At 34.2% G+C, this 72,089-nt stretch overlaps 1 protein-coding gene across 3 annotated transcripts; it reads left to right on the top strand.

The window, feature by feature from the left end:
- Positions 1 to 39,799: 39,799 nt before the first annotated feature.
- Positions 39,800 to 70,170, top strand: LOC149569266 (uncharacterized). 3 transcript variants are annotated; one of them, XM_089822010.1, is made up of 6 exons: positions 39,876 to 40,433; positions 67,287 to 68,401; positions 68,941 to 69,023; positions 69,284 to 69,366; positions 69,585 to 69,689; positions 70,007 to 70,170. In XM_089822010.1, exons 1-3 carry the CDS (start codon positions 40,076 to 40,078, stop codon positions 69,016 to 69,018), a joined length of 1,551 nt encoding a protein of 516 aa, XP_089678136.1. In that variant the 5' UTR covers positions 39,876 to 40,075; the 3' UTR covers positions 69,019 to 69,023; positions 69,284 to 69,366; positions 69,585 to 69,689; positions 70,007 to 70,170. The 3 variants fall into 3 exon arrangements, with proteins under 3 accessions (XP_089678134.1, XP_089678136.1, XP_089678135.1); XM_089822008.1 differs by having other exon boundaries at positions 39,800 to 40,433; positions 68,941 to 69,366; XM_089822009.1 differs by lacking the exon at positions 70,007 to 70,170 and having other exon boundaries at positions 69,585 to 69,788.
- The last annotated feature ends 1,919 nt before the right edge of the window (positions 70,171 to 72,089 follow it).

The following is a 72,089-nucleotide window of genomic DNA, read 5'->3' as shown; positions in this document are numbered from 1 at the left end:
ACTAGATGTTGAAGGACATTAGGATGGAGTTTTTTGAACCTTTTATCATGCATTGTGACAACTCAAGTATAGTAAGTATGTCTAAGAATTTTGTGTTACATTCTAAGACTAAGCGTATATCTATTAAGTATCATGTTTTGAGAGAGAAAGTTGTAGAGAAATAAATTAGAATAGAGTATGTGAATAGAAAGGAGCAAATTGAAAATATCTTTATGAAGCATTTATTTAAAGATACATTTGATTATCTATGAGGTATGCTTGGGGTTATACCCCCACCTACTTATAAGTAGATGATGTAGAGAGTGCATTAGTCTAGTCATAACATACTCAGTCTTTGTTGTGGTTTGAGAAATGCAATTATGATTCTTGCTTGTCCATGAAATCGGTCTCCTTCCTAGAAAGAAAGTGCCTTTACTTGTACTCTTTATGTCACCAATGTTTCTTTCCCAATCAACATCTGTATAAACCTTCAGCTCAAACATGTCACTTTTCTTGTACCATATTCCATAGTCATTTGTTACTTTCAGATATCTCAATATCCTTTCCACAGTCATCATGTGATTTTCTCTAGGATTAGCACAAAATATAGCAACAATACCAATTATTCATGTAATACAAGGTTTTCTATGTACAACCTATTGCAATTTTCTAATCATTGACCTATATAATGTTTGATTCACCTTAGTAGAGTCACCATTCTTTGAAATTTTGTGAGTAGTAACCATAGTTGTTCCAACTAATCTTGAATCTTCCATACCAAAAGTCTTCAATATCTCCTTGATATAATTTGATTGTGTAATGTATATACCTTTCTTCATCTAATAAACTTGCAAACCAACAGAGAATTTAATCTCTCCAAACATTGACATCTAAAATTATTTCTTTATCTCATTAGCAATTGATTTACACAACATGTCATTTCCTCCAAATATGATACCTTCAACAAAATTTGTAGCTAGCAATATCGTGTTCTCAGATTCACTTTTCAAGTACAAATTGTTGCTATCATTAGTTATATTGCAAAACTAGTTTTCACTAAATAATTGTGTAACCTTTCATACCATGCTCTAGGGGCTTATTTCAAACCATAGAATATTTTGTTCAACTTACATACCATATTCTTCCTACTATGATCAAAAAATCCTTCACGTTGTTCAATGTAGACTTCTTCTTCTAAGATTCCATTAAAAAATGCAAATTTGACATCCATTTGGTGTACCTTGAAATCTTTTTAAGTAGTATATGCAAGAAAAGTTCTCACTCCTTCCAACCTTCCAACTAGGGCAAATGTCTCTCCATAGTCAATTCCTTCCTCTTGTGTGTATCCCTTACAAACTAGTCTTGCCTTGTTCCTTGTGACTGCACCTTTATCATTCATCTTGTTTCTAAATACCCACTTAGTTCCAATCACATTCTTGTCCTTTGGTCTAGGTACTAATGACCATGTCTTGTTCTTTTCTATTTGATCAATTTCCTCATTCATTGTCTTAATCCAATCTTCAATCTTTAAAACATCTTTAACTAATTTAGGTTCAAACTCACATAATAAACTTGTATCATTATTCAACTTACTTCTTGTCACGATTCCTGAATATTTGATTCCAATGATTTGGTCTCATGTATGATTCCTCCTTACATACTTTGCTAAAATAGGTCTAGGTCTCCTCTCTTTTTGTATTTCACTCGCTTTTACATGTTCATCCTCTTCAAGAATTTTTGGTTACAACTCAATATTGTCTATTTGATGTTCAGTTTCCACTCTCTAATGTTCAACTTCTTCATTCTATGACTCGACTCCCACAACCTGAAGCTTGGCATCTTGCTAATACTTGATAGAAAAAAATTGTTGAACCTCGACAGTGGCTAGTTGTTGATTCTTGACAACCTCTTTCTTTGGTTTAGGTAATGTACTTGGTTCTCCTTCATATATGTAGACAAAATTGATGTAATCTTCAAGTTCTTTCTTGCATTCTTCTTCATTCTTTTTTGCAAATTCATCAACTCTAACATTTGCACTTTCCACTATTTTGTTAGTGTTAGAATTCAAACACTTATGTGCCTTTGTTTTAGTTGATTATCTAGGAATATACCTCCATCACTCTTTTCATCAAAATTTCCTTTCCTTGCATCTTTTAGTATGTAACATTTGCTTCCAAAAACTTTGAAATAATTCACATTAGGTGCATAGCCACACTAGAGTTCAAAAAGTGTTATGTTTATACCTTTCTTAACTTGAACTTGGTTCAAAGTATAAATTGCAATACTTATAGATCCTTTCCAATATTTTTTTGAAACATTCATCATCATCATCAATGTCCTTGCACAATCCATGACTAATTTATTCCTTCTTTTAGTTATACCATTTTGTGGTGGAGTCCTTGGTGCACTCATTTTTCTCTCGATTACTTTGTCATTGTAGAATATGTTGAACTCATCTTATATGAATTCATCTCAGACTCTTTCTTGTTTCCTTTTCAACTCTAGCTAGATACCACTTAAATATTTGAAATGCATCATATTCTTCTTTAAGAAACATTACAGTCATCATTCTAGAGAAGTCATCAATAAACATAATGAAATATTTTCCACCATAATAGATTTGAACTCCAATAGGAGCACATAAATTGGTATGAACCAATTCCAAACATCATCAAAATAATAAGTCTTTCTCTTGAAACTAGACTTTGTCATTTTTCCCATTTGACATTGTTTGCACATCACCTTATCAAGTTTTCTCAATCCTGGTAATCCTCTTACTCTTTTCATCTTACTAATGCTTACCAGATTATCAAAGTTCACGTGGCATAACCTCTTATACCATAACCAAATATTTTCAAATTGTGTAAATAGACAAGTATCTTAAGATAGGTCTAGATAGAACAAATTACCTCTTGTTTGATCACCACTTCCAATTAGTTCATCAGTAACATCATACATATTTTCCTTCCCATTTTGGAATTCAACTCGATAGTCTAAAGTAATCAACTGTGCCACACTCAAAAAGTTATATTTCAAACCATCAACATAATATGTATTGTCACATATGATCTTATCATTTAATATATTTGATCCTTTACCTTTCACATAATATGGTGCATCATTTCCAAACTTAATACTACTTCCATTATAATGTTCAAATTTTTCAAACTTACTTTTATCACCAAACATATGATGTAAACAACCACTATAAATTATCCATGTACCATTCTTATTGACATGCGAAATCAATGTAGTTTTCTCATCTTCATCAGATTCATCTTTCATTGCAACATAAACAACTACATCATTTTCATCAAAACCATCTTCTTCAGCAATGTAACAAGATTCCTTACCTTTTCCTTTGTAGTCTTTATTACCTTGGTTGTCTTCATTATCTCTCCTCTTTTAGTACTTTTTTTCCTTCCTTTCTTCTTTCTCATCTCTATTAGGACATCTTGTAGCAATATGACCAACTTTGTTACGTGTAAAACAAATAATAGGGAGTTTACCTTTTCATCTTGGTAGCCTTCTTGCCACTAATGCTTCTAACTCACCAAGATCATCCTTTGATTCACTATCATTGTCCACATGTTTACTCTTCTTCTTTCTCTTAGATCCATCAAGGGTTAGTTGAGAATTGAAAGCATATTCAATGCTAGAGGATTCATAATTACTAAAATTTGATAATTCAAATGCACTAAGTCTACCAATCAATCCAAGGTTAGATCATTACCAGGTGCACATCTTAGTTCTTGAATTGCAGGTACTCTAATTGAATATATAGGAAGTAAAGTCATCAATACCTTACTTAACACAACCTTATTAGATATGATTCTTCTACTTCCTCTAATAGCATTCATGACCTCCTTGATTTAGACACAATATTGTGCAACAGTCTTACCTTCTTGTTGAAAACAATTGATCAATTGTATATTGTCTTTGATGTTACACAAAATATCATATCTTTACCAGTCAATGTATGTTGAGTTCACTTGGGTGATGAAGGCAATTTCTTGTGTTTGTTGAGCATTCCAGTGTTTGCTAAGTTTAGAAGACAATGTCTATCGAGTTCACTCAGGTGTCTAAGAGAAGTTTGCAGAAGTTGAGTGTTAAAAGAGCTCACTCAGTTACCAAAATAAGTTTGCAAAGATGAAGTATTAACTGAGTTCACTTGGTTAACATAGGAAAATCATTTTAGTGTTGGTGTCTACTAAGCAGGGTTGGCTAACAAGGGATTTTCTTGTTTTGGCATATTGAGTTTAGTGGATTTGTTTGTTAGTTCTAGCCAACTAAGGAGATGAATATTAATTATTCTAAGCTGTATTCAAGTCGACTTGAAAATGTATATAATATTAGTATAAGGTCAATTTGAGGATTAAATGAGTGAGATAATGTGTGGAAGATAAGAAGATACTTAGAGGAAGAAAATTGGAAGGATAAGCAGAATATCCTTGTTGGGCGGCAAAGATTAATCTGATCAGGAAGGATCAAGTATTTGAGCCAGAATTGAGATCTGAAATTAGAAAAATAGTTGCATTAGCAATCAAGTCATATCATTATTACTCTCTAACCATTTTAGCAATGTATCATATCTCTTAACAGAGTTAGCATAACATTTATTTGCCAAATCCTCTAACTAGGTGACATTTCTAGAGTGAAATGTCTAAAGACCTCTAACAAGGCCACTCCTAATAGGGTGATTAAATCCTCTAACAAGGTCACACCTAATAGTGTATTTTATAACCTTTAATAGGGTTGGCTCGTAACATGGCTCACTTCAAAAGATTGAAAAATAATAACTACTTGCAACTAGTGGTTTTTCCCAAGTTGGGTTTCCACATTAAATCTTGGTGTCACTTGTGTTCATGTTATTTCTTTTATGTGTATGCAACTAAGTTAATTAAGTTTAATCAAAGTTAATATCTTAAGATCTACATGTTTAGTATTTTTTAAGTAATAGTCGATACTATAGTGCTTGTTGAGTTACAACATAGTGTTAGTGTTAACCGAGTGCCTGTGTGTTAAATGAGTAACAATAGTTTCAGCGGAGTTTATGTTTTATATTGACATCTAGGGGATCTAGGATTTATTTTTGTCGTAAATGATTCACCCCTCCCCTCTCAATTACTCCTCTTATATTTCCAACAATTAGTATTAGAGCTTTTGGTGCTTGTAGAGAAGGTTTCAAGGACCTAAGTTAAAGATCAGGATATCTTACAAGAGAGAGTCCCAAGTTGAACAGAGATAACTTTGAGGCATGGTAGGAACTAATGAAGCTAAATCTTGCAACCATCAATGTTTCAGGTCTAAAATATTTGAATGATCAGTATAAGGCTCCTACTGAAACAATAACTATGGAGGAGATTGTTGAAAAGATGAATCATAACATTATGATGATTGACATTGCATCAACTCTTAACTATGTAATGTGAGAAGAGCCAAGGTAGAAATCTTGAGAGGTCAAGTTGATTAGATGAAGATGAGAGAGGATGAAAACATTGCAAAATATGTTGAGAAAATCAAAGCTAGTGTTAGTACAATCAAAGCCTCTAGAGGAAAAAATGATGATGTGACAGTGGTAAGAAAGGTATTCATAACCCTTCTTCCTATCTATGCAATCAGAGTGTCAACTATTCAAGAGATGAGATGTGATCCAAACAAAAAATAAACCTTGGATGCTCTAGTGAGAAGATTGATAGCATTTGTGCTAGATAACTATGATAATTATGTTCCTAGTTCTAGCAATCTTGAGTCTACATTTGAAGCCAAGTTGTCACTCAAGAGGAAAGCTGCAAAGTCTAAGGCAAACAATCTAAAAGTGAAGAGGAAGATAGTTTTGGCAATGATCTTGAAGCCATTGAAGCACTACTTGCAAGAAGGTATCCCAAAGGAAAAGGAAATTACAGAGGTAAAATTCCTTAAATCTATTTTTCTTGTGAAGAAGTTGGTCACATTACTACAAGGTGTCTAAATAAAGAAGACAAAGATGAAAAGAAGGACAAAAAATACAAAGGCAAGAAGGATTTCAAAAGCTACAAGGAATACAAGGACAAAGCTAAGAATTCTTGTTTCATGGTTAAAGATTCAGATAGTAGTGATGATGATGAAATGGTCTATATTGCCGTAAAAGATGAATCTAATGATGAAGAAGATAAAATGGCACTTATCTCTCATCTTAGCAAAAATGATACATGGATTATTAATAGTGGTTGCTCTCATCATATGATTGGTGATAAAACAAAGTTTGAACATATGGAACACTATGATGGTGGAAGTGTAAGATTTGGAAACAATGAACCATGTTGCATAACAAGAAAAGGTTGTATTTCTCTAACCAATGAACTCAGATGTGATAATTCTTATTACGTTGAAGGATTGAAACATAATCTACTGAGTGTGGCACAATTGAATAACATTGAATTCAAGGTAGAATTCATGAATGGGAAGGCCAAGTTGCTAGATGGAAAAGGAAATCTAGTTGGGTCTGGTAACCAAACAAAAGGCAAGTTTTTCTACCTAGATCTTAGTGAAAGTTCATGTTTCATTGCTCAAGTAGAAGGAAGTTGGTTATGGCATAAAATGTTATGTCATGTGAAATTTGATAACTTGGTCAAGATAAGAAAAAATAAAAGAGTGAGAGATATTCCTAGTTTGAGGAAACCTGATATGGACCTATGCAAAAATTGTCAAATTGGTAAGATTGGCAAGACAAGTTTCAAGAGCAAAAACTATCATTCTGAAGAAGTCTTGGAGCTCGTTCATATAGACCTTTGTGGATCTATTGGAGCTAAGAGCTATAGTTGAGATAAGTACTTTATTTTATTTGTTGATGATTATTCTAGGATGATGACAATAATGTATCTGAAAGATAAATCTAAAGGTTTGCAAAAGTTTAAGTGGTATCTGGCAAGAGTTGAGAAGCAAATAGAAAAGAAGCTGAAATGTTTGAGATTAGAGGAGGTGAATTCATTTCTAATAAATTCAATGAATTCTGAACTAAAGAGAAATCAAAAGAAAAGTATCAGCCCCTAGTACACCTCAATAGAATGGTATAGTAGAAAGAAGGAACAAATCAATCATGGATTGTGCAAGAACCTTGATTATAGAAAAGAATGTTGCAATCAAATACTGGAAGGAAGTAATTAGTACAATAGTTCATACCTTAAACAAAGTACAATTGAAGAAAGACTCAAATTAGACTCCTTATGAACTATGGTATGGCCATAAACCTAATGTAAGATACTTGAAAGTATTTGGTAGTAAATGTTATATATTGAAGGAGACTAGGAAAGGTGAATTTAATGTCAAAAGTGATGAAAGCATATTCCTAAGATACTCCAACAAAAGTAACACAAAAAAATGTTTGAATCTCACCACTCATAAGATCATAGAAAGTACACATGTGAAGACTGATGAGTTTGCAAAAAAGAGTGAAGAAGAGAGTAGCAAATAACCTAAAGATTACAAAAAGTGTATTTACTTTTAACTTGATATATTGCCTAATCCAATTTCAAAAAACTTTGCCTCTCAAGTCCCCAAAATCTCTAGAAGCATCGAGTTGCAGCCAGTACAACATGAGTCATAGTCTGAAGGACCCAAGTCGCAGTCAAAGGCTACCAATTTGCAATTAGTGCAACACAAGTCTGAATTTGAAGGACTCGAGCCATAGACAGTGGGACCCAAGCATGATGCAGATGATCATGGTGAGGTAAGTGGAACAAGTTCTAAATCTAAAATATCTATTTTAGCAAGATATTTCAAAAGGCACCATGCACCTAAGCATATCATTAGAGACAATTTAGATGGCACAATGACAAGGAACAAATTGAAAGGTACATGTTTGCTTACTAAATTTGAACCTAGAACAATTAAAGATGCTTTGGATAATGAAATTTGGATTGAAGCAATGAATGAAGAGATAGAATAGATAGAAAGGAATAAGACCTGGACTTTTTTTACTAGACCCAAGAATAAGAATGTAATTGGCACTAAGTGGGTTTTAAAAAATAAGTTGAATGAAGATGGAGAAGTTTCAAGAAATAAAGCAAGGTTAGTATGCAAAGGTTACTCTCAAGAGGAAGGTATTGACTATGGTGAAACTTTTGCTCATGTTGCAAGATTAGAAGGTGTTGGGACCTTACTTTCTTATGCTTCATATAAAGGATTTAAAAAATGTATCAGATGGATGTGAAATCTGCATTCTTGAATGGAATTCTAGAAGAAGTTTACATAGAACAACCTGAAGGTTTTGTAGATCCTAGCAAAAAGGATATGGTTTGTAATTTGTACAAAGCATGGTATGGTCTCTAGCAAGCTTCTAGACCTTGGTATGAAAGACTTCATAATTATTTGATGGAACTTGGTTTTCAAAGGACAAATGATAACAATAGCTTATACATCAAAGAAGGACTAGGCAAGAAGATTGTGTTGGCAAAAACCTTTGTGGATGATACATTGTTTACTAGGAATAATGATTTATGCAAATATTTTCGAAGGATATGAGTAAGGAATTTGAAATGTCAATATTTGGAGAGATCAAATTCTTTGTTGGCTTACAAATTCAACAGAAGAAAGATGGTATCTACATTACTCAATCTAAGTATATCAAGGAGATATTGAAGAAATTTGGAATGGAGGATTCAAGACTAGTTGGAACACCTATGTCTACTGGACATAAGTTTTCCAAAAATGATGATTCCAAGGAGGTACAGGTCAATGTTTGACAAACTTCAGTATGTTGTACATACTAGGCCTTATATTGCTCTTGCAGTTGGTATGGTGGAAATATTTTCAGCTAATCCTAAAGAAAATCATATGATGGCAATAAAAAGAATCATGAGGTATCTGAAGGGTATTGAAGACTATGGATTATCGTACAATAAAAGAGGGAATTTGGATTTGAAAGCCTTCATTGATGTAGATTGGGCAGGAAGTGTTGATGATAGGAAGAGCACCAATGGTGGAGCATTCTTTCTTGGTAAGAGACTAATGTCTTGGACAAGTAAGAAGTAGAATTATATTTCTCAGTCTACAACAGAGGTAGAGTATGTTGTAGCAGTAGTTAATTGTTCTAATGTTGTTTAGTTCAGGCAACTGTTGGCAGGTATGAAGGTAGAAATCAAGGATCTAGTGGTTATCTTCTGTGATAAGGCTAGTGCAATCAATATATTAAAGAATCCTATGATGCATACCAAGACCAAGCACATTGTAATATAATATCATTTTCTAAGAGAATTGGTGCAAGACAAAGAGGTGAGATTGTAATATATGAATACTAAAGAACAAATTGTAGATATATTCACAGTCATTACCTAAGGATGCATTTTTCTATCTAAGAGGTAAGTTAGGGGTTATTCCCTTATCTAAAGCTTACTAAATGAAGTTTAGTGATGCATCAACCAGAGCATGTTGAAGATTAGTCAAGTTGATGCAGTAATGAAAGGGCAGATTGCATATGACTATGTACATTAGGTACATTGATATTCACTAAATATTGTCTTTGGCATAAGATGTCAAAGACGGAGAGTTTGTTTCATATCACATAAATTTTGTTTCAAGATGTCAAAGAGGAAGAACTTGGTATGATATAAAAAGGGAGAGTTTATTATCAAAAAAAGATGTTGAAGACAAAATAGTTTGCTGACAGAGAGAAACTAAAGTCAAAGGGAGTTCACATTGACAGAGGGACTTCTTATGGATGAGAATCAAAATGAAACTAAGGATATTTTCCTTTAGTTTTCTCTAAAACTTCGTGCCAAAGAGGGAGTTTGTTGAAAATAATTGATCAATTATATATTGTCTTTGATGTTACACAAACTGCCATATCTTTACTAGTTAGTGTATGCTAAGCTTACTCGAGTGATGCAGACAGTTTCCTGTGTTTTTTGAGGATTTCAATGTTTGCTAAGTTTAGAAGATAGTGTCTACTGAGTTCACTTGATTTTCTAAGAGAAGTTCATAGAAGTTGAGTGTTAACCAAGCTCGCTCAATTAACAAAGGAAAGTTAGATGGAACTAGTGTTGATCGAGCTCACTCGATTATTGTTGACACAAAAGTATGCACCCTTGCTTGAGGTATGACCCTCAAGAGACCTTGTATAACATGGAAATGACCTCCAAGTGTGGGACTTGGGCTCTATGGTCAAATATTTGGAGAAGGTCAACTTCCTTACAATCAAGATGTACCTAGCTACACTTTGAAGGAAAAGGGAGAAGGAGATGCATGAAATCAAACTACCTAATCTAATCTAAAGGGGGTGATGCACCTAGATTGAATGGTTGCAACTCTATCTACAACTTCACAAAAAATAAATGAAAATCCCAAATACACTAGTCTTGACTCTATTCTACTTCCTAAGAAACCATATGCAAGTTTAGAACTGGTTGAAGTGTTGAAATGAAAGGAGTTTCACTGTACAATAACCGCTAGTAGACTTGACACAACACATAGATCTAAGAAGATGAAAAGAAACATTCAAAATAAGGCAATAACATGTACAATTTAATGAATGGCAAGAAAAGGTAAGATAAAAAATATTTCATTAGTGGGAGGCAATAGTTACAAAACATAATGCTAGTGCAAAAATACGGATAGGAAAGAACCCTTTACAAATATCTACAACTGCCTTTTATAGAGTTGGGGCATAATGTTGATATTACATTGAGTTCAAAATCTAACCAGGTATAGTTGAGATTATAGAGAAGCAATAATTTTTTATCACAAGAAAAAATGATCAGATGCATGTCCTTTTGCTAGAAGATTTGATCTTTACGTGTAGGTCTAGTTCAGAATGATAGAAATGATAATTGTTGCTACTTGATTGGGCTGAAGGATAACCAAGCAGGGAGAGGAATGTCCTTTACACTTACCAGATGTAGAGAACACAAAAAGTGGTTACAGACGATCAAAAGATATGATCTTCCATTAAAGAGTTGTTTTCTCCTTGTTCTTAACGTGCCAAATTAGATATGTCATCAAGTCAACTACATTCAACTTCCCCTCTATACCCTCCCTAAAATATCATTGGCTAAGGGCACCTCTTATATTCTCCATCTCAAACAAGAAAAACACCTTTTTTACATCAACCTAGGGTCTTATGATCACCTTTGAAGTCAAAACCCTTTGTATTATCTCAAGCAAGGAAATTCACCCTTACAGTCTTACGATCATCAATTTGTCACATGGTTGAGGGTGCCCTTTTAAGATTTCTATGGTCTTACAACAATAGCTTGTCATGGCATCGCTAGCATGCATTTTAGCTCCTACGATCTTATGATCACAGTTTATCATGACATTGGGCCTTTCTTTCTCCTATCTTTCGATCTTACAATCACGGCCAACTAATCTTGTCATGACTTTGGTGGTTTCCCTTTAACTGCTACCTCTGACTCTCAATCATACGCTAGTGGTTATCTTTTCTTTATCATAGCCTCATAACCCTTTATGTTTTCCCTTATGATCTTATGAACAACTTCCTTGTGTTAGCATCGGAGACCCTCATTGCTTGTATCAGCGATCTTATAATCAATTGGGTTTATTATAAGATTAGGAGACCATTTACCTTGTAGAATAATCCCTTATGTTCCTACTTTTGGCCTCACCATGCCATGCATCACATGCTCACTTTCTCACTTTGATTAAAGCTTAAGCAATGTTAAAAAGCATGAATATGTCAGCCATTGATCTAATTTTGATCCGACGGTCACAATAAAACTTGAATCCCTTATGAGCCTTGTCAGTACCTTTGACCAATCAGAGCATGATTCCCTATCATATATTCTAATAGATTTCCAACTTATTATCTTATAATCACTTCCCCCTCGTAACTTCAAAAGCCCCAAAAATCACATTCATGATCATGCGATCCTTCTTTTATCATAAGATTATAGCCCTTTTATAAGCTCAATACTTCTTTGTCCCCATGACATCACGATCTCACAATACTATGACAACACTAGGCCTCTCGTATGGTTGCGAGACCTCCTTTGAGCCTTTAAGATCACATGTCTCTATGATGCTATGATAACACTAACTATCATAACATCACGAGACTCAAAAATCATCTTCACGATCTTGTGACACATCGTAAGATCATAAGCCTCAGCTTTGTCTTAACATCGTAACACTAACCTATCATTTACTATGAGACCCTTACGATATCATGACAATAGGGATATCATGAGATCACAAACCTTGAAAATTACACCTGTGATGCTATGATGAACTAGGTTTGACTAATTTTTTGACTTTCGCAAGGTCGCAACTTAAAACTTTGAAGCTTATTGATGGATTGCATCGATTGAATTGAGTAGCCCTTATTTGATGATATATTCTTGACCCTTGCAATGATGTAAAAAACCTATCATGATAGTCTGTCGCTTCCTCGCTATGGCTAAAAGCCTTGCAACTTTATATTGCAAGAATATGTTGGTCATTGATCTAGAAGATCTAACGGTGGGGAAGACTACGCACCTGAGGTTTCTTTTTATGCAAATCTTGACCTACGATAATGTGTTGACTGCTAGAGATAACTATTTCACACATTCACACCCCTTCACATGGTTAAGTCATGATTGCTTGTGATCACATGAATAAGCATGAATCACAAGATTGCAGCTTGGATCAACATAAGAATATAACATGTAATATAAAAGGCTTGAAGACTTAGGAATATAAAGAGCATGACTAAAGTTTTTACATATCCCTTTCAAGTTTGCATGCCAATTAATGAATGATCCAAACAACATGGATCAAGGCTACCACCCTAGTTTTCATAAAATTTGGCAATATTTGGAAAATAGAGGGAGGGACAATATGGTCAACATTTTTGGGAATGCTTGTTTGTTAAGCATGGACTAGTGGCCTTAAGCAATCCATTGGGCTATGAAGTCAAAAAAAAATGGAATGATCTCTAGAAACAACCAAAAAAATTGCAACCTCTACAACTACAAATTTTCAAAACTTGGCTATCTCGCAAAGAAAAGCCTGTGCTAGTGCACTTCTTGGAAAATTGGAAAAAAATGGAAGAAAAAAAAAAAAAAAATCTACTCTACTATGTACAAAATTTTACAGACAAAATATCAAACAAACCCATTGACTAGTTTGTTGAAATAGCTCCCCTTCCTCACCAGTTGATTTCTTCTCCCATGCATGTGGGCAATTGAAAATAGCAGCAAGCATGACAAACATATTGCTGCATGGAATACCTCCTTCCCAATGTTGAAAACAATGAAGATGCTCTCTAGCATTGAGATGCCTTGACCCTGAGAAAAACATGTTTTCTCTTCCTTGTAGACTTCTCCCTCATGCTCTAGAATGAACATGACTAGGGGAAATTTGCATTGTTGCAGATCTAAATGCCTAATGGGGCATCCTCTTGATGGCTTTAGGTCTAATAAATCAGCCTTGACCTCACTATGGTGCTCTACAATAGTTGTATCCTTCTAGCCAATGAAGGCTAGCTCTGATGGTATGGCTGGTGGTGTATGTTCTTCTTCATGTTACCACTACAACATGTATTCCTCCTCGAGCCCATGTGAATCCTTGCAAACCAGGGGTTGTACTTCCTACACTCATATAGGTTGTCATGGTGTGTGAGGGAGGGGTGGTTATATCTCTTTTTCCTTTGATGTAGCATTCATTACACTCATTAGTTTTTCTTGTAACTCCTTCTCAGACTGTTCCTTTTGTGCAACAAACTCCCCCATAAAAATCACTTCATGCTCTTGTTGTTGGGGCTCTAGCCTTCTTGAAAAGTCTACATTAAGTTACCTTGAAAGCTCTTCCTTTAGTTGCCACTGTAATGCTAAAAACCTAGCATGCTACAAATATTCATAAAATTGTTAACAGTTAAAATACTAACTAATAGCAACACTTGTGATAAGATGACGTGAACACCAAGAAGGAAGGCAAACCAAGAATGTTAAGCTCCTTGGGTGTGACCTATGATGAAGTAGATGTGTCTAGATAGCTAGGAGATGTGTTCTTAGTTTTGCTCAAGCTTCAAGTGGTGAGTGGTTATCAAGCATGGAGATGAGAGGAGGATTCAACAATGGATGTATAGGTGGGTTTTGACATGGTAATGGTGTAAAATAGCTATACTATAGTGGCTAGTGGGGCATTATAAGTTTGTATTGGTAGATGATGGATTGTGAGAGGGGAAGGGCTCAATTTATATGCTAAGGGGTAGGGAGATGGAGTTTCGGGATGCAAGGATGGAGAGAAGGTGAGGAAGGGGTAGAATGCAATGAGAGGAGAGCACATGGATTGTGCTTGTTTGGAGCCAGTCAAGAAGTGACACGACACTTTTCACAAGGAGGATGAGTGTGAGGAGATGGGAAAAATGGATGGTCAAAGGGAGTAATGAGAGAGGAAGAGTATGTAAGAGGGATGTAAGAGGCATTAATGGCATTCAAGAGCCATTAATGCTCTTGGATAGGGATGGAAGAGGACAAGGGAGACCATTGACTTTGGCTTGGGTTAGCAAGTCTTAACACTTGCTTAAAATTGTGCACATGATTAGGAGGGGGTTAAGGCTTGGGTTAGGAAGGGGGTTAAGAGGTAAGTGGCTTAGCTTTGATGGGATGGGTTAGTTAGGTGGCTAAGTGAGGTTAGTATGGGTGAATGAGTTAGATTAGGGGTAAAGATAAGTTTTAGGGATGGGTTAGGGGTTTTAGGAGGATTTATTTAATAAAAGGGGTTTTGAGAAATTAAATCAAATAAATTTTGAAATTTATTTAATTTAATAATGGAATGAGGATTTAGTTGATAAATTAATTTTGGGTTATCGTTCGATTATATCAATTGGACTATAGTTAATTAAATTAATTAATTAACTAGGGGATGAGGATTAATTAATTAATTAATTAATATTTAATCGATAATGTCCTAGAAGATGACTAAATAAGATTACTTAATGTTGTAATCAGATTTAGGTGACTACAGTCGCAACCTCATCTCTCTCTTTGGAGTCTGTGATGGTTCTTGAGCAGTAATCGATATCTCTTGAACTTGGAGCAATAGAGGCAAGGCCTTTTCCTTCTCCAACATATCATGGGAGACTTCTTGCTGCAACACTAGGTCTTGCTTCTTTTCCTTCTACAGTAGGTCCTTAGGCTCTGCCCTAAGCAGCAACTTAACATCAAGCTGAGGAGACGCAAGCTCTTGATCTCCATAGCAAGGAACAGAGTCTGAGGGGGCCCTCTAAAGCTAGGAATGACATATTTTCTTCTTGAGGGCTCTCGTGCTTCAACAACATACAACTAGGCAAGCTTGAGCCTTGTCTCCTTCTGATCTACAACCAACCTTCTTGCAAGATCCTCCTCAAACTGGGCCTTTCTCATCTCCCACTCTGAAGTGTGAAGGAAAGTCAAAAAATCTGGCTCTATCTTATTATTCTGTGGAATAGGAGGGATTCTCTACAAGAAGTGAGCAAACTTTCTCTTTGGAGGCTCTTGTGATGCAACAATTAGCATAGTTGCAACTCTCTATATTTGGACAAGCCTGAGTCTTGCTTCTTCATATTTCTTATGTTGTCTTAATTCTTCCTCTTACTCCTATTACAAATAGAGAATAACCTCTTGAGCCTCATTCAAAATACCAAATGCTTCAGACACCAAGGTGAAAACACCAAGATCATTCTTCCACATCATCATGTCATCATTTAGCCCCATAAGTCAAGAAGTCACACAAAGATCTTAACATATGAAAAGTTCCCATAATTTGTCTCTAGGGATTTTTCGTAACGCCCTGCAAGGGAACTTAAAAGAAATTAACCTAAAGTTTCACTAAGTTTGTCAAACATTTTTTTTTAAAGATAATAACCAACAACATATATAATATAGCAAAAGCAATAACAACAAAAGATAAAATATAGTGAAAGCATTAACTCACATACATAACAACCATCATAAACAAATTGCATCTCCTAAGGGTCCCATGACATTGAATCACATTTAAGTTTAATTAATATTAAATCTAACACATAACAATTCCATGTCATGGAATACTACAAGTATGAATCCATTTAAATAATATACAATTATAGGATGCCACTTAGCAATAAATAGAATGCACAATCGTCTGTTATATAAGTCACAGGGTATGATAAGCTCAAAGAATATACATCATCACTAATATACAACATCTCATAAAATCTTTTATAATAAAGTACAATACAATAGAGAATAACCATCCATTAGAAATTATACAAGAAAAAATAAAGGTACATTTTTACAAACACATCCAAAGATTCGATCTCAATAGCATAAGAAAATGCACTACCACCCGACCTCATGGAACCTAAATGGCCCACTCCCACTATGCTGAGGAGATAAACTCAAGTCCCATACAAATATCAAAAAACAAATCAAACCAACATCTAGGTCAAGGAAACACCTGAAAACAAACTATCTCAAAGGGTACCAAGACAAAAGTATCAACTAATCCCAAAAGCAATAAAGACATGTAGGAAATATACTATGCAAGTGGGCAAGTGTCATTGCATGAGCCAACTCTAAGGTTACCCTGGTAGCCACTACAGACTCCGGACCCCCTAGTGTCTCTATGTGGCATCAATATCCTTTTGTACATACAAGGCATACTAACCAGTCAGCTCTAAGGTTACCCTGATAGTCTTTTAATACTTCGGACCCCCTAGTCACTTTTTGTTGTACCAATATCTTATTAATTCATTTTAAAACCATTTAATGAAATGTTATCACTTATTAAAATAACCTACAATGGGTTACCTATAAACCTCTTTAAGGCCTCAACCTTCGGCATTGCAAGCCACTTCCCAACATGACATATAGATAATCTACCCTAAGCTCAACAAAAGAAAAAGATCTCAAATGACCATAAACCACACATCAGTTCTTAAAAAAGCAACTACAAAGTACTGAAATGTTATTGATCATAATCACAAATTCCACCAATACAATCATCCTAACAAGGTTGATCCAAAATCAAGTACACATAAATGAAAACCATGTCATAACATGACATCACATTTTTAATCACCTCAGTCCTATACAAGCAACTAGGAAGCAACCAACGATAACTGATTGAAGACTCAAAGGTTATATCAGGAAAGTCACACCATTCACCTCAGTTCCACACAAGAAATTGGAAAGCACATCAAAATATCTAATCAAACTCATCATAGCACACACATGACACATCACCATGGTTGGGTATAAAAGATTGTAATCAAAACATCATCATGATATCATAGAACAAAACTCCCAAGCGTTTGGTAAACATCTTGATTGGTCAAAGAACTAAGTCAAACCCGAACCCAACATCAGTAAATCACACATCATAAAGAGTACATACCAAAGTCATTTTCATAATTCATTAGGTTTTGGAAAACACCCACGTTTAATTTTCACTATAGGTTTTCAAGTTCTCTTTTTCGTTGTCAAACACAAAGATTCAATAGCAACTAGGGTTTCATTTTTCGTCTTTTCAAAGTACAATAACTACTAAGGTCTCGAATAATCAAAATATATAATAAATTTCCCTTAATAATAGAAATTATTTTCATATATCTGAACCATATAAACACATCCAAGCTTATAAAAAAAAATATTAATTCTCCCAATTAATTAATTAATTTTCATTTACTTTAAAATTATATTTAAATAATAAAGTGATAAATCAAATTTTCAAATAATTAAATTTAAAATTTAACAATACTTATTAAAATTAATAATAATTATTATTATCAATTATTACCAAAAAATTGTATTTATTAAACTGGAAAGAAACTTTCCTAAAATGGAAATTGCTAAATATGGAAACTTTCCAAAAATGAAAACATGCTAAAAATGGAAACTTTCCAAAAATAGAAACTTGCTAAAAATGGACACTTTTAAAAAATGGAAACCTTCTAAAAATGGTAACTTTCCAAAAATAGAAACTTGCTAAAAACATTTTTAAAAAAATCTAAAAATGGAAACTTGCTAAAAATAGAAACTTTACAAAAATGGAAACCTGCTAAAAATGGAAACCTGCTAGAAACAGAAACTTCAAATTAACAACAAAGGTTTCAATCCCTCCATTCATTTCGAAGGCTTTTGAAAATGAAGAGCAATAAAGACACAAACAAGGGTTTTTAGATTCTCAATTCATATATAGAGATTTCTCAATGAAGAACAATAAAATGACATACAAGGGTTTCAACCTAATTGAATTCTAAAAATAGATTCACAAACACGAAGAAGACAAAGAAATCAAAGAACAAGTAACTACTACACAAACCTAGAAGATCCTACTTGGATCTAATGCTAAACCAACGAACATGCAAGAATCTTTGTTTTCCTTTGAAAACCCTCTTTTTGAAAATTGGCTCCTTCAAACCTATGTATGGAGAAATGAACTTTGATTTCCTAATAAAGAGCTTTTCCCCCAAATCAGGGCTTTGATCATGCAATTATGCGAAAACTCTTTGTCTTTTAATTATTATATTTTAATTTTCATGCACACACTTTATGTAATTTAATTAAAATAAACTTTATTAAATTAAAGCTTTCTCTCTTTTATTAAATCATGAGACACTTTTTAATATAATATTTATTAACTTAACTAATAATATTATTTAGAGTTTATTTAATTAAAATAAAACTCCTAAATAAATTATTATTAAATTAAATAAATATAAATATGCTAAAATTAGAACTTTAAACAAACCTTTTAAATTTAAATCTTTTATTTAATTAAATTCTCAATTAATCAAGTATTAAATTTTCTTTATAAAATTTTCATTAATTTAAATCATTAAATTATCTTTGATTTGATTTAATTATAACTGAAAATCACAATAGACCCACAAAACTAAATACGATAACTCAACTAAAGATAAAGAACACAATCAAACTCTAGGGTCAAAAGTACAAATTCAAGTCACTTGACAAATTTAGACGGGTAAACTAACTCAGATGCTTGTCCCACTTTCTAGGACAATTGGCTTAGGGTTTAAGATTCAAATTCAAGAATTATCTCCCCACTTATACTATTGAAATACTGCGATAGGGTACGCTCATCTTGGCAATTCAAGGAAGTCAATACCTAGTACTTGCAATCTACATAAAATCCACACATGTACAAACACATATAATCTAAACTAAACAGGCAATGGCAAAAAGTGGTGCATCATATAGATCCCAACTAGCAGGTGACTACAACTCCCTCCCTCAACCATATTAGGAACATCAATCATAAAGTAAAACAAACAAGTACACCATACCCATGCAAGTATGGGGTAAGTAACCATAGAAACTGCATATAAATAATCCATCTACTAATATTATCAGATGATTGAAATCACTAACTGAACATATATATATCATCATCGAAATAATCATGTAATAACTGAAATAACTAAGTAACTCATCACATATAAATCAACTGAGTACGAAATAACATCTAAACAATCTAGTAACCAAGTACCGATAATCATAACACACAATCAGAAAATTGGCCTAAAGAATCCAACAATACAACAAAAAAGTCAACAAGGGGTAGGCATTACATTTTCCACATAGTTAAGAAACTTGGAAGACTCAGCAAACCCAAATTGTAAACCAATTGAACGATCCTAAATTTCTAAAAGCTTTGAGTTGAGGTCTAAGTAACTAAGTTGTGGCTAATATAAGGGATGGGAGGGTTGAGGAATAGTATTTTCAGGATATGGGGGAAAATGGGAAACATTTCTATGAAGAGGATCCATGATAAAGTATTTAGGGAAACAACTTCATAGAAATACTAAGGAAACATAAGAACTGAAAATCATACCAACACTTGGTCTATATGAAACCAAAAGATGCATAGAGTCATCATGGCATTAGATGGAATGCCTTCAAAGGCTGATGGCACTAAGAAAAACACCCAATTTCTCAGTGAATAAGAATCAACTGGCTAACCATCAGACTTATGAATTTGAATATCTATCCCATCGGGCATGTCAAAAACTGTTGACATAAAAGTCTACACCCTTGATTGAGGTATGACCCTCAAGCGACCTCGTGTAACATGGAAATGACCTCCAAGTGTGGGACTTGCACTCAGAGGTCGAATCTCTAAAGAAGGTTGGCTTCCTTACAATCAAGATGCACCCAGCTACACTTTGAAGGAAAAGGGAGAAGGAGATGCATGAAATCAAACTACCTAATCCAATCTAAAGGGGGTGATACATCTAGATTGAATGGTCACAACCATTCTATAACTGTACCCAACGTTAATGAAAATCCTAAATACACTAGTCTTGACTCTATTCTACTTCCTAAGAAACCATATATAGGTTCAGAATTGGTTGAAGTGCTAAAAGGAAAGGAGTTTCACTATATAGAAACTACTAGCAGACTTGACACAACACATAGATCTAAGAAGATGAAAATAAACATTCAAAACAAGGCAATAACATGCACAGATTAATAAATGGCAAGAAGAGGTAAGAACAAAAACATTTCAATAATAGGAGGCAATAGTTGCAAAGCATAATGCTACTGCAAAAATATAGAAAGGGAAGAACCCTTTACAAATATTTACAACTACCTTTTATAGAGTTTAGGCATAACTCTGATATTATATTGAGTTCAAACTCTAACCAGGTAGAGTTGAGATTGCATAGAAGCAATAACTATTGATCAAAAGAAACCATGATCAAATACATGTGCCTATGTTGGAATATTTGATCTTTACATGTAGATCTAGTTTTGAACGATAAAAGTGGTGACCATTACTGCTTGATTGGGCAGAAGGATAACCAAGTGGTGAGAGGAATGTCCTTTATGCTTACCAGGCATGGAGAGCACAAAAAGTGGCTACAGATGATCAAAAGATTTGATCTGCCACTAAAGAGTTATTTTCTCCTTGTTCTTAACATGCCAAATCAGATATGTCATCAGGTCAACTACATTCAACTTTCGCTCTATACCCTCCCTAAAATTTCATTGGCAGAGGATGCCTCTTATATTCTCCATCTTGGACAAGCAAAACACCTTTTTACGACAACCTAGGGTCTTACGATCACCTTTGAAGTCAAAACCCTCAATATTATCTCAAGCAAGGAAACTAACCCTTACAATCTTATGATCGTCAGTTTGTCACATGGTCGAGGGGCCCTTTTAAGCTTTCTCCAATCTTACAACAACAACTTGTCGTAGCATCGCTAGCATGCATTTTAGCTCCTACGATCTTATGATCGCAGTCTATTTGGTGCAGGAGCACCTAGGCAAACATCTAGGCACACCTTGGATGCAAGAAAAATCAAAAGATCAATGGAATCCCTAAGAGTGGATTGGAATGTATTGAAGCTGATAATGAAAAAATGTAATGAACAATTTAATGTTAACATGAAAAGTCCTAAAGATCCTGATAAAGGATTTAGACATAAAAATGATGTAAGGGTGGCCAATAGTTTGAACAAGGGATATTGATTGGTTAGAGGGATAAAATAGGTCCTAGGTGTTATTATAATAAGTCCTAAGTGGTAGAAGTCGATAAAGTATGAGTTAAAACAATTTAATAAGGTTTTGAAATTCACATTTTGAATCCTAATGACTATATACTAGATTAAGAGGGAAAATCAATATTTGAGTGCTTTAACCTTTGTTATAGATTCCAACCAATGGAATATGTTTGGGGAAGTTGTTGCATGTCTTATATAGCCTAGTAAATGCATAAGATCATCAGATTGAAGGTATTGTACGGATTTGGTAGTTGGAATGCAATACAAACTCCATTTTTTAGCATTTTGTATTAGATCTTTTGTTTGGATTGGTTTCTCATTGTTTTTGTTGATGTTTTGAATCCATTGGAATGATATATAACCCTTTTCTAGTGCATTAAGGTAAGTAGAAGATCATTTGGCCAAAAGTGTTGATTGCAAGCAACTTTTGCAACAAATTGTGCAAGTTTTGGGCATTTAGAGAGCATTTGTTCATTCCATGGATGTAGGAATCTGATCCCCATGGAATGAACCTATATTATGATGTAAATTAACATTCTAACAATGATTGGGTAAGAGGTTTCACGAATGGAGGCTTCTAATGGGTTTTTGGTGGTTGTAGGTGCATGAAATGCATGCCTAGAGTGTAGCAACAGGAGATTTATCCATTAGAGAGTGGTATTTTATGGTAGATATCATCTAAATATACCTTTTAAATGGTTAATAAACCTTCAGTTGGTTGATATTGGATTGGAAGTTCACAAATTGAGAAAACCCTAGATTTAAGGGTTTGTAAGAGGCCAAATGGGGCTTTCTTATTTTTAGAGGTTCAAGAGTCAAATTGATTTGATTTTCCTTTTATTGGGATCATTTTGGAGGACTTTTCAAAGCCTAAAGCTTTGGAATTATGGGCAGCATATACTTTCTTTGTAAAATCACCCTATTTTATGCCTAAAAAGGGTGTCTAGTTTGGGGATTTGGTTGTTGGTCCAAAACAACCTATACTTAGTTTGACATATGTTGAGGAAGGCTGAAATGGGTATCTAAAAACCTTCTTTTTTTTAAAGATTCCTTTGAAATTTTTTTGAGAAAACTTGAAATCTTTCTCGTTGGAAACCTAGTTGGGGGCAATTAGGCCTACTAGGCAATTTTGAAGGATTTGGGTGTTAGGATTGGGTTGGGGGTATCAAACCACTTGAAACCTCTTTAATCCATCTTATATAGGTGAAATAAATCCACCATAGCTATTGGGAGGGTTTTGGAGTTGCAAAGATAATTGTTGTTATGTGGGTTTGGGGAACATTGTCTTTCCCTTATACATTTTCACCTTTGTGAACTTGGTTGGGCCACATCAAACTTGTCTATTGCATCACTATCATGATATTGGGCCTGTCTTCTCCTTCCTTTCTATCTTATGATCATGACAAACTAACCATGTGGTGACTTCGACGACTTCCCTTTAACTACTACCTCTGACTTTCGATCATACACTGCTAGTTATCTTTTTTTTATCATAGCCTCGTAACCCATTCTGCTTTCCCTTATGATCTCATGAAAAATTGCCTTGTCATAGCATCAGAGACCCTCATTTCTTGCATCGACAATCTTACGATCAATTGGTTTATCGTAAGATTGGGAGAGTATTTACCTCCTGGAATAATCCCTTATGTTCTTACTTCTAGTCCCACCATGCCATGCATCAAATGCCCACATTCTCACTTTGATTAAAGCTTGAGAAACTTTTGAAAGTGTGAATATGCCAGCCATCGATCCAATTTTGATCTGACGGTCCCAATGAAACTTGAAGCCCCTCTGAGCCTTGTCAGTACCTTTGACCAATCGGAGCATGCCATTGTGTCATATATTCTGACACATTTCTAGCTTAGGATCTTATGATCGCTTCCCACTTGTAACTTTGGAAGCCCCAGAAATCACATTCATGATCATGTGATCCTCCTTTTGTTGTAAGACTGTAGCCCTTTTATAACCTCAACATTTCTCTATCCTTACGATATCACAATCTCATGATACTACAACAAAATTGGGCCTCTTGCATGGTCATAGGACCTCCTTTGAGCCTTTATGATCACACTTTTCTATGGTGCTATGATAATACTAACTATCATAACATCGTGAGACTTAGAAATCATCTTCACTATCCTGCGACACATTGTAAGATCACAACCCTCAGCTTTCTCGTAACATTGCAACACAAACCTATCATTTACCATGAGACCCTTATGATGTCACAACAATAGAGATACTGTGAGATCACAAACCTTGAAAATTACACTTGCGATGCTACGATAAACTAGGTTTGACTGATCTATTGACTTTCGCAGTGTTGCAACTTAAACCTTTGAAGCTTATCAATGGAGTGCATTGATTGAATTTATCAGCCCTCATTTGATGAGATATTCTTGACCCTTGCAACGATGCAAAAATGAACTCAAAAGAACGGGCCCACTAGTCTACACGGCAGCCTGTTGCTTCCCCACTATGGCTAAAAATCTTACAACTTTATATTGCAATAATATGTCAGTTGTTTATCTGGAAGATCTGATGGTGGGGAGATTACAAGCCAAAGATTTCTTTCTAATGTGAATCTTGACCTGTGATCATGTGCGGACTGCTGGAGATAACCATTTTGCACATTCCCACCCCTTCATGTGGTTAAGACATGACTACTCGTGATCATGCGAACAAGCATGAATTGCAAGATCACAACTTCAATCAACATAAGAATATAACATGTAACATAAAAGGCTTGAAGACTTAGGGATATAAAGAGTATGACTAAATTTTTTACGTATCTCTTTCAATTTTGCATGGCAATTAATGAATGATCCAAAGGATGTGGATCAAGGCTACCACCTTGGTTTTCATAAATTTGGCAATATTTGGAAAACAAGGGGGGGCAAAATGGTCAACAGTTACCAAAGGAAGTTTGCAAAGATGAAGTGTTAACCAAGTTCACTTGGTTAACATAGGAAAATCATTTCAGTGTTAGTGTCTACCAAGTAGGGTTGGCTAACAAAGGATTTTCTTATTTTGGCATATTGAGTTTAATGGATTTGTTTGTTGGTTCTAGCCGACTGTGAAGATGAATATTAATTATTCTAAGTTGTATTCAAATCGACTTGAAAATGTATATGATATAAGTATAAGGTCAACTTGAGGATTGAATGAGTGTGAGAATGCGTGGAAGATAAGAAGATGCTTAGAGGAAGTGAATTGGAAGGATAAGCAAAATATCCTTGTTGGGCATAAAAGATTAATCTGATTAGTAAGGATCAAATATTTGAGCCAGAATTGAGATTTGAAATCAGCAATATAGTTGCATCAACAATCAAGTCATATCATGTTACCCTCTAACCATTGTAACAATGTATCAAATCTCTTAACAGAGTTAGCCTGATAGCTATTTTCCAAATTCTCTAACAAGGTGGCATTTATAGATTGAAGTGTATAAAGACTTCTAACAAGGCCACTCCAAACATGTTGATTAAATCCTCTAATAGGGTCACACCTAACAATGTGTTTTATAACCTTTAATAGGGTTGGCTCCTAGCAGGGCTCACTTCAAAAGAGTGAAAAATAGTAACTAGTTGCAATTGGTGATTTTTTCGAAATTGGGTTTCCATGTTAAATCTTGGCGTCGCTTGTGTTCATGATATGTATTTAATGTGTATGTAACTAAGTTAATTAAGGTTAATCATAGTTAATATCTTAAGATATACATGTTTAGTATTTGCTGAGTAACAGTTGATATTATGGTGTTTTCCGAGTTACAACATATTGTTAGTGCTACTGAATGCCTATCTGTTAACCGAGTAAAAACATTTTCAATAGAATTTGTGTTTTGTTTTGACATCTAAGGGATTTGGGATTTATTTTTGTGGTAACTGATTCACCCTTCCCTTCTTAGTTAGTCCTCTTATATTTCTGATTCTTGCCTTCTTTCATTCTCATGCCATCAAATTTACCTCTTAAACTTTTTGCTTTTGCCCTCAATACATTTTTGTCTCCTTCATGGATTTGAGCCAAATTATCACACATTTTGTTTGCAGTAGTACATTCCTTCACATCATTAAATTCAACATAACTCAAAGAATATGCTAGATCTATCATTATTTGAGTATGCTCCTACTTCTCCTTTATTTGTTCAACAGTCATAAGTCTAGGAACTTCAATGTATTCATTTTAAAGATAGTAGAATGCAGAAGATCTCCAACTCTAGAAATAGGTAATTTCATCAGTCATTGCCATGCTAAGAAGTTCTCTTTGTTTAGCTTAGGAACCTCTCTCTTGTACATCTTGATATTTAGCTTAAGTCCTTCAAACTTTCCTTACAAGCACCAAAGATTTGATACCAACTATTACAATATTTAGAATAACTAAGATCAAGGGGGTGAATTAGTTATCCTTAGACCTAGATGTACCAATATAACTTTCACTAAATTTAAACAACTTAAACAAACTCATAAAACCACTCGATCTATATAGCAACTTTTTCAAAACATACCATATCCATTCATCACTTAGCTCTATGTTCAGTATATGCCAACTCATTGGAAATATAACAATAGTAAATAGCATGCATCACACATATATCATTCACACATGTTTGACACCAGAATTTAATGTGGAAAGCCAATTTGAGAAAAACTACCAAGTAACATGCTACCACTTTTCACTCTTATGAAGAGCTTGCTTAAGAGCTAACCTTATTAAAGGTTACAAAACACACTAATAGGTGTGACCATATTAAAAGATTCAATACCCTATTAGGAGTGGCCTGGCTAGAGGACTTTGGATCATTCCCTTAGAATGTCACCTAGATTAAAGGATTTATGAAATGACTATTAGGTCAACCTTCATTAAAGGATTTTCTAGTACCAAAATGATTAGAAAGTAACAACCAATTTGATCTGTTAAGATACAACTCACTTTGTAGATTCAAATCTCCATTTGGTTCATTTGTTGATTCATTGACTGGACTGCATTAACATCTCTATCTTTGATATGCTTGGCAACCCTTCAAGTAATCACACTTCATCAATCTTCTCACTTTTCCTCTGCTACTTTATTCTTCACAGGTTCTCCACAAAATTTCCAATCAATAACAAACCAACCTTAGAAAAAATATCTCATGCCTCCTTAAATAGGTAGCTTTGATCTTATGCCACTTAAACATCACCATAGGTTTTAGGGTTTGGTTAGATTCATTGAATCTATCCAACATTTTGTCCTTCTACTCCTTTCTTGATACTTCTAGAAATATCTCTTTAAATTCTTGCCTTTGATCCCATAAAAAATTCAACGTGTGCATTAAATACACCAACTCATCAATCCTTATCATCCATACATTTTGACTAATAAAAAAATTCAACTATGTCATCCTCACACTCAATTCTTTCACGAACTTTTATTTTGCTGACACTCAGTTATCACTATGTTATTCTACTTGGTCAACAATGTGTAGCTTGATCTCTATTGTTCTATCTTGCTCAACTTTCACTCACTTTCTCAGTCTTTACTATGCTCGGTCATTACTTATTTTTTCTTCTTCAACTTGCTCGGCCATAACTATGACTCGGTTGATATTGTTCGGATAGCTCTTAAGTTCCTTAATCTTCTACTTGAACTCCTTCATTGACCAACAATAGTTCACTAGGTTTTACTTATTTTTAACTCAACACTTTTATACTTCATACAATGATTAAACAATGCATCATCTTGTCAAAGACTAATTGATCATGTGCCCATTGTAATTCCATCATACTTGCCCCTCTTTACTCGACAACTTCACTATTCATTTAGTTATCACTCTTTTCAAATCATCTTCATCAATCAACAAATATGGCACTCTACACTATTAGCAAATGTCTCCCCAGTAGGTTTTACATCAATGAAAACATAACAACTGTTCTAATTGTAGTTTCCAACTATATATATATATATATATATATATAGAGAGAGAGAGAGAGAGAGAGAGAGAGAGAGATTTTTAAATGTTTTTGTAATTTCTTGTTTTTAATTTTGTGGCCAATCTCTCTCTCTCTCTCTCTCTCTCACACATACTTATAAATACCTAAAAGAAATAAGGTAGCTCAAATTTAAAATTGACCATGAGATTAAAAACAAGAAATCATAAATCTTCTTTTTAAATTATTTTTGTGATTCCTTGTTTTTACTATCATGTTCAATTTTTTTATTTGTCTTGTTTCCTTTAGATATTTATAATTTTTTAAAATTATTGTAAGTATACATATATATACATGTATGTATGTATATACACACACACACACATATGTATATATATATATACATGCATATATGTATATATATATATACATGCATATATATATATGTGTGTGTGTGTGTGTGTGTGTGTGTGTGTGTGTGTGTGTGTGATGTATATATGTGTGTGTGTGTGTGTGTGTGTGTGTGTGTGTGTGTGTGTGTGTGTGTAGCCTTTTATATTTATATACTAGATAGACATAATTCTTTTGTGAGGTAGATATTTTTGGGTCTCTTTAGTTGTTCAATTTTTTTAAAGTTTTTTTTTTTTTGGCTTAGTTGACTTTATTTTGGTGTCTTTTGTTCTTTTTTTGTCTCCCTCATTTTATTATTATTATTTTTCCTTCTCTATCTTGTTTTGTGTGCTTCTTTTTCCCTTGTTTTATTAGTTCCTGCATGGCAGGAAACTTACACATTCGTTAAAAGCGAATGATCTTATTACTTTGTCCAATCAGGAGCTTTTATTTATTTATATCTATTTTTCACTATAGACATATCTTTTTTTTGACATTTTTGCAAATTTATTGAAACTTATTTTCATGCAATTTGATTGGTCTATGTGTGCTAGAGTCATGAGTTTGAAAGTTTTTAATTTTTATTTTTTGTACATAAAATAATTTATTTTTCTCTTTTTTCAAACTTTAGATATTAATACTAAGAATAATAAATAATAATAGTACAATCATAAGTTTGAAAGTTTTTCATTTTTGTTGAGAGATGACATATGGGTCAACATTTGGCCTGTGAGCATTGATTATGGATGTCATTATATTCCATTTCTAACAAATCAACATAAACAAACAACACACTACAACATGATAAGCAATTTGATAGATGACATATGGGTCAACATTTGTTTTGTGAGCATTGATTATGGATGTCATAGAATATTTTTCTTTGTGGTTGTGGCTTATAAATGATTTTTAAGTCAACATTTGTTCTGTGTGAGCATTAATTATAGAATTGTCTAGAATTGTTGTTTTCTTATTTATAGCATTGGTTGATTATTTTTAATTCACATTTCTCTATTCTTTTTATTTGAGATTATATTGTGTTTTAGTTGTATTATTTTTTGCGATGATCATATTTACATATGTTTAGAATATATTGTATTGTAGTTGTGTTATTTTTTGTGATCATCATATTAACATGAAATCTATCTATGGAAGCTTGTCTAAATCTATTATTTATAATCAATTTTTTTGTAAAAGAATTGAATTTTTTGTTTGAAAATTTGAGATACATTTGTCAAAATTTGAGATCTATGATCTATTGTGTAGAATCAAGTTCTTGTAAAAGAATTGAGTTTTTTTGCCAAGATTTGTGGAGATATTTTAGATCACAATAATTTAATGCACAAAATGGTTCAGAGGTTTACCAAAACAAAATCAAACATGGATCTGGTGAAGTTGTTGGGGAAACTCCCTTGAGAAAGGTTGAAAAGCCAAGATCATAATAATTTAATGCACAAAATGGTTCAGAAGTTTACCAAAACACAATCAAACATGGATCTGGTGAAGCTGTTGGGGAAACTCCCTTGAAAAAGGTTGAAAAGCCAAACTCAATGAACTAACATAGCATCACTAGTAGCAAATTGTGATTCTAGTGTGTTTGTGATTGTTGCCACTGGAGCATTATGGTTCACAAATGTTTGCCATTAGAAATATCTTCAAGTTTTATGGAGATAAGGGTTGAATGAAAAAGTAGATCATTTTGTAATGGATACAAAAGTGATATAGGAACATGCCTATGGAGTTTTATACTCAAATAAATATGAAATGCATGATTTTTCATATAAAATATATAAATAAATGGAAAATGAGGAATAGAACTGAAATTAGAAATGAATTTTAGAGCCTTTAAACATAAAATGGTCTAAATATAACATAATTTTCTATTTGTTTAAGAAAAAATTTGGATTATGTATTTTGAAGTATTAGTTTTTATTTTGATTGAAATAAGAGATTTTCAAATAAAAGGTGATAATAATATAGTATATTATTTAATATATTATTGCTTTGAATTACTCATTAAGATTTTTCAATGTTTTATTAAATTCATATATTTAATCTATTATTGTTGTGAATTAATCATCAAGATTGATATTGTGCCATTGAAATACTGATAATTTTTTTTAATGTTTTAGACATATATTTGATGACATGACAATTGTAGCAAAAGAACCAAGCTATGACTTGCCAATAGTTAGATTCTACATTCCACTACTTAATGTTTGTTACATTAAAATATGTTGACTTGAGAATAATCAGATTTTACATTCCACTAGTAGTATAGCAAACAAGATGAGAACTAATGGTTGTGAATACATCATGAATAGAAGAGTGGTGCACCTTAAGTTCGACCTATAATAGATCACTTTTAAAAGAGGGCTTTATGCAATTGAAAACCTTATACGTTGTTTATTGACTCCTTCCCATCAAATGGAGATTGAAAAATTTCTCATAACAAAAGGTAAATATGACTAGTCACAAATTAGCATTTATTTAAAATATGAAAATCAAGTTATTATGAGACAATTATAATATACTAACATGCACAAAATAGAATTTGCAGGTATCATGGACAACTATAAAGACATTTCAAGCTATAAATAATGGTAGTTACAAAAGATACTAGTCAATATAAAGTAAAGTGTGTAAAAAAATAATATATATGCATGAGTCTCATATCCAAGTACACTCTCTAAGTCATATATGTATAATGAAATAATGTATATGCATTGATATGTTAGAAGACATACTTTTGTTCTATCAAGTTGTAAAACATGATTGAGTAAATGCTTTGCTAATGTAAACTATTATTGAAATACAATGAAAAAGTGCACAACATGCTTTATCCTATTGCATATCTAATGTATAAAACACTATCTAAATTGCTATTTATCATATGCGAAAACTATACTTCGGCAGGAACTTTGACGCTTTGCATCCTTGTTCCTTATTGTTGAGGGGATCTCACATTTTGTTATTTTATTCTTGCTTCTCTCATCTTGATTATGGATCACGAAGTGTGATTTAAAATATTGATGCTAAAAAAAATACAAAACATAATTTTTTTATTAGTTAGTGCCATAGGCAAGATGCTATAGCTATCATTGAATGCTAATTCATGTTTTCCTTTAACCAATCAACTAAAAGAAATTTTACAAATATTTGTACATTTATAATGTTTCTAATTTTAATATTTTTCAATAAATTTATTATAAATATTTTATTTCATTCCTTATTGGATAGTATGATGGATAATCATGGGTCCAATAGGTTCTAATAATTACTCTAAGATAAAAGTCAAATAGTTTTTCTCAACTTTTGGCTTTTTCTATTAAGTTAATCAAAAAATCCAACAATGCTTGGTGGTTGCAATTAAATGCATAGTTTTGGAACATCTTATTTTCACCGCCCAAAAAATATGTCTTCATACATTATTCTCTTCCACACACATTTTGGAACATTCATAATCAAGATTTTAGACCACAGAAGTAGTGTTCAAATTTGCACATTTCACATAATTTTGCTACCATTGTAGGGAAGACTTCCTCCATCATTTTTTATACATGTTGATTTAAAATTGCATTTGAGACAATCAAGCTGTCTATTTTGGATGCATACTTTTTAGAAAAATAACAATGGATTATTATTAGCAATTTAGTATAGTAGATTTATTTTGCATATAAATCATTGTTGAATACCAATTTATACTTTGTACAACATTCAAGAGGCAAAATGTAAAGATGGTAGCGCACAACTTTCTGCAATACAATTTGAAATTAGTGGGTTATTTTAGCTAGAGAGAAAATGAAGATGTGCATAATCAATGCATGCGTCAGTGCTGGAGATGGAGATCTTCTTTATGTTTTAGTTATTAGCTTTGTTTCTATGTTGAAGGATTTGAGCAATATGCAATACAAATCCAAAAAGCTCGAAGAATACCTGCATGTAAAAACCTGTCACAAAGAAGAAAAAGACAAGAAGAGGCAAGGGTTTGCTTTGAAAATATGCAAATTGTATTCTCAGAAATGAAAAGATACAAGATACTTACAAACAATCTATCCTTATAGAAGGAGATCGAAACCCGAAAAGGGTAACCTAAAAGGCAAACACCATTCAATAATTACTAAATAATTATTAAATGTGAAATGTGAAAGTGCATAAAGCAAAATCTTAAGGCGGGAGAAAAGGTAATTTAATGAATGAAATTAAATTAACCTTTTTCTCTAACATCCCCCACTTAAGATGAGCAACAATGTAGTTACAAACAATGCAAAAAGAGCAAGGAAACTACAATGCAATGCTGAAAGCAAACTTGGGTCTCGACAACAAGGTTTGATGAGGTACCCAATCACAATCAAATCTTTATGAAATAGAGAAAACCCAGTGGGAAAAAATTTACTCCAAAAAGAGACAGTTGAAAACCTAATGAAGGACTGCATAAGCCTCCAACTAGAGGATTGTTCCAGAAAATAGGAACAAAGAGTGATCATGAAGAAACATTATTGAAGCATGAAGAAGTCACAAACTCTATCAAAAAGAAATTGCTAATCTATAGAACCTCCACTAAAATAGAACCTGATTAGGTAGAGAACACTATAATCTGCATCGAATTAGGAGGCACACAAAGGCAAACAATTGAACTTGAAGATACAAATGACATGAAAAACCAAAGCCTGAAGAGTTGATCAATTGAACCAAGGAAGCATGAGAGACAATAAAAGAACCCCCCCAATGCTGATAAGGGTGAGGTGACAGGCAACTAAGAAAGTGGGCTAATAACTCTTGCAAAAAAGAAAGAACCAATAACATTGAGAGTGAGGAAGAGGTACAAACACCTATAAAGGCACATGTCATTGACACATCATGGGGCTAATGTCATGGAAGGGACATTCACTTGATAAAGGAAGATGACACTAAAAAGAAAACAACTATCCCCCATGATGCCTTATAATGTAGTGTGAGTACAATAAGTCATAATGATGAAAAAGATCCAAAAAATGCAAGGAGTGGCACTTTATCTCAGTGTGTTTGCATAAACATGCTTACAAATGATATATAAAATGATTAGAAAGGGCAAAGAGTTATTACAATAGATGGTACAACCCAAAAGAAGTAATCCCATGCCATGAAAATGATCCCAGAACCTGAGACACCCAAGATATCCAACATAGTACAATAAAGAAAAAACCATAATAGAAAGAGCTTGGAGCATAATCTAGAAGACAAACCAACATTTCTAGAAAGCGTACTAAACGAGCTTTCCAAAAAATAATGTTTTCAAAAGATAGAATTGGGATGCTCGAGATATGCCCTCCAGAGTGAAAAATAGAACACTTATCTTTGACTACCTAATCAAGCAACCAAACTATATCCAAACCCAAGAATTCCTATGTCATTGGCTCCATCTTAGAACTAGTTTTTTGGTGCTTTTTTCAAATAAAAAAAGACCTCCTCATGCTCATGATACGACCAAAAAACCAACTGGTCTAAAAGGGGACTTGAAGGGCATGCTAAGGTATGATGCAATGCTGACATCAACATATCACTGTATTAAACTTGACGACTGGGGGCCATTGCAACAAAAAATAACTGCCACATGGCATGACATGTGGCAATGTGGACCAAGATGCTGACATGACACCTGACACGTGGCAGGCGCTGACATGGCGTTAGTGCCACATGATAGGTGTTGAGGGTGCCACATGGGCAGTGGAGGATCGGGAGGAGGTTGAGCCACGATGTTGGTGAAGCGGTGGCTGCAAGTAGTGGAGGTAGTGTAGGGGCTAAGTAGTGGTGGCAAGCTAGGAAAAGGTACACTAGGGGCTAGAAAAGAAACTTTGGGGCCTGGATTGTTCTGCGGCATCGAGAAGATGACTGCAAGTTGGAAAAGCGAAAATTGGCATTGGAAAAGGGCCTGTGGGCCAGAAAAGGCTTGCAACACCTTTTAAATTTTTTTTTGCGTCGAGATGCATGCAGGAGGTCGTACGACCTTCTAGGCAAATTGCTTTTGCCTCCCGGATCAATGTTGTCCAAAATGGACAAACTTAATATGAAAATAAGGGTTTTGACACCCTCTAAATCCAACCATAAGCTCAGTTTGGCCTCAAAGTGCTTTGAATTTGAGAGACCCCCTTGTTTTCACAAAATATACATAAAAAAATTTGATCTGTCAAAACCTCATTCTCCTTTTTCTCCAAATACTGATCAAGCTACAATAGATTTGGTTCTCATACCATGAAGGATTTGAGAAATACACAATACAAATCCACAAAGCCTGAAGAATGCCTACATGTAAAAACTTGTTACAAAGAAGAAAAAGACAAGATGAGGCAAGGGTTTGCTCTAAAAATATGCAAATTGTATTCTCAGAAATGAAAGATACAAGATACTTAGAAATGATCTATCCTTATAGAAGGAGATCAAAACTCAAAAAGGGTAACCTAAAAGGTAAATGTCATTTACTAATTACTAAATAATTATTAAATGTGAAACACAAAAGTGCACAAAGCGAAATCTTAAGAAGGGAGAAAAGGTAATTTAATTAATGAAATTAAATTAACCTTTTTCTCTAACATATGTATTGCAAAAGTACAAATGTACTTAGTTTTTTGTTTTTTTTTCCTTTTCTAAATAGCAATCTTTTGGTTTTTTATACATATAATATTTTTTGAATCGTAATAACTTCATTATCTACATTATATCTTAAAAGTTTTGTTTCTCCTTCCTTTAAACTTTATCTTTGATTACCATAGAGACTCAAAGTAAATCAAGAAAATTAAGTTCTTTAGCAATGAAACCCTGGTTTTCTCACCAATGTACAACATATCCTTAGCATTAGAGTGCATCATATGGGTATCTGAAGACTTTGTTAGACTAAATTCATTGCTTGTGTAATTCATGAGAAAAGTTCCTTTTCTTATACAACTTGGATTTGAGCTGTTCACAGACTTTTTTCTCATAGGCTTGCAAATAACTGAAGTTGCCCTATGGTATATTGTATGGTAGAATTGTTTGTATTTATGAAAATCAGATTAAGTTTTTAGAGAAGAAGAAAGAATTGATATGCATTCTAAGTCATATAAAATTTACCATTTTCATAGCACTAAAATTGTTTAGGATTTGTAAAATTTAAACATACATTAGCATGTACTATAAATGTTGCTTTTGTTTTTGGTATACACAAAAATAATGAAGTTTATAGAAATAACACAAATGATTTGCATGAGCATTTATTTCATTGGAATAGTCCAATCAACAGGGGTAAGATCCCAATTGAGATGGTATGTTAAAGCCTTAGAGTCCTTCCATAGCAACCCACAAATCTAACTCAGATCTTTGGCTCAAATCACTCAAAATTTTAAAAGGTAAAGTCATGGACTTACACATAAGACCTCCTAAACATATCATTCTTTTACCTTTTTGATACCCATATTAAACCTTTATTGTAGCTACTTTCATGGCATTTGGGTTTGTAAACTAATATTTTTTTTTTGAATATATCTTCTCTATTAAATCCTAAGTATGCAACTACCATCAAGGTTATTTATTTCTATTATAAACTCCCATAAAAATATCATACTTGTTGTTCTTGGCGACTGCTAGGGCTTTACTGGTAAGTCTGTGAGCTTCATTTTCTTTCTGTGATGTCAAATTTATTCCTTTTATAAGCCTAAAATATAAATAATCTAATCTTTGCATCTCTTAAAGGCCTTAAATTCATTGGGATGATTCTTTGCTATCATGTTAGTTGTTGTTGGAGTCATTTTGTAGAAATGAGCTGCTATATGAGATTTCTATAAAAATGATGAGGTTCTATTGTGAATGGAAATTGTCTAGTCTGATATGTACTTTGTTTCGGTACCATGATCTCTAGTGAGGGTTTTTGTAGGAAAATTTAACAAAATCTATGTTGGGTTGTGCTACAAAATGAATACTGCAGTGTATATGAGCTTCTTCTCTATTCCTTATATATTTATTGCAAACCCTATAGAAAACCTCTAGCTGGCTATAGTCATGTTGTGATTCTATGGATTAATGCCTTATGTCTGTAAAAATTGCTTTATTTGGTATCAAGCTGTGAGGTTGTGGATGTACATGTTGAAGATTACAAATTTGTGTGAAATAATCGATTATGGAAGGGTTTTAAACATGTGGATGTGTTAATATTATGTTTTTTTTGTGTATTGTCCATTAAAATTGATTTATTCTTCTTAATTGAGTAAAATAAATAAATCATTCTTAATGAATGTTGGCGACTCTATGTTTTGATTAGTGAGTTTAGTGGTTTAGTAAAACATGTGGTCTATGTAATTTTCAACATCAACAATTTTGTTAAAAAAGAAATTTGGTCTTCTCATTGGCATATTGAAGCATTAAAATATAAAATGTTATGTATCTAACTTTTTTATTTTACAAAAATGCAGTTTCCTTCTTCACATTTCTATTAACTTTGATTAATATGAAGTGAAATACTTATTCTCTTAAAAATGATAAGATTAAAAAAATTGGAAGAGTCCATTTTAACATGTGTTAAGGATATTTCTCTAATCCAATTTAGATAATTTATTTATTTTGTATTCTTTTCAAAATTTCAACTATATTCATTATAAAATTTTTTGCAAATTCAATCAGCTGTTACTGTTAAATTACAAAATATGCAATATTTATTACTATTTTCTAAGATTATGTCTTAATAACTTTAATTTCATTTGTAATTAATCATAATCATTTTGACAGGAAACTTGTTCTTATTATTATGAAAATAATAAATCATATTAATATTATGTTTTATATTAGTAAAAAACAAAATTACTAATTTCTATCTTATTTATTTAATAATTCGTTAATGTGATATGATATGATATGATAGATTTTAATGACGTCCACGAGACTAAAGTAGTCTATGGGACCCATGCAATCACCCTCCCGAGTCAGGAGCCAAACTAGTCAGTTGCAAAGTTTTGGTTAACTTGTCTCTTCTTCTCTGAATTTTGATAATCAAATCTGCTGTTCTCTTCACTTGATCTTCCTCAAATAAATAGTTGAAGTCCTTGTTCTGTAGAATTTTTGTATAATCAGATCTGATGTCGTTGTAAGCCAAGCATTCCTTGACAAAGTGTTGCTCTGTCTCAACTGTTCCCGTATTGTAGAATAAACATGTTCTATCTGCCCACTCTTCCTTTGGAACTTGCCATCTACCAATTTCATATCGCAGCTGATGTGAACTAGTTCTAATTTGTACCATCAACATTTTTGCTTTCCAGTTAATAGGTGCCCTTATATAGGCCTTTTCATCATGACTAGAAGTGGGATTAAATTCTTTAATGTAATAAGATTTTTTCCGCCCTATGTGTCTTGTCCACAGAATATTGCAAAATTTTTCATTGACAAACTTCTTTATTTCTTTAATGTTATCCGAGCAAGTTTGGATGTTGATATCCCATTTTTGCATCCATTTGTCATTTTGTTTCATCCATGTGCTTTTCCGCCTCACAAGTTTTTCCTCTATTACCAACTTGGGCCAACGATGTGTTTCCAGACCTTGGGTTTTCTTTAAATAGCTTAGCATTCGGATCAATGCGACGACTTCTAATGGAAAGGAACCCACCTCCGCCAAAAGGATTTCATACAGAACTGTGGTCTTGACTTTAAGATTGCATGTGATGAAGTGTTTTTGAATTCTTTCTACTTGCCGCCATTTCTGTTTGGACATACTACCGCCCCACACTTCACATCCGTATAGAATAACCAGAGTGACCAGCAAACCAAACAGAGTTTTCATGGTCGTCCAATCCCATAATTCTGCGTTCTTGCACTTGTTTTGTAAAGAGTATAACGCCTTCCAACCCCCTTGGATCCTTTTCGATCTGCAAGTATCCCAGTTGAGTTTGTTATGAAAATCGATGCCCAAGTATTTGTACTCTTCCACAATCTCAAGGGGGCTATTTTCAAACAGAAACTTGTCTTGTATGCCCCTATTCTTCTTTAGTGAGAAGATCATAATTTTGGTTTTAACTTGCATTCCTACATCATGACAAAAAATTTCTAGTGCTTTCAAGTGCTCTTTCAAACCTTTAGCTGTTCTAGCAAGAATTATGAGATCATCTGCATATAAGAGCAATCTTATCATGAAGTGGGCCAGCTGCACCCCCTCACCATTGGTCTTGTTTATCCACTCTTCTAACTTGTCAATATAGAGCTCGAATAATGTTGGAGAAAGCGGACACCCTTGCTTAACCTCGATGTTGCTGTCAAAATCTTCTGATATCCCTTCTATCGTTCTGATTTTAGCTTTGACCTACTCATATAATCTGTAAACCGCTGACCTAAGTTCTTTAGGGACTTCCAGCTCTACCATTCTATCCCATAGTTTATTACGTGGCACTGTGTCGAAAGCTTTTTTAAAGTCCACGAAACAACAAAAAGCCTCGTTCCCTGGAGTGTCCCAAACTTTCTCTATCAAATGTCTAAGAGTGATGCTGTGATCTATAGTAGAGTGTTTCGGTCTAAAGCCTGCTTGCCCTTTTGCACGTTTGCCTTCTGTTTTAGCCCAGTTGCTGATTTTTTGTTCTACCAAGCTGCCAAATAACTTGCCAAATAGTGGATTGATCATGATGGTTCGGTAATTAGAAGGATTGTTTATATCTCCACTTTTGTGGAGTAAGATCACCACACTTGTAGTCCATTTTACAGAGAAACCTTCTCTATTGACAGTGTTGAAAATTTTAGTGATGTGTGGTGTGAGGATTTCAGCACCCCATTTTAAGTATTCCGCTTGTAGCCCATCTATATCTTGCGCTTTACCAGCAGCTAACCTCCTTATGCCTTGAATAATATCATTTTTGCTGAATAACTTCCATGTAGTCTCTGTTTCCATGGTACTACGTTCTCCTAGATCACATTCGTAGAGAGTCTTGACATATTCTAGCCATTTGGTTCCTGTTATGTTATTCTCTATCTGATTTTTTCTCTGCTGAAGCTCTTTCCAAAATTTTCTGGGGTTGTTTTTACCAAGATTAATCAACTCTATTCTTCTCTTGTTCACATACTCTTCTTTCTTCTTTTTAATCAGTTGATCATATTCCTTTCTACTTTCTCTGTTCATGTTCTTTTTCTAATTCCTTTTTGCCATTTTGCACTCCTCATCAAACCAAGGATTGGCCAGAAAAGTGTTCTTGGCTTCTTTTGTTGCCCTAGATCTTTTACACTCCTCCAATACTTTAATGATAGCAAGAACAAGATTATCCTTGTCCATGAAATGTTGTTTTTCAGACTCAAGATGGTTTCCTGGAACCCTAGACAGCCACAAAAGAGAGTCTTGAAAAGTATCATGGTTTTCTTGTGTCATTAAAACTTTGCCAGTCGGAATCATCTTCCTCTTCTGTAAAGGTTTTGGGACAATATGTTGATCTTTAAAGTGAGTGGCCACCCTTATCAAGATGGGGTTATGATCAGATTTTAACTCTATGGGGCAATCTTCTGTCTCAAAGTTAATTGTCTTTGCAACATAGTCTTGCGAGCATATAACATAATCAACAACACTTTGTCCATTGTATCTTTTGCATGTGATTCCACCTGATTTAGGCCACTTTTCCATACCATTGCATATAACCATGTTGTATAGGCAGCATAAGCCTAGTGATTCAACACCAAAATGATTAATCTTTCCCATGCTATCATGTGAAGATTTTTTCCATTTTTGTGTCCCTTCTTCTTCGAGCCAAACTGGATCTCTGCTTTCATTGTAACTCTCCTTAAGATTGAGAGTTTGGTTGTTTGCTATTCTAGCATTGAAATCCCCTATTATCATTATTTTTCCTAAAGAGCTAAAGGCTGCTATGTCTTTTTTTAGTGCAATGAACGAGTCTTCTCGATCCAATCTATGTTTTTAATATATTTTTGAGTCTTTTGGAGCGAAGTAACATATAGCCACCTTTGTAAAAATCTGATTTTCTGTTATTTTTATCCAAATATACTGCTTGTTTACATCTTCTTTCTCTAAGTTTACAAATCTGCTCCAAGTTTCTTTTATTAGAACGGTGATGCCTCCATGCCCCTTACCATTATCTATCTTTTCGTTCCACAGTGAAGAACCGATAAAATGATACAATAACACTTAGCCTCCGAACACAATTACTCAAAATAAAAATAAAGAGATATTTTTTTCACAGATTTTCCACTGAAACGTTAGAGCGTAGCTGTGTAGCTCTATATGCTCGGTACGCAAAAATATTGAAGTTCTGTCCAAATTCCGAAGAGTCGAGGTAGAAATAGTGGAACTCCTTTACACAAATTCATACGGATTTCAATCCTTTTGTTGCCCCTCAACAGGAAAATGGTCAATTTATTCCTCTCACCCAACCATACAACAACAGCGGAGAATGAAGAAGGTGAAAGCCAAAGAAGAATAAGCTTGTTGAAGAGACTCGAAAGCACAATTTGGGAAATGATTACTGCCTATGGTCCCTCAGAAGTTCGTCTATGGCTGTGCAATTCAATAGGCATCATCAATTCGATACCCCGTCGCGAAAGAGCTGCTTTATTCTTGAATATGTTGCATTCCTCGCGCTCTGGTAAAAAACATGAACGTAAAGTGGCGACCCAGCTTCTGAGAATTCTCTGCGAAAATGCGCCGCAAAAAGTTGGAAAAATAGTCGCCAGCAGGAGTCGCTTGTTTCAGTCGTTTTTTAAAGGTAGGGTTTCGATCTCTCTCTCTCTCACACACACAATCACCTAAAGTCTTCTTTTTAATGTTATTTTTGATTCTGAAACCCTGAGTACCCTCTTTGATTTAATTTCCGTAATATACAAACTCCGCATGAACAGGATTTTGAATTCTCTTTACCTGGTACTGGAAGATGTGAAACTTTATGGTCGGTTTCTGTACTTCAAATTTCTAATTTATTTACAACTGTTAGGCTAGGATTCTTTGAATTTGTCCCTAGGGTTTTCACATTTTAGAGTTCAGGTAAGAATCATTTATATAATTGTATTGGCTTGATAGCAATGAAAGTATTGAACTATGATTTTTTTAGTAAACTCAAACATATGTGATCTGATGCGCTGATTGGACCATGGCCCTGTTTATACTCCTATCCAAGGTTACATTCAAGGGTGACCTATCGCCATATGTATAAGCCTTGATGACCTGTAGCTTCAATAGAGATTTGCCAATAAAATTATTCACACGGTTTCATAACTTTTTCCTTTTGTCACATGACTATAGAATAGAAATTGAGCATTATATGTAAATAAAAAATTTCAGTTCATTATTATACCCAATAATCATGCTTGAAGGTTGAATTTTCCAATTTTTATCTTCATTCAATAGAATCGTGTCCCATTTCTAGTCAATCTAAGACTGTATATTAGCTTCACACTTGTGTCCTCCTGGTTTCCATCTATTGTGTGTTTTCTTTTCTTGAGTATGTAATTTCTTCCAACTCCGCTCTGCCTTTCTACCTGTTGGAGTTTTGAACTTATCCATTTTGTCATGTTTTCTATTTGTTGCCCACCTCGCTGTTGTATTTAATGGACTTATCTATCCTATCATGCCTTCTACGCAACTGTTTCAGTCTTGCATATGGCCAATCCTTGATCTTCAATTTTCCTTCCTTTGTTTTCATTCCTTCCTTAGCATCCTAACATGTGTTGTTTTGGCCCTTGTAGTCTGTCTCTGGTGCCATCACTTTCAAAATAGAATCTTTCTTACCCATAATCATTGTTCAAATTTCAATTCATGAGTTTTTTGGTGGTCAAGTTTCCATTTGTAGAGGATATAGATGAGCAAGTGTTCTCATTTTGGTTCATAATCTGCACTTAGTCAATTCCTTTCATCATCCATTTTGAAAACTTGTGTTTGAGTGTGGGAATCATAGGATGAGAACCCTAGTGGTTTTAAAGGACAATTTCATTCAGAGTGTGTATATGAGTTTAATTGGAGACTAAATTCAATCATATTACAGTAATTTGTTTTGCCATTGGTATGGATTCCTATTGTAGTTAATAGTACTTAAAAACTGTTTGAATATAATAGTCATTATTGTAATAAATATAATTCAGGATTGACATATGTTGTTTTCTATTCATTTTTGTCCTTTGTTGCTGAAAATGCAATAACATTGATGATGCATAAACAATACTTTAAAAACTGAGTTAACTAAGATCTAAATGAATGCTAGGGCTGGTATTTTTGTTATTTAAATTATGATTGTTTGTGAAAGATCAAGAATTGGACTTGCATTGTTGTTCTTGCCTAAGGACATTATAGTGGTTTTAGAGTTGTTAATCTTTCCAACTTGTGTATTTAGACTTCAATTTCACATGTTTTAGTCTTATGTACTTTTGTGACAGGGCAACTATATGTCACTTGAGGGATATTAGGGAACAAGGCAGATTTGTAAGAGTATAGAGACTCAATCATCCTGTACAGATATTGTTGCAGAGCATAATAGTATGGCAGAGAGAGAACAAATGAAACATCATCTTTCTAACATGCTAAAAATTCATACTAATTTAATAAATTGGAAATATCTAAAAATAACATTTCTTTTTAATGTAACATGAAAGACAGTTATAACTACCTATGCATGGATAATGTTTTCCTTTCCATTTATACATAAACAAGTAAATGATCAATTGAATTAGTTGCCTTAATCTACATAAAGAGAAGCTAACCACTTCATCGAACTATAATATTTACTGAAAATGCAAAACATAATATAAAGTAATGTACTTGAATTTCACATGATTGCATAAAGACTCTGACCTTGAGTTGTACAAGCCTTGGCTATTGGAGGAGAGGAGAAGCATTGCCATTGGGCTTAATCTCCCAACCGTCGACCCTTGAGTGTCCCCACATAATCTCTACCGAGAAAGGCCCTCCTTACCCTGGGAATTAGGCTTGGGGCACCACTGTCCAGCCACTGAGCATCTTGGTGTCAGAACGTCGGTGAAATAGACAGCTAGGTTTAGGATACCTTTCATACACCTAATTGCCAACTGGTCGTATCTTGACCTCTAGTGATCACAATAGCAAGCACGCCACTAACTTACCTTGGCCAAGGATTTGTGAGGGCTCTATGTACTCGATCATCTACCACTTGACTTGACAACAAGACTACACTAAGGACTATCACGAGCTGCCACGGGTTTTAAACAAATTATAATTACTTGCTTGAGTTACTGATGGTTCTTTCTTATCATGCAGGAATAAATCCATAGTTCAATGATTGCCAATCTACACCCCTCATCTCGGCCATGCTGGTCTTCTTGGATGATTCACTGGGTGGATGTATGAACATTTGTATTCACATCCAATGTCTATGCCGAACTAGCCTTGACTTTCACAAAAGAAATCTAGATGTTTTAGCATTTATATGCATAGACAAAACATCTGCCATTCTGACATTTGGCATAATAAAAGATAACTGAATGGTAAAGCATTTGTTTGCACAAGCAATACATTTGCCTTTTTGGCACTAGCTTGGTAAAAGATGGATAAATGTTAAAGCATTTCACCCCCAACCAATGCATCAGCCATTTAGGGGCTGACAACATGTAACATGTAAAGGTAATTGGATTTAAAAACAATACAATAATGGTTCGCAAGCTGCTATTGCTTATCTCAAGAGATATATATTCAAATATCCCTATATAAGTTGTACTCTAGTTCATGATCTTGGAGAGAGTTTCTTTAATGAGAGAATGCCAAAGTTCTAAACCACTCCTAGGTGTACATAAAGAGAGAACATCGGTTCATATCATGATCGATTCTAATTAATATTTCATGATCGGCTTTTGCTATGCCTCAATATAACTTTTGTTACAAGATTCAAGAAGAGTTGGCAGATTAACGGATTTCCGGATGATTCATTGATAAACAGAGGAACAAATGTGTTCCTTATAAAGAATTACAAGGACATTGTTTCTAAAAGAAACAACGTAGACTGAAGACGGAATTAGAAACAAAACTAGAGACAGGATAGGAAACATTCCTATCTGGACTGAAGAAAAAAGAGACGGGATAGGAAACATTCCTATCTAGACTGAAAGACGGACTACAGACAAGTAGTTGACTATTATAGAAAGTATAAGATATTATCTTAATACCCTCCCTTAATGGTCAACGTACGAATGTCGGAACATTCTGGGATAATTGAGACCCTCCCTGGATCTACAGAATGTTGAAACCAAGAAGCTTTGCCAGAAGAGTGCTATGACTCAAAATAGGTTGCGTTTACAAAACTTCGTTTTTGTGGAAAAAACAGTAAAACCTAGAATCTCACACAACCTTGCGTATTACAGACAACTTGAAATGATTTTTGAGGAGAAAATCAACAAACCCAGAATCTCACACAACCTTGCGTATTATAGACAACTTGAAATGATTTTTGAGGAGAAAATCAACAAACCCAGAAAAACAGAAACAGATTCAGAAGGCGAAAAATGCAGCTTCGCCTTGATCAGGACCTGAAGAAGTCAGACGCTGCGTAACACCCAGAACCAGTTGATCGGTGTTTTGATATTCGAAGATTGCGATGATGCGCTGCTTCCAGGTTCCATAATTGCGACCATTGAATTTGGAATTATGTTCGAGCAGAATATTTGTCAGAGATGCCATGGCACGTTTTTCAATGAAAAATTGTGAAAATTTGTGAAGGCACGTTCTTCGAGGCAAAAATACGAAAGACCCAGAAGAATTAGAGAATGACCCAGAAGAGAGCTCGAAAAACTCAGAAGGAATCTGTTGTCATTTTTTGGATCCGCTAGCTCGAAAATCGAGACACAAAAATCGAGGCACCCAGAAAAAACGGACAACAACCCAGTTGAGCTCTCGAAAAACCCACCAAAAATTTGCAAACAAAATGAATCTGCAAACAAAATATTTTTTCGACCCCAAAAATTAGGGTTTCGAAAAAAACGGCCCTAGCTGAAAAAAGCTTGAAAAAACTTCAGATTTCTTGATAAAAAATGGTAGATTTTTCTTCAAGGATCGATGTGCATGGATGAATGGGGCTAGAGTGTGCTGAACAAACACAGGCAGACCCGAGTTCGAGAATTTCTCTAGGCGGAAAACCCTAAGCGGGTTTTAGAGAAATTCAACAGAAATAAATTTGAAAAAATTTAAACAAATAATTTCACGAAGAAATTATAAATTTTTTCGAAAAAATTTAAGTAATAGCTCTGATACCATGTTACAAGATTCAAGAAGAGTTGGCAGATTAACGGATTTCCGGATGATTCATTGATAAACAGAGGAACAAATGTGTTCCTTATAAAGAATTACAAGGACATTGTTTTTAAAAGAAACAACGTAGACTGAAGACGGAATTAGAAACAAAACTAGAGACAGGATAGGAAACATTCCTATCTGGACTGAAGAAAAAAGAGACGGGATAGGAAACATTCCTATCTAGACTGAAAGACGGACTACAGACAAGTAGTTGACTATTATAGAAAGTATAAGATATTATCTTAATAATTTGAACATAAGCTAACAGTAATGATGATTGCATGACTTGGAATGGTGGTTGATACTTGCACAACTAGAACAGTTTGATTGAACTCTGTTGTCCAAACACCGATATTATGGAAGCAAGGTTGCATGATCGGCTATTGCTGCTTGGATTAGGCACTGTACTATTGATTTAAACTGAACTTAATCACCTGTATAGGGTGCAAATAACTTGCAGGAATGATTGCTAAGCAAGAGTAGAAAGATGGAAATAACTCTGTTCGCGGTGGTGGTTTCCGCTAGAGGCAAGAATGTTATACTAGAATGAGCTTTGGTATCATAACTTAGTGTTCTTGGCTGCATGCTCAGTTACAAGCAAGGTTTGCAAAGGTGGCAAGGAGTTACAAGGCAGAGGACCATTGGTTCAATATGGCAAATAAAATAAATATTAATGTGGCCACCCAAACAAAATAATATAAGGCCGATGGAAAGCATTATAGAAATATAGCCGCTCAAGATGAAAGATAAACTATTGCCAAGGAATAATCTTAACCCATGCTATTTACCTTAGTATAATAACATCATACACCAACTACTTGTATATGTATGTACACGTGTATATATATTTGCATGGTATTTTAACATCGCATTTAACGTATACGTCTTATATTTAGTGGACGTATACATACGTCTAATTTAAACATACATACATATATATGTGTGTATATATATATGCAAGCATACACAGATAATATGATATTATTGTACTAAGGCATGGCAATATCACATGAAGCTTTGAGATCATCAAATTCGTAAGGTAACATATTTTAATTAAATGTTCAGTGATCGTCTTTTAATAATGCATATTTATTGACTTGGTAGCTCATGGTAGTCCCTAGTATACTCTTGCTTGCCTAGCCTTTTACCCCTTAGCTTGGTGGTTAGAATTCATACCTGTTGACTTATAGGTGAAGTGGTACCCCTTGTCCAATTCCTTTCTTGGCAATGCTTCCCCCCTTCGATGTGCTCCTGCAAGAAGAAATTCTCCATGACAATATCGTATTCCTCAAATAATCATAATTAGTATAACAAATTATTAATCATAACAATAATAATGGCTAACTACCATTTTACTTCTCATGAATGAGTAACCATCTTTCCAATATTCTTAAATAACAATATAATAATGTAATAAATAACTAACATGTCATTTTCACATGAAATTCTAACGATTAACCATCTTACCATTTCACATGATCATAACTAATTTTAACAGCCAATTGACTTCACATGAGACCTCAACTGCTATATAAGCAATTTAAAATTTGGCAAAAATTCTGGATGTAACAATCTTGAATGAATAGCCAAAAGGAAGTATGATTTGATGATTGTAGGCACATTTGCTTCACAAGACGAATAGTAATAGCAAGGCACCTAAACAACTATTAGGTGAAATAAATGCTTCAAAGCTCGATAATTTGGATGCACCTAGAGCCACATACAAATAATTGTTCTTGTTTTTGTTGTAAGACCAATTCAACCTACCTTTCTAAATAAGAGGTAGAGGTTCTTGAACTTGAAGCCAAGAACTCATTGTTTGATGATATTAGGCCTTGTTATGTAGAATACAAAGCTTTATGTGAGAAACGAAGTGAAAAGTTGGCCACCAATTATATGACCATGAAGCATTATTAGAAGTTACAAATTTGAGTGTAGGCCAGAAACCTTCTAGAGAGATACATAACAAGCTTTGGGGAGGTTGACACACTCTCCATATGATGGAGAGGATATTGCGTATGAGTGGCGATGACATGGTTTGATGACATATGGTCATGGATTTGCCACTAGACATGATGAATTTTGTAAGTTTTGAGGTTTGATAAAAAATATCTTGAAGTTTAGTTTAAAGACTTGACCTAGCTCCAAAAGTGTGGTTCAATGGATAATTTTGTAACTAAGTTTTAGAAGCTGAATGTGATGGTTTTACATATCATAGAGAGAACATTGACTATACACTTCATTGAATGGTGTTACACATGATTGGTGGGACCATGGTTTGACCAAACATGGTCATGGATACATCCTCTTATATGATGAATTATGCAAAATTCTGATTGGGAGGTTTGATTGGAAAGATCTTGAAATTTATTGCATTTACTTGACTAAGCTCAAATTCTGTTGTTTAGTGGAGTATTCTGCACTAGAGTTTCAAAAGTTGTTGGTGATTGACTATGCACTTCATCAATGGGCTAACTTAATCTTTTGAGTGGTTAGTTAGGGCTTTTGAACTTTCTACCTTACAATAGGCCATCAAGTAGGCTTTGGTTCTTAAGACTTCCATGTTGAAGGATAATGCCTAAGCCCAAACCTTCATTCTAAAGAAGCTTTGTGACAAAATATACTATGGATCAAGAGTTTTTCATCAAAAATAGACATCAAAACAAAAAGTGGATTGAGAAAAAAGAAGCTGTGTTTTAATTCCAAACCTTCGAGTGAAGAACTCGAATAGAACATGGGAGAAGAAGTAGATCAACCAAATGAAGAAGAGGTCATTTGGGGAACTACTACTCTTGCCTCTCTTTGATATTGAGATATAATTTGTTGAACCCATCTATTTTTTTGACAAAATTTAGATTTTTTTTGGTGTTATCTTTTATTTTTTGACTTTGATTCAATGGTGAGTTTTTCCAGAGTTAACTTGCAGAAGTATTGGGTGATTTTGATAGTTTTTGGTGAGTACTCAGTAAGTTCTCGATAGTTTTTATGGGTTTTAGAGAGCACTCTCTTGGTAATCAATGTGTTTGAATTTTTGACTTTCATTGTGATTGAACAACATGGATCACCACTCCAAAATGAATGTTTCTCTGGCTTCGTAAGCATCATCATTTGCCATCTAGAATTTTAGTAAAATGATGTGCACAAAGATATGTTTTGTTTCGAATTTCTTCATTTGGGCTTGGTATGTTAGAAAGTAAAGTCCACCAAGATAACTGAGAGGTGGGGGGGGGGGGGGGGGTGAATCAGTTATCCAACTATTAAAACATTTATTAACCTTATTAATCCTAAACCATGTGAACAATATAATCAGCAATCATGAGAAGATGTACGTACACAATAACACCAGATATGTTAACTAGGGAAACCCTTGATTAGAGGGAAAGCCCTGGTGGGGATGGTACCCACAATATGATGTACTAATATAAAAGTTCTTTGTAAGAGGATAGACTCTGTTAGGAGCCAATGAAATACATTCAGTACATATCAGTCCCTGTTAGGAGACTTTGAATCCTTGTTAGGAGATTCCAACCCTGTTAGGAGTTGTAGAAGGCAGAAGGAGCCACTATCCAAACAACTTCAAGGGCAAGATCAATAATCTCACTGTCCAACTAATCTCTGTATTATTCCTTGCAGAATAATAGAAATGAACAATCTCGAGCTCCTCTGTCCTCTTGACCGGACCTATCCTCTTCTGATCTCAATACTAGATCACAAACTTAGCATCCGAATAATCCCCTGGATCACTTACATGCATTTGCCAACTTCGCATATCACTTGCACAATTTGCACTTCACACATCAATCACATATATTTCAACAAGGAAAATAACCTTCCTTTATACCATATCCTCAAAATAATTCTTTGAGTCAGCCTTGAGGCTTGCCCAATTAATTATAATAAGACCTCATTAAGATATTACAAAACATTACGTCTTTTTGTAATTATAAGTCATTGTCTGCTCACAGTCTTTACAACTTCTCACACGTTCGACTGCTGATCTTGCACACTTACACATGTCATTATTAGGTTGTCTGCTATCACAGTCTAATTGCGCTGATTACGATTCTATCCTAGTTTAGAGATACAAATCAATCATCAGAAACCACTTATCAGGTACTCTGTCTGTTCATTGTCTTTTGTAGATCTTGAATAACTTCTGCATGTCTTCGATTCTTTGTATGCACACTTGTCCACAGAACTAGGACACAATGTAGAATACATCCTCAACTGCGCTTGACCCCATTATCAATACACAGTTTGTACGACCTGATTCTCTGTCTACTACTCTGCCAGTTTTCACAAAAACAATGCTACGTTGACATCAATGACAAACACAGTGATGAATGTGACATGTCAATCATGATATTCATCTATCCAATGCTTAGGATACTCCCCCAAAGGAATACCATCAGCATTCACGCTAACATGGTACCTATAGGCCATTGTGAGGGGCATTGGTCGTAAACATCCACAAAGTTGTGGGATATGGAGCTAGAGCATATGGACATTGATGCTTCCACTTCTCAATATGTTGCACTTGAATAGTTCAAAAGTGAATCCACTTTTTTGTGCAAATGGTAATCTCATTGCTTATGGTTTTTCAAACACTCCAATGCCATTTAGTGTCAATGATGATGATTATTAGAACATCCATATGACATTGAAAACCAATTGTTGAACTTAATATTACTAGTTGAAAATTGAACTTGAAGTTTGAACTATAGTGCGCAAACTTTGTGAGTACTTTCCAAGTTGTTGAGTACTCTCTTTTTTCTTGCTCGTCAAGTTCTTACAATTTTAACTCGCAAGATTCTATAGATTGGAAAAATGTGGGTAAACATTGGTCATAATATGTTCTTATGAGTCTTTTAGCAATAAAACCAATGCCATTTAGTGTTTTTCAAACATTTCAATGCCATTTAATGTCAATGATGATGATTATTAGAAAGTCCATATGACATTGAAAACCAATTATTGAACTTAATATCACTCCTTAAAAATTGAACTTGTAGTGTGAACTATAGTGTGCAAACTTTTCGAGTATTTTCCAAGTTGTTGTGTACTCTTTTTTCCTTACTTGTCAAGTTCTTACAATTTTAGCTTGCAAGGTTTTATAAACATTGGCAATACGTGGGTCAAGATATGAACATTGGTCAAGATATGTTTTAAACATTTTCTTGGCTATAAAACTATGCATTTTCTTTTTTGAGATGTCTATTTTTAATTCAATACATTTTTGAATTGAATTTTGCAAAAAAGTGTTTTTTTAAGATATTTTAATTTTTTTAGTGTTTTTTAGTTAGAGTTTTTGCCATGTTTTTTCAAGTATTTATTGAGTTTTTGCTGAGTAAAAAATGTGGGGCTTGTTGAGTACTCTGTGAGTCTGAGTTACGAGATTCCAGTTTATGGTGTTTTTGTTGATAACATGATGTTATGTGATATTCTAAGCTTAATATAAAGTTTTTTACATGTTTGTGCACGAATGAACCCAAGTACCCAAAATAGCCAGACTCGCAAATAAAATCCACAGAGCCAAATTAAGATCTGATCTAGAATAAGAAACTTAGACAATAATGAATGAAACCATTATAATATGTTGCCCTTCACCCTTTTGCATATAGAAAGAACCAAAAATAGCAAACAACTAAATAAAACTACAACCCCCAAGAAAGATCAACTTGATGACCCAATGCCTTCTTTCGGCTTGGCATAGTTTGATGTGAGTAGATTCCCCCCCAAACGCTCCACAATAGGACAAATACCATTCTTACTTAGTTTGTGCTTTCTTCATTTTGTCATGCACACCTGTTTTGCATCCTTTGTTTGAAATTCAACCTCTTCATGGAGCAAATCAATCTTTCCAAAGGCTAAGATGACAAAATAAAGTTTTTAGAACCCCAATCTAACTTCTTTGTGGATTAATACAAAGCATCTACATAGAACCCAACATCTTTGCAATAAGTTGGTTGGTTTCCTTTTTATTTAATTATGGCTTGAATTTCTTTATGTATTGCTTGGATTTCTACAATAAAGTTTCTTACAAATGCCCCTTGTTGCATGTCAGTTTCCTTATGTGAATCACCAATTGCAACAAAATCTGCTATAGGAAGCTTTGTTTGTAATATGAATTTTGTGTTATATTGTACACATAAGCAAGAAGCTATCCAAAACCTATGCAAGGATTTAACTAAATGAAAATGTTTATACAAATGATCCTAGAATTAAGATAGCAAACATAGTTAGAACTTGACAAATGCAAGGGTTTTGTGAAATAGCATAAGGGAAGAATTTTACATCTTCTCATCACATTTGAGAGAAGAGTGCTGTATGTATAGCAATAAGAGAGGTAAATGCAACCAACATAGTAACTCCAATTACCAAACTTAGGTGGGAGCTACACTTACTTGGAATATGTAAAATTATTGGTTACACCTACTCAAAATATGACAAAGAAATGGTTATGAGAGGTGGCTAGTACATCCAAGGCAAGGAGTAATTCCAACTGCACACTAATAGGTAGGAGTTACATGTATCACTCATGGAAGAAGCCATGCATCCTCATAATTATCATTTCTAATAACCTAAGCAAACTTAATTATTATGTAAGGAAAGAATTACACGTGAACGAAAATAAGATTTATCCTACATTAAACCCCTTAAGCATTGGTTTGTGAGAAAATGTGTTTTGAATGGTGAAGCTTGATGAGGCAACTATGTATAGAAGAATTCCCCCTCTTCTTTCTTATATGGAGCGAAAGATAAGAAAGAGGACTAGATAGCCACCCTCAAAATGTAGCCTCAAACACCCCCAAGTTCCAACAAATCTCATAATTGAAGAAAAATGGTTTTAGTGAAGTGAAGTAATTTGTAAATAATTGAAAAAAAAAAATGAATGAGCAAGATGGTCATATATAGTTTACAAAGATGATATTATTATAAACATTCTAATAACAAAAGAATAGAAGAATATTATAAATATTCTAATAATTACAAGATACACAATATTGATCATTAAAACAAATAAACATTCTAATATTTACAAGATACACACTATTGATCATTAAAAGAAAAATAAATTAGATATTTAGAGATATTAGTCTAATAATCTACTTGCTTTGAAGTTGGGAAATAGAAGAGATTGATGTCTTGTCCATGAAAAGCTCTCAAATGTAGTGCATAAAGATCTCAGCATTTTTGGTTGGTCAGTAAAGGGCTAAAATTTGAGAGATCACTTGTGAAACGAGATACTGAACTTGGTGAAAATATGATGAAGCCAAATTTCAGTGGCATCGTACATTGCTCCTCAATACATAGCTTATGTGGAAGAAGAGCAATAGGAGATTCCTTCTTGCTCAACCAACATATAGGACTAGAACCAAACGAGAAATTGTAACTAAAAATGGACTTGGAATTTTGAGGATCACCCTCCTAATAATAATTTCTATCCTCAACCAAGTCGATATCGGTGTTTGCTGCGTGTTGATTCCCATCATTGTGTGTGCCTTAAACATAGCGGAGAACACACTTAGTTGCCTTCTAGTTCTGTTCATGCATAAATCAAGAGACAATGCCAATGATGTAGGGAATGTTGGGTGCAATACGAGTCAAAATAGTTGAGGCCTTTCATAAATCATTGATACACAAAAGCATCAATCAAAGATTGTGAACATTTTGCCCCAAGTTTGATCCAAGAAAGAAAGGGTGTTGTGTTAAGCATGTAGTTGGCCATATGCAAACAAGAAAGCATATGGGGTGTATACTTGGATTGTGCAATTTGATACAAATTAATGTTGGAAGTTGTCATCGATGTTACAAATGAAGTTGAAGTTGTCATTAATGTTGAAGGAATTTGTTGATAGAAATGTTGTTGTTGATGTTAAAAGAATATAGACAATTGCAATAACTATCACTGATGTCAAAGGTGTGTGGGCACAACTGATACTGGCCAAAGGCCACTAATTGCAGTCCAAAGGCTGATCCAAATCATTTTAAGACCTCATTCAAGGCAAATTTATTAATGACATAATGGTGTGGCATTTAATTTATGCAACATGGTTGACAACCTTCTGTTTTGCATATAATCACCCGAGTTACTGTAAATATAATTGCTTAAGTTACTTAAGTGGTATGAAGGAGTAATCTAATTAATGGAGTGGTTGATAACTTTAATTGCTGCAACCATTTTAAGGCAGTGTTTATAATAACAAATTAAAAGAGAAGACATTGACTAGTTAACAAAGGATGTCTCCCTTGAAGAATCACCACTCTACGTGAATAGGGTACCTCTCTTCAGAAGACCATGACATAAAATAAACAAAAATTTAATGGGAAATAAAAGATGCAAGTTTTGCAATGAGGATAGATAAAAAATTAGATTGATTTTAAAGTAAACTTAAGTATTTTTTTTAAGGGCAATCATATTAGCAATATGAGTTTGGTGTTGTCATTGATGTCAACTTGCTATGTGCATTGATGTGAACCTGACGTGAGTGGACAGCTGCGTATAGTATGGTGATTGATGCTGGTGCAGAAATGAGTGGTCAATGTTGTTATGATGTTTGATGAATAATGTTGTGTCAGTAGATGGTGTTTTTTTGAAGGTGATAATAGTGGAAGCTTGATTATGCAAGAAAGTTTGTTTGAAGACCTTATGGGAGAATGCTTTGCATTCGTCTGCATTAGAAGCTGATGGTTTGGGATTATGAATTTATATCTATGTTTTGTGAATGTTGAACTATTCTGTTTTCAAGTCGTCAATAGTTCAGATGGTGAAGTTCATATTTGTAGGTAGTTGATAGTGAGGTTGCCTGTCAGGATTGGTTCGGAGAATGGTCCGCATTGCTCCACATTTCTCTGCAATGTTGCTTTAAGTGTTGTGGCTTGGAGGTCATGTTCAAAATGTTTGTGCAGTGTTTCTGGTTAGAAATCAAGTGCTGGTTTGCTCTGTTAAAGTTGTAGCTTCAGTTGGATTAATTCGATCTGAGATACAATGTTGTTATTGGTAAATCATCATTTCCTATATATACTTACTCATGTTATATAAATGCTTAAGTCAGATTAATTCGATTTGAGATACATTGTTGTTATTGGTAAATCATCATTTCCTATATATACTTACTCGTGTTATATAAATATATATTATAGTATTGTATTATATATAATCTAAGTTGCCGGTTCAGGTTCAGTTCCGAGTTCGAAGTTCGAGAACCAGTTCGCAAGTTTGTCAAAATTTTGGAAAGGGGTTTGGGTTTGTTAGTACAAAAACATGTAAAAAATAAAAAAATAAAAATATATACATAATTATGAAGCATGAGTTACAATTAGAATGTAGCATAGTAGCATAAACACATTTAAACAACAAAAACACCATAAACAGTTAAACTTGTAATCATAGTGATCAGACCATCATATAGTTCAATCAACTTCAACATCAAAGATTCAAAACATTTGACAAAAGACCCTGTTTGGAAATATAAAATGACAATGACAGGCCACCAAAAGCAATTCATAACAACTTTTAGGGTTGTGGATGCCAAAAAACATCAAATTTTTGCCCAAAAAAGAACTTTCCAGCCGTCTGCAGGGCCCAGTTCGCTTTTGGTGCTGGTTCACCAAGGTTCGAACCTAATGAAACCCACAGGGCAAAAACAGTACCCTGATTGAACCAAGTCTGAACTGGACCAGAATTACGAACCGATTCAAACTTTTCCTGGTGCGGATATATATATATATATTATACAATTTTTTTTTAATATATTAATTAAATGATGATGAAACCTTAGAGACATGTCTCTTCTCTTCACGAGACATGTCTCCTCTCATATTCATATGAGATTCAAATCTGCATTTGGAATATATCAATAACAGTGGCAATGCTAGTACATTTGCATAATACGATCTTTAAACAACAACATTGTATCAGAGCCAAATCTGCAAATGTAAGGTGGTGTGTTTTTGAAATTATTAACGACTTGACATAGAAGACTCTTCAAGTGGTGGGTGCGTATGAGGACTAAGTATTCACCTCTGGTGGGTGCCAGAACAGCGATAAAATTCAAAGTATGAACAACAATTATCGTGAAAGTCTCAAGCAACATACGGCTACAATTATAATGGGAAGTCTAGTCCAAATGTGACACCTGAAATAATTGGCAAAAAATAAGAAGTGCTGTTTTAAACTCAAATCTTAAAAGGACAGGAGAAATTTGTTCCGAAGGATATAATAAATATAGTGTCTGATGGAAGACATACAACAGTATATCGAAGGAAATGTTTCAATTGGAGTATGAAGCAAAGAACATATATACGGTGGACAGATGTATAAAAGTCTGTTGTGTTTAACTGTAACAAAGAAGAGACATTATTGTAGTTAATGTGGCACATTATTGTTTGAACATTGTTTTAATGCTTTCATCGGACTAACATACATGGTACTAAGAAGGTCCCGATAAGGGTGTGTATTGGCAAGTAATTCCGTAACTATATATATTTTTGAATAAGGTTCTGATGATTAAGCAGTGTGTTCCCTTGGGTACCTGATTAAAGACAAAGGAGTAAATTCATAACAATTGAAGTGATAAATAAAAATCGCTACAGAAATGGAAACCATATTGGGCATATAGACAAACGAAGAAATTATCATCTCATGTCCTAAAGTTATCGGGTCTAGTATTCTTCCCATGCGAACAGGTGTTTGAAGACAGACTTGAAGAAGCTGTTCGAGGAAGCTGCCACTGCAGACCAGTACATTTGGCATCGTTCTAAGAAGGCAAAAAAAAATAAATTTGATAATATTTGTATATAGCTGTTTGGTGTTCTTTATGATGAAGTTGGAGAAGTTTCTATTAAATACATGATGAAACCATCATCTGATACTAAGAGTTTCAGTTCATTGTCAGCCAGATGTTAGGTAGTAAATAGCCACATAACTTCTAGTTACAAGTTTGGAACTGTCTTTGTGTTTGAAGTTTATTATTTGGCTAACTAGCACCCGAGCAGGACCTCATATACATTAATAATATGATTATTTATAGGGACTTAAACTGTTTTGAACTACCTACTACCTTGTCCCTATATAATATTCATTTCCATGTTCCAAGTTTGATATCGAATGAAAAAGTATATATCAATCAGTAGGAAGTCTTTGAGTAATATTTTCTGAAAAATTATTTGTGTAAGCATCACGGATAATTAAGTGAAGCACAGAAATAAACCGTAGTGTCACTAATCAGATGTCCAAATGGTAATTACATGTTTTGCAAATACATTTAACAAATCATAGCCGCCTATGGAATCTGGCGAGATTCCGCAAGATTGGCTTAGATGGATGTTCATACTCTGGCCGCGGCTTCCCAAACGCTACCTTAAGCACAATAAGTATGACAGAGATAAAGGGAAAAGAATCCAATCATTATGAAGTGACCACAGTCGTCATAAGAATGATATAGCAGGAAATGGCAACATAGGATCTTCATTCATTAATCGTCTCAAAGAGGCATATATAAATATATATATTTATAGATAAAGGAAGTGATATCTTTGAACTGGGCAATATGTTACAGTCAACTGTGACCATAATTAACCAGACTCAATTCAACAAATAAGCAAGTCATTAGCTACAATCAGCAATGGAGAGTATTTCTTTCCTATTTCTTCATCCTTTACGGATCAGCATCGAGTGAGAATTAATACTAAGAATCAGTGAATAGAACGTAAGAACCATATCAGGAAATAAGAAGTTCCAAACAGCAAATAAGAGTGTGAAGATTTTAGTATGCTGTCCTATATATACTTACTCATGTTATATATATATATATATATATATATTATACAAATTATTATTTTTAATATATTAATTAAATGATGATTAAACCTTAGAGACATGTCTCCTCCTCATATTTATATGGGATTCAAATCTGCATTTGGAATATATCAATAACAATGGCAATGGTTGTACATTTGCAGAATACAATCTTTACAACAACATGCTTCACAATCGGAGTTATGTGTGGTCTGTTGTTCAATAGTGTTGTCTCTATTGGTCTCTGGCCGACTCAATTGATTATCCTAATTGAAATATTTTATCTTGGTCCGAATATGCATTGGAGATTGAGTTAAGAGGTTATGGGTCTTACCATGTTGTGTGAAGATCCACATTAAGTTATGAGCATTAGAAGATGTTTTTGGGTTGATTGGTTAATGTGCTTTAATGTTAATCTACTTGATGTTGACTTTGGAGGAATTTGTGTTATGTGCACTTCATTTAAGTCGAATTGGGAAGACATGATGTGATGTATTGGGGTCCCCTTCATCTTTTGGAGTGGGCTTCATTGAGTGCAGTTGTTCAGGGTGGCCGATGTTGTGTAAAACACGGTGACCTAGTGAAGAGTTAGGGTGATCAAGTTGATATGAATAGATGTGTGGATGCTTGATTTGAAGTATGAATTGAGTGTGAATAATGTGGAAGCAAATGTGATAGAGCAGAAGTGCGAATATTAGTTGGGATTTACTTTGATGATGATATCTTTTAGATTGTCAGTGTATGAGGCAGCGAATGCGCATATTGTGTTCACCATGATATTGATTACTTGACAAAGTGATTGAGTACGATTTAATGATCAGGGGATCTTATGCATTTCAATCCATCATTATTTGTGTGTATTTTGGAATATAGTGAGTCCTTTAGGAAGCTTGTGTAGACCTATATGCTGTCCTGGAGCAACATGCTTCAGTCTGCAGGACCCTTTATATGTTGCCCTGGGCTTGGCTGTCTTGTTGGTGAGTGTTTTATGGCCACACCAACACAGCATAAATTGCCAAGGGACACTCTGTCCTCTCTTGAGCAAAGACCCCTTGTATGCTAAGATTGCAAAAAGCTCATACAGGACTCCAAGGTTACTACTTGTGTACTTGCAACTTTATGTTCGATACGAGCTCGTTTGGCTTGATGTATGCTAGTAAATCCAAGGTTACACTATTTACTCTAGATTTATCAACCTTTCTTTGTAAGTGATATGTCAATGCAAGTATTTGATCCTAATTCTAGTAAAGCATTAAAATATAATGCAAATAGTAAGGGTTTAGAGATCCTATTGTAATCCTAGAACGCAGGAGAATGAATATCTTTGTGAACACTACTAGGCTTAGCTTTGTCATCAATTTTCACCAAGCTATGCAATCTTCTAAGGTAAATATAGATGCTCAAATTTGTTTAACTCTTAACACAATCAAATTGCTGCAGTCCATGATAATAGATATTGTGTCTGGTTTCAACTTTGTGAGATTTTTTTAGCACCAACATTTCGAATCACACTCTGGTGATCCATTATCAGGAATAATCTAACACAGTTGAAACCAGAAGCAATATTTATTGTTTAACTCTTTAACTTGTGACCAAGCAGGTGATGGAATTGCCTTATCCTTCTCTTGCTTGTATTGAGAGTGTATGTGATCTCCATTGCCTTTAACCTGTTCAGGAATGGGGAAGATGTTACATTTCCTCATGTTGAACCACATCTTTCTCCTTCATATTTATCTGTCAAGTTTGCCCAATAGTCTTCAACATCAGGAATGAGGAAGATGTTACATTTCCTCATGTTGAACCACATCTTTCTCCTTACTCCATATTTATCTGTCAGGTTTGCCTAATAGTCTTCAACATCAACTTATGCTTGTACTTCTTTCCATTAGCTGTAGGAATCCTCTGAAAGGGATCAAAATGAGCTCTAGCCTTCTATACTCCATGTTGATAGAATTGCAACTTTGTATTGGCTGTCGATACTGCTAATGCTGTGGGGCATGTCTCCAACATCTTGCCAAGTGTGATAGGAAATGTCATACCTTGCCTGTGCTGCTTCTGAATGTGATCAAGTTCTGAAACTTTCTCACCACCTCAAGCAATGCTAATTCATCTGTAGGATAACTTGGATGTTTACAAGGCTAATAGGTATATCTGTGAATCCTTATGTAGATGAAGGCCGGGAATTGAATGAACCATAATCCATATTTCTCCATGCTTCCTTGGACAACCTCTTATTTAATCGTCATTGTAATAAACAAGTGATATACATAGAAAGTGCATCATTTACCCTCTTGTAGTGCCCCTTTTCATGAAGCAGAAGTTGAGGATGACAATAATATATCTGAAGTTGTCCCTTCTTATTCCCTATTTGCCAATGCATAACAAACCTGTATAGTTGATATTCCTTGCTAGTAAATAGATTGCGCTTATGTAGAAGGCTTCTGTTCTCTTCAAGTTCCTCAATTGAATGTTCAAGTTGTCACTTACCACCTCTGCCCAATTTATCATCATTATTCCAGCTGAGATCTCCTCTATGAAGTAAAACATCCAACTCTCAAATTGTGCTTCTTGAGCTCCCATGACTCTATTTAATAGGAAGATCAAGTTGCTATATTCATCCTTGAAGTTTGTACTTATGAGCTTTTTAGGTAACTCAGAGTGATTCCTTCTAGGTCAATGGCCCATCCTTTGTTTTTGATGTCCGTACATGCATGTGGTTTCTATTTAACATGGCGTGGGCTTTCTCTTTTGTTCTCATCCGCATCTTTGGATGGAAGGGAATTCCTAAAGTCTCCCTTACTGCCTTGTTGCTGAGAAATGTAAGCACCACTCCCTTAGAAGACTTGACCGTCCTTGATTGTGGTTTGTTGCCTTGTACATTCAACCATAAGCTTATTGCATTGAATAGCTGGTGGAAAGTCTGTTCCATGGTATTTTCCACTTTTCATGGTGTTGACAGCCAACAGAAAAGGCATTTGGTCTTGAGTTCCGTACATCCTTCCCTTCATCTTCTTCATGTTCAGGTCCTCAAAGTCAGTATCACCAATCTTCTTCCATTTGGAAGTCATCTGAGATGCTGGAAGACTTCCTAGCTGCAACTCCACTCTTTGCCTCAGCCACGACCCAGTACAAAGCTCAAAATCAATGACTTTACAAGGAAATCTACTTGGAAATGCTTATTTTCAGACTTATTGATTACTGATTTTGTGTATGATTTCAGACAGTAGACTTTTAGACTCAAACTTGTAAAATTAAAGTTGCAAACAAAGAAATCTGAAAATGCATAATTTTGGAAACAAAGTTTGATTTCTTGTTGCTTTAAAGCTTGAATTCAAACTTTTAAACTCTGAATAATCTTTACATGGGAGACCTCTTCTTGAAATTTCTGATTTTGTTGCAAGGAAATTGCCATATTCTCTTTCCCTAGGTCAAACTAGGTGAAGAAAATTCTGAGTCTTTTTTTTTCTGATTTTCTAAAATCGCTGCCCCTGATGGAGAAATTCTTCAGAGTTTGGTTTAGATCATAGATTTCTGATTTTCAGATCAGCAGTTTTAATATTAAGGATTAAATAAGTTTTTGGTACATCCTGCAGAGCTCACATTCTTGGTTAATTCTTTGGTTCTTCAATCTCTGGTTTTGTCTTCACGAATCTGATGTCTTCCTCCAACTGCCGGTTGCCATCAATCTGGCCTCTCCTCCTTGCCCTGTCTTCTATTTATCAGCCTTCAATGATTTTCCTCAGTCTTCAGATTTGATTTGCCCCTTGGTTAATTCTTTGATTCTTCAATCTCTGATTTTGTGTTCACAAATCTGATGTCTTCCTCTAACTGCCAGTTGCCATCAATCTGACCTCTCCTCCTTGCCGTGTCTTCTATTTATCAGCCTTCATTGATTTTCCTTAGCCTTCAAACTTGATTTGCATCATCCTTAAACTTTATCATTTTGCTTAAGTTGAGGTTTGATATCCATAGTGACAAATTCAGATTGTGCTTTAGTCTTTTTTTACATCTTGCCAAGCTGGCGAATAAACAACTGGGATAGGGACTTTATGAATGCCCGTGCCTGCCTACATACATTGGTCAACTTTCCTTACTGGTGGAAAATTGACCGACATAGGGACAAACTTGGTGCCATTTTAGTCATTTTCTTTGCATTTAAGTCTTGGTGGAAAATCAACCACCATGGGACACCATAACACTTGCATTTTGCTTTTAAACCAACTACCCTTTGTTGGTGGAGAATTGACCAGCATAGGGACAAATCAATCCCTTGACTGGTAGAGATTTCATGTTCATAGGGACAAGTGGAAAATTTGGGAAATATCACCTTCTAAATAACCTCCAAATTTAACTGAGTGTCTACCCAGTGGAAAATCGACTTACATTATTCTAGTCTTAATTGTTGTGTCCAAGAGTGGAAAGTCAATCCTCATGTAAACTTTGTTATTTTCTGACTTCAATCTCAATTTTACCTCACTACCTAGGAGTGGAAAATCAACCTTCATAGGGACTTTTCATCAGGATGCGAGGGAAATTATTTTTAATAGGGACTTTTGGTCTAAACATAGTGGAAAACCGATCCCTATTGAGGCTTTGCATTTAATTTGCAAGATTTCATCATTTTTTGTCCAAACTCAAAGGTAGGATGAGAAATTAATGCACCATAAAGGTCAATTGACTTACCAAAACATCTTAACACTTAGGAATTTCCCCTCGGAGTTTAACAACTTTGGCATCTTGATCTTAGTGACTTCAAAACCTTACGATTTTCTATGTTTGCACTTTGAGGACTTTGAAGCTTGACCATACCCCTACGCAAAATTTGAACATTGGAGCTCAAAACAGACACTGTTGCCAAAATCTTAAGACAACAAGCAAAAAAGAGGGTCCTCATTTGCAATGGGGCGATGGTGTGAACAGGTACAACATCTGGTGACTCTTGAGGGAATGTTCCTGAACATTTTAAGGATGAAACTTGTTTAAAACTTAGTATCTTTGGTTAATTCCCTTTTCACCTACCAGGTAACTAGGAAATATACTCGAAGTGGAGGAATGACAACAAATCGTGCTAAGAGCCTTCGTCTTTGATTACGTAAGTGTGAGTGTGTGTATTCATTCCTGCTGCTCGACAAGACCATTGAAGACCTGCTAAGATCCACTGCAGTTAGCTACCTAAGGTATCCATACTTTAAAAGCATCTTGGGTAGAGCCTCATTGCTAGTCAGGCATCCATATCCCTGATGAGGTTATCACTGTAATCTCACATAGATTGCTCTACTTTTGGCAACTTTATTTTAGAATCAGTAGAGATGTATGTACAGTGCACACCCAAAGCTAAGTATTTTTTGATAATTCTTTATTCCTTTCCACTTTTTCCTTTCTTTTCTTTTGATTCTGCTTTTCAAACTTTTCATATTTTTTTAATTTTGACTCATAATTTGTATGGTTTTGAGAATTACAATGGTGTTGAAGCAAGAATAAAGATTTTTCACTGTCTACAACTTCTCCTAAGAAACCTAAATGACTTAGAGCAATTAATTAAGCATGTACGATATAGTAATTGAAAGACTTACGTGTTCTAAACAGAATGGATGACTCCTTTTAAATTTAGGATAAATCGTTATTTAATGACAAGGATATTAGGAACAATCTCTAATTCAAAAGTACCTCCCAAAGAGATTTCCGGGAAATAAACTGGACATACCAAGCAGGAGTTTATTGTAGTGTATTTTATGAACACATCACCCTTTCACAAATGGGATCCCTCTAAACTAAACCTAGAAAGAAGGAAAACTAAACTAAAGCAAACTAAACAACTACTAAATTAAAGCAACTAAGCAAACTGAACAAACTAAACTAAAGACATCTACAACTAAACTAGCAGACTAGATCTCGATTTGACTCAGGGCAAAATAACCTCCTGGCTCCTAGAAACAGCTAAACTAGAACTGACAATTTAGAAACCTCCTTTGGCTGTCACAGGTCTTGCAAGGAAACCTTGGATTGGATAATACTTAAGGAACCACCTGTTGACAGGCAATCGGATATCCTCTCCCATTAAGGTCTTCATTTCATATTCTTTACATGTTCAGGTGGAGGTTTCAACCACAATCTAGAAGTCTTGCTGTTGACACAAAATTTTAGCATCAGAACTAACAACTTGAACAGAATTACAAAAGGGGAAAAATGCAAATGTTCCTTGCTTTCATAAGATCAATTTTTAATATTTGTTGTGTCATAAATGTAATTTCAAATTTGCATACCAAGTTTCTGGAGATGTTGTTTAAATGGGCCCTGAAGAATTCTCCAAATTGCAATTTATTTATTTATTTTTAATATGGTTCTTGGGAGATAAGGGATCATGCAGGATGCTGCTTCATTTTATATGTTGTATGGTTATCTCGTTTATGATCTTTTTGTATGGAAAATAAAGCTTTTGACAGTGTCCAATATATTAAGCACTGTATGTTGATTTGTTAGAACTGTTTATTAAAACAATGAGGTATCTTAACCATAGGAGCAAAATTCGTTTGGAGAAATAATTGGCAAACAAAAACTATAAGATTGTTTAATAAAATCAGACAAAATTGGGGAAAAACCAGATTTTCAACTAAACTTGAAAATTTGTAGGAAAAGAGAAAGAAACTATATTTAAAGAAGAAAAAACATAAGGGCTTTTTTATAGCATAGAGATATACAGAGCAAATAAAATAGAATTTAACTCGTGAATTGTAGAAAATAGATTGTCATTTATATTCATATTGTTTGTTGGATAGGCAAATATTCTTTTAACTTTTTAAGAGGGCAGTTACCAAATAGTTGCATAAGTGTGAGATCAAATATTAGCCAAGTCCATGAAATACCTGATTTCAAAATGAATTGTAGAAAATAGTTTTTTTTCATTTATATTGATGTTGCTGATTACATAGGAAAATATTAAGTTAACTTTTTAACTGGCAGTCTGAGATCAAATATTAGCCAAGTCTATGAAGTAACTGAGATCAAAACTCATCAGACTTTTAATGAGGGCAGTCACTTAATAGGTGGCCAACTCTGAGATCAAATAGTAGCCAAGTCTATGAAGTAACTGAGAACAAAATTTATTGCACAGCAATATAGCCACTGTTAGGAATTTATCAATTATGGAATTTATATAAAGTGGGAACCATTTTGAAGTGATCCAAGACTTTCATTGTGATCGAGGCAAGGAGTTTTATAGGGGGTTTTTAATATTTGTGAATGCTTATCAAATCATATTCGACAATTGCATTGCTTTATAAGTTCATGTTCCATAATAGCAATTGGTAAGTTCTTTAGAGTGTAGAATTCAATAAAAGACTAGTTAAAGCAAAATATTAGAATGACCTGTTTTTAGCAACTTGTATTTAAGGAGACTAATGTTAATCATAAAATTAAATATATCATTTATAATCTAAAAATTCGAAATAGTTGCCTGAGTATGAGATTAAATATTAGCCAAATCTATGAAGTACCTGAGATCAAAATGAGTCGTAGGAAAAAATATTTTTGTTTATAATTATATTGCTGATTACATAGACAAATATTCAGTCAACTTTTTGAGGTGGTGGTCATCAAATAACTGTCTAAGTTTGAGATAAAATATTAGCCAAATCTATGGAGTAACTGAGATCGAAACTTATCAGATGAGACAGTCATCAAATAGTTGTCTAAGTCTGAGATCAAATATTAGCTAAGGCTATCAAGTAATTGATATCAAAATCTATCAGACAGCAATCTAGCTAGTTGTGATATTGCTATCAGGATTTAACTGTGTGATTTTGAGTCAAACTCATTGACCCATGTTTCATGAGTAGTGATTCAACATGAATCCATCTCTCATGAGAATAAATGGAACACTTAGCACTCATTGGATCTAGGTGATGCTCACCTAGATCCAATGAGTCCAATGAGTGCTAAGTGTTCCATTTATTCTCATGAGAGATGGATTCATGTTGAATCACTACTCATGAAACATGGGTCAATGAGTTTGACTCAAAATCACACAGTTAAATCCTGATAGCAATATCACAATTTGACTTGCTGTGGAAATTGTCTCCTACTTATCAATCTAGCTAGTGTTAGGAATCTATCGGAAATGAAATTTGTTAAAAGTGGAAACCATTTTGAAGTGATACAAGACTCTCATTGTGATTGAGGCAAGGAGTTCTGTAGGGTTAGTTCTGTATTTGAGAAAGCTATTAACAATAGGGGTTCGTTGCTTCCCTGTTAAAGGGCCATCTATAATATAGTGCATAATAACAATATTTTCAAAATAGTGTATAATATTAATTATATGTTTGATTGTATCAGAACCTGCAGGGCAAAGCTTGCAGAGAGCTTTGTTCATATTGAAATTGTGATTTGGAGCAAATTCATTAGTTACTTTGACACTATCTCACATGCCTCCCACAATTTAGTGTTGAAGATTATAGCTGCGATAGAGATCTTTACCTCTGATTTATGTAATATAAATATGACCGTTATGGTCATCTTGAGCTGAAGAAGACATTTATGATAATATTATATGGAGAGACATGTGTCATGCGAAGAGGCATACATATGGAAATATGAATAGTTTTATATTCAGAAATTGAAGAGACCTTCAATTGTGTAATGAAGAGTCTCTCTATTCTTTATATATATTGTATTAATTGAAAATCATTGTACTTGAACATTCATGATCAATAAAAGTGATATTTTGTGGTGTGGCTTGTTTTTTCCCTTTCAAGTGGAAGGGTTTTCCTAGGATAAATGTTATGCATCTTTTGTTCTTATTTCCATTCTTCCTTATTGCTGTTCATCTTTTTACTGGGCTAAAAACTTCAACATTTAGGATGATTGATGCCCTTTCAAACTCAATTGATAAGCACCATTGCTCCTCTAGCTCCTCTATTTAGGGTTTTCCAGAGGTTGGAAAGAAAACTAAAGAGACAAAATAACAAATTGTTTCCACACTGATTCCGCACTGACTATGCTTCCGTCTTGGACTCAACTCTATTTTTTGAGTGATTCATCATTTTTGTGAGTTTTTCTGTAAGGTTTCGTAGGTTTTTGCAATGATTTTTAACATTTTTTTGCCATTTATTAGGGATCTAATATGATTTTATTGCTCTTAAAATGCCAAAAAGGGCATTGAAAATCGGATCAACGTTTTTTTTCCAAAAAATGAGTTTTCGAGGGAAAAATCGGTTGGCTATAGGATTCAGAATTAATTGGGTATAATTGGGAGTTTTTGCAGATTATTGCTTCTATGATCTTAACCATAGGTCAATTTTGATGTTAGACATGAATCCCAGTTTTCTTTTCAACCAGAAATTTTTCAGTTAAAACAAATATTTACATATTTGTCTGTGTTAAGTGTTTCAAACTATCTGACTGTGCATGCTTTCAATTGTATGCCTTTTGATCTCAAATTTGTTTGGAAATGCAATGATTGCAAGGCTCATCGGCTTCTCTCTCTATGCAGTGTTCTGCCTACTTATGCAATCCTGTTGTCTCTCTGCTTTTTTAATTCACATAGAATTGTTTTCTTAGCAAAAAAGGAAAATGGCAAATCTATGAATGATTTTGTACAGAATCGAACTCCTATTGCGCCTCAGTGATAGATTTCTTGCTATCTGCAGTGTCCACCATTGATCACATTCTCTTGTTGATCATTTTGTCCAATATTATTATATATTCCTTAAATTTTCACTAAAATTCTTTTTGATTTTTGTTTTGGCTATCAAACACTACAATTCTTATTATATGTACAAAGCCTCTTGTTCAGTGGAATAAAAGAACAAGATTTTACATGTCTATCATATTTCTTGGCTTTAGTTGGAATTGCTCTTATTGCCATTCTTGAAATTATAATTATATCCCTAAGTTTCAGACACTAAAATGTGTTATTTACATTTTTGTATGCATTAAGCATTTAAAACTATGACTATGCTGTACTTCCAATTTTATGCCTTTTTGATGTCAAATTTATTTGGAATTGCATTCATTGCAAAGCTTGCCTGCATCTTTCTCTATGCATTGCTCTGCCCTTCTCATCCAATCCAGTTGTCTCTCTGCTTTTTAATTTCACATAGAATAATTTCCTTAGTAAAAATGAAAATCTATGAACAATTTTACACAGAATTGAACTCATTTTCCTTCAGTGATCTGCCCTACTATTTGCAGTGTCTACTGTCAACTGCTTTTTTGTTGATTGTTTTCTCCAATATTATTTATATATTTTCTTAAATTTTCAAGAAACTCCTAATTGATTTTTGCTTTGGCTGTAAAACTTTACAATTCTTATCTTCTGTACAAAGCCTTATTGTCTTCTGTACAATTCAGTGGAATGGAGGAGCACGATTTTGCATATAAACCGTATCTCTTGGCTTTGTCTGGGATTGCACTTATTGCCATTTTTTGACTTGATATGCTTAAATTTCAGACACTAAAATGTATATTTTGTATTTTGTTTGGATTGTCTAACCCTTCAGATTTTTAAAACCTCAGGAAATTCAAGGCGGGTACTGCAATGGTTTGATCAGTTTGGTGGTATTGGAGAAATTGAACACAAACATGGTGCCCGTTCACTTTCACAGTTTGCATTTGTGAATCGAGACTTGTGCTGGGATGAGCTTGTATGGAAAGGAAGGCATGGCCAATCACCTGCAATGGTTGCCACAAAACCACATTATTTTCAGGACCTGGATGTTCTCAGCACTGTAGAAAATCTCCTTGAAAATGTTCCAGAATTTTGGTCGTCAGAAGAGTTTACAACATCTATAGAAAATGGTGAGATAATCTGTCTTGATAGGGATTTTTTTGTACAGGAGCTCCTGTACATGATTTATGATGAAGATTTGTTGGAGGCATGGCGGGCTGTGGAGGAGTTTCTTTTAGAGGAGAATTTTTTAAATCTATGTCAGCGGCTTCTCATTCTTCTTGGTGATCAAGAACTTTTGGCATTTTTGAATGGACTTGGAAAAATAATAGGAAAACAGGATAATCGATTTGATTCAAAGGATAAATTGGTGCAGCAGTTGCAGAATAATTGGTTTGAGACTATCATATCTATAGATGGCAAATTCCAATGCCTTGACGAAATACTGCTATCTAATGCTTGTGTAAATAATGGTCGCCAGATAGTGCGGCTTTTGTGTGATGAGGAGCATGATGAAATAAAAAGACACATTGAAGAGATTGTGTTGCAGATGAAACAAAATTCAAAAGATAGTGACCATTGGGCTTTAAGAAACGAATGCTTAAGGATGAATAAAATGCGTGCAATTAAATGGCTGGCCATTGAATCTTGGTTGCTGCAGTACCAACTTGCTGATGAATGCAAGAAAGCAACATCTTGTGAGTTGTTGTTTTCTTTAAATAGGATTGATTTTCGTCATCCTAGAATATCTTTGAAAGAATGTAATGAGCATTTTAGCAAAGGAAAAGACTATATATCTTTAGGGGGTTCAAAGAAGAAAAAGAGGAAAGATAAGTCTAGAAAGAGGAAAAGAAGCAATAATTCAAGTAGTGATGAGGGTATAGACAAGGAATACAGTAAGTGGTCCAATCCTGACGATACTTGGCAGCTCTCCACTGACAATTATGCTTCTAATTGGAGCAAGGTAGATATGAAATTGAAGTCCTTAAAATTATACAAGCTTTTTTGTTTTATGGTCACCTTTTCATGTCTTTTTGGCTTGTTGGCCAACTGTCTTTCATTTGGATTGGCTATATGCTATGGGTTATTCTGTCTTCCCATTATTTGGAGCAGAGCATCAGCAGTTTGAGGAAAATTCCTTAATTGCTTTAAGCAGATTTCGAAATGTTCAATATATCACGATGCCTGTATATGTCTGCATTTATTCAAACATTATTTCGTGCTCATTCCTTTTCCTATCTATGTTTATATGTTTTTTAACATTTTTGCAGTGACAATATATTCTTTTGCTCACTCATTTTTCTTTCGTGCTCATTCCTTTTCCTATCTATGTTTATATGTTTTTTAACATTTTTGCAGTGACAATATATTCTCTTGCTCGCTCATTTTTCTATCTGCACTTATCCATTTTTCAGATGTTAGTAGTAATAAAATAATAGTATAATCTTTTTGCTGGAACCAATCGTCAAAAAATTGAAAATCTAATTTTGTGAGCCTTTCCAGGTTGATCTGCCAGAGCATCTTGCCAAATATGCTTTTTTGAGCTGGTTAAAGTGGGTCATAACTGGTTGGAATTTGTGAGCAGAGTGAGTTGGGCAGAGCGTTTTGCATTGTAACCTGTTTTGTTTCCAGGCCATTTGTCAGTGTTACTGCTGAACTAGGCGTTTGTGAGCAGGATCCATGGATCAAACTGATAAGCTAAATACTAGCCGTGGTTATGCTATGCAAGAAGTTTATTTCATTTTGTTTCCGAGTGTTGCTGGGTTTTTCTTTGCCTTGCTTTTGTACAAGAAGATTTTACTATTAAAGTCACTGAACCATGGTTTATTTTTTGGTTTCTCCCCAGATTGCAACTTCAGTTTCTGACGACATTGCTAATTGCCTAATGTTGAAGTCAAGGCAATCGTTTGGGCTTCTTTTCTTGTCAAGGTAAAGGATGATCTTACCTTTGCACGGAATTGACAATGCCATCTAGACAAATTTATCTGTTTTCCATTAATGACATATGGTAATTTTGTGGTGGTTAGGCTCTAGTACAACTTTATGTTTGCTTCCCATGTTCATTAAGTGTTCCGTAAGGAAAAAAATCTAGTTTAGGAGCCTTACATGAGAGAGCCTTGGAATGATCAATGAATTTGTTGTTACAGATCATCATTTTTGTGTATGGCGGAATATAAAGCAATTGTTGTGTCAGTAAATGTCACATAACAAAGCCAGAGGGAATGGCACCTATGAATCAACGAATTTGCTGGGTAAATCTCAGGAAAACTCTCAATATTAGTATGTAATTTTTCTTTGTAAGAAAACAAAAAAGATTAAAGAAGTCATAGTATTCTATTAATTTTAAACAATTTAAGCTGCGGCGAATTGTCAAATAGAGTTAAATGTTGTAAAATTGTTATGAATCGCCAGCAGATTCTTTGTTTATGTAAAGAGTTGATGGCAATTTCTAGTATTGAGTAGGGCTCCGTTCTAGTTGCTGTCAACCGTACAATGACATTAAAGAAAGAGGAGAATAGATGCAAGTTTTTCCTGACTTTTGGCAATATTAATGTTACTGAGTTGGCAGTGAAGTCTGAAGAATTCTGCTGTGTGGTGGGACCTTTGGGGGATAAGCCTTCGATCTTCCTCACCTTGAAGAAATCCTATGTTTGTCTTGATATACACATAACAAAGGGTTATGTACAATTTAAATACATTCTCTCCAATATACCTACCGATAATTAGTGTACATTAATGAGTTTTCTACATTGTATTTATTTCAGGGTCACATATCCTTTTGGTTATCCCCATCTTTGTGGGGTTTCACCCATTTTTTTATATTTCTAAAATACATGTGTAACGAAGCAATTTGGTTTTGATCTCCCGTAATGAGTTTCATTAAGTTTAAAAACTAGCTTATATATACCTCTATATATATTACGTCGAGAGTAATCGTTCTCAAGGCGCCTATTTTCATTTAATCCCAAGGTTATTTTAAACATAGTTGGGATTTATGAAAATGAAAATAGGCACCTCGAGAACGATTACTCTTGGCATAATATATATAAGCTAGTGGCAATCGCGGCGCAACAGGAAAAGTATTTTTAAATTTTTTTCTATTTTTTTAAGGGTAGTGCTGAATTATTTATTTCTTTTTAAATAGAATTGTATAAACTTACTATAAAAATGTAATAGTGTAAACTTACTATAAAATTATTCTTGAATATTTTATTTTTTAATTCTATATATGGTGTTTATTTGCATCACTTTAATTCAGTTTTATTTTAAGCATATTGTTACGTAAAATGTTATATTGAAGAGTAGAGTTATAGTTAGGGTTAGGGTTAGTGTTAGGGTTGGGGCTATTGTTAGGGTTTAAGGTCAGGAATAGAGTTACAATTAGAGTCAGGATTAGCATTAGGGTTAGGGCTAGGGTTATTTTTAGGATTATGATTCTTGTTAGGGTTATAGTTAGGGTTAGGTTTAGAATTAGAGTTAGAGTTAATGTTAGGATTAGGGTTAGAATTAGGGTTACAAATAGAGTTAGGGTTAGAATTAGAGTTAGGGTTAGGGTTAAGGTAAGGGCGAGGGTAAGAATAAGGGTTTAGGTTAAAAATATAGTTAGGGTTAGGATTAGAATTAGAGTTAGGGTTTGAGTTAGAGGTAGAGTTAGAATTGGAGCTCGAATAAGGGCTAGAGCTAGAGTTGAAATTAGGGTTAAAATTAGGATTAGGGTTCTGGTTAAAATTAGATTTACGGTTAGAGTTAGAGAAAGGGGTAGAGAAAGGGTTAGTTTTAGGGTGATGGTTAAGGTTAGGTTTATATTTAGAGTTACATCAGGGTTAAGGTTAGGGTAAGGGTTTGAGTCGGGGTTAAGGTTAGGGTTAGGGTTAGGGCTATGGTTTTCATCTAGATTAAAGTAAGGGTTAAGGTTAGAGTTAGAGTTTTGAGTCGGGGTTAAGGTTAGAGTTAGGGTTAGGTTACTGTTTTAGTGAAGGTGAAACTAAGGATTAGGGTTAGGATTAGAGTCTAATTATGGTAGAGTTAGATTTACAATTAGGGTTATATTTAGGGTTAGAGTTAGGGGTAGGATTATGGTTAAAAAAAGGTAATTTTCTTTTTGGCATATTGTAATGTAAAATGTTATAGTCAAACGTAGATATATGGTTAGGGACAAAGTTACCATTATAGTTAATGTTAATCTTAGGGATAGAATAAGGGTTAGGGTTAGCATTAGGGTTAGGGTTGGAGTTAGGGTTAGGGCTTGAGTTATGGTTAAGGTCAGGGTTAGAGTTACGGTTATGGTTATTGTTAGAGTTATGGTTAAGGTTAGGGTTAGAGTTACGTTTATGGTTAAGGTTAGGGTTAGAGTTATGGTTATGGTTAAGGTTCAGATTAGAGTTATGTTTATGATAAAGGTTAGGGTTAAAGTTATGGTCATAGTTAAGGTTAAGGTTAGAGTTATGGTTATGATTAGGGCTAGTGTTATAGTAAGGCAGGGTTAGGGTTTGAGTCAAGGTTAGGGTTTGAGTCAGGATTAAAGTAAGGGTTAGGGTTAGGGTTAGAGTAAAATTATGGTAGAGTTAGATTTAGGGTTAGAGTTAAGGGTTAGAGTTATGCTCATGGTTAAGGTTAGGGTTAGAGTTATGGTTATGGTTAGGGTTAGGTTT

Source organism: Cupressus sempervirens, chromosome 3 (genome assembly GCF_028749045.1).
Source record: "Cupressus sempervirens isolate cs-2001-9-10 chromosome 3, ASM2874904v1, whole genome shotgun sequence".
NCBI classification, from domain to species: Eukaryota; Viridiplantae; Streptophyta; class Pinopsida; order Cupressales; family Cupressaceae; genus Cupressus; species Cupressus sempervirens.
The sequence above is the reverse complement of the archived record's forward strand: the minus strand, read 5'-3'. Positions and strand labels throughout refer to the sequence as shown.

Coding starts and splice junctions, on each gene's coding strand:
- LOC149569266 (XM_089822008.1), top strand. CDS start 40,076: ATGGTCAATTTATTCCTCTCACCCAACCATACAACAACAGCGGAGAAT. Junction 40,434..67,286: donor GTTTCAGTCGTTTTTTAAAG/GTAGGGTTTCGA, acceptor TTAAAACCTCAG/GAAATTCAAGGCGGGTACTG. Junction 68,402..68,940: donor ATGCTTCTAATTGGAGCAAG/GTAGATATGAAA, acceptor GAGCCTTTCCAG/GTTGATCTGCCAGAGCATCT.